This window comes from Tursiops truncatus, chromosome 3 (genome assembly GCF_011762595.2).
Source record: "Tursiops truncatus isolate mTurTru1 chromosome 3, mTurTru1.mat.Y, whole genome shotgun sequence".
Taxonomy (NCBI): domain Eukaryota; kingdom Metazoa; phylum Chordata; class Mammalia; order Artiodactyla; family Delphinidae; genus Tursiops; species Tursiops truncatus.
The window spans coordinates 112,881,172-112,951,887 of NC_047036.1; the positions used below are offsets into that span (position 1 = coordinate 112,881,172).

Genomic DNA, 70,716 nt, shown 5'->3' on the forward strand with positions numbered 1-70,716 from the left:
ATGCACCTCCTCCAACTGGCCTTCCCTGAGTAATGAAGCCTCAGGACGCACGACTTTTCTCTTCTCTGGTCATTTCACTGGCTCACTCTGGGTATGACATAAATGAGTTGATACGTCAATGAATGAATGCCGGGAATAGGGTAGTGAATGAGGCAGGCATTTCCCCCACCCTTTCCAAACTTGCGGTCTAGATGTTACCAGACAGTTACAACACTGACAGACGCCACAGTAGTTAAAAAAAAAAAAAAAGAGAGAAAGAAAAGAAAAGAGGCCGATGCAAGCCCAGTGAAAGGGCATGAAGGAAGGGAAGGCTTCCAGGAGGAAGCGTTGTCTAAACTAAAATGGGCAACTGGAAGTCAAGCAGCAGGCTTGCCTCTGACCAGTGGGTTCAAGGGCCTGGAGGTAAGAAAGAGCATGCTTGTCTCTGAGAACAGAAAAGACTTAGTAATTTTGGCCATGGAGATGAAGGTTTCCCAGTGTTTTTCTTCCCTTTTGTTGGCCCTCCCAGATGATGGTATGCTCTGGAAAACACAAAGGATCTTCCACATCTTTTATGTTTATCCCCATATTTGCTCCACTATGCAAAACCCACTACTGACACTTTAATAAATGCTCGCTGGGCATTGAACTTACTAGCAAAGGAGGCCTCCGAGAGCTTCTCTGGAGCTCTTCTCATACCTCCCCGGCTCTGGACAGCAGTGCATGGAACCCAGTCTAGCCAGGGAAAGGGCTAACAGAACCCCATCTGCTGGCCCCTAAGACATGAATCCCTGGGAAGCCATGCTCTGAAATATCTTTTCATGCGTTATTCCAAAATCGGGATTATGGAGGAGCACTTCATTTCCAAGGGGTGTGCACCCCAGTGGCCCTGGGGCTGAGGCCAGGGGCCTGGGGGATGGATGAAACGTGTGGCTTGTGTCAGCCTGCCTCTCATGTCCGAGACCAGAGAAGGGCAGAGAGACAGCAGCAGGGACGGGAGTGTAGGATCATTTGTTTACTCTCTGGCTCTGTCACTGGCCCATCAGGTCCCATCACCAGCAGACAGATTCAGCCTTGCTTGCTACCCCACAGTGGCCCTGGCGAGCCACATTCTCCCCCTTCTCCCTCACACCCTTCGGGGCTTCCTGTTCAAGTGTACACAGTTTACTCCTGCAGATGACTCGGGAACAAGCTCTGGTCCCTGACAAAACCAACCGAGATCAGATATATCTTTTGAGGCACGAAAGCGGGAATTGTCTGTGATCTTTCGGCATGGTATTTTCCTGGAAATCCACAACTAAGCGCTGCTTGTGGTCTAGAAAGCCGTGAAATTCATTCTTATGGTTGGCTCCAAGCTGGTCAATGACCGCACAGGCCAGCTTACTCCCTATCTGTCTGCGGGACAAGGCCACATGTATGTCAAACCAGTTTATATGCTTCTAGTTTTAAATATTCAGAGCTGATATTCCCTGTGGTTGGATGAGCAGGTTGGCAAATAAAAATCAACAGAAGAAGGAGGCTTTCCCAAAAGGCAGAGGAGGACGGAAGCAGAATGTGAGAAGCCTGGGCTCCGTTGGCCTGGCCTCACGGCCTTGGACCTCTTGGAACCTGACTGATGCCTTGACCGTGGTCGGAGGTCCATGGTCAAGTTCCCCATGTGCGGACACTGGCCACTTGGTCTATGCCAGAACCTGCCATTTCCTAAGAGCACCTCTTTTTGCTACTGAAAGCAGGCCCAGCTGTCCTTTATGAGTCCTTTCATGGGCATGTTCTATAGGATGTCTTTCCTGACAAATCTCAGCTGGCCCCATTCACTCCTGGCTTTGTTTCATGGGTGTGTGCCCTGCCTCAGGTTGTAAGTGCCCTGAAGTCAGAAGCAAGCCTGCCTTCTCACCTCTCCTCTCGGGAACTGTAGAGGAGACATTTCATCAATGGTAAGGACCGGGTCCTGGGCTAACGACTACACATGTACCATTTCCCTAGTGATGTGATGTTTGCCCCCAACTCAGCCCCCATCTTTCTCCGTCATTTAGGGCTACCGTTATAAGGATACGATTCTTTCAGGAGACGCCTTGCACTGAGGTTCTTGTGTTTGACTGGAATCAGTTCCATGGCCTGTGCCCACTGAACACTCAGCAAGGGCCATGCTTCCAGCCGAGCAAGTGCCCTGAAATGAAAACACAGAGAGGAGGCCATTTTGCCGGGACCATGAGCCGCCTGCTGTTAGCTGGAGAGGAGGGACTTTCGTCGGTTACTGTCACCAGGCTGACACTGTACCAGACCCCACATCTGGAAACAGTTATGACCCTGCCGTCTTCCTTTCTGCTCCTCCATTTGTTAATTTACTGGTTTGGAATGATCAGCTCAGGTCCCTGGTGTAAATTATAGGAACCAAAGTTAAAAAAGAGGCCATGACTGTCACAATACTCTTTGAAAACAGACCAAGGCCTTTTTATGGGGTCTTGGATGAACTTTGTATCTAAATATGTTTTTGAAGTTGCGTATTGTGTTGGACTTTAACCACCGAGCCATGCCTTTATGAGCTCTGCCATGAGCCTCGTTCCCCTCCCCGACTCAGCACAGCTCGGCCCCATCCGTCTCAAGGGCCCCATAGGATTTGCACTTCGTGGATTTGGACCCACACAGTCCGCTGTTTGCATGCACATCATACAGACACACACAGAGACGTACACTTCTTGGCCTACCCCGCCCCCTTTAAAACGTAAGCAAGTAGAAGGCTTGGAAGGAGCCTGAACATGTTTGCACGCCAGCAGCACAACATGCCATTAGTTGCTGATGGTGCCCTGAAGATGAAATAGAGCCCCAAAGGCGTAGGGGCCTGCTTCAGTGCCTGTTGCTTTTGGAGTGGAAAGTGCTCACGTAGAAGACCTGGGTCTATTTTTGAGGGGAACCAAAAATTAAGCCTTAGGATATTTAGTAGATTTCTAAACAATGGAGGAAAAAAACCCTGGATGATCTTGGGAAGATGGCGTTTTCCTTGGCCATTAAGAGTGGACGCACAGAAAAGCAATTCTTTCAGGCTCTTCTGTCTCGGGAACTGTAAAGCCCTAACGAGAACCAGAAACGCGGACCAGCAAGTATGTCTCTGGTACTAACCCTGTCTCCGGTTTCTGGTTTGATGAGTTGCAGTCTACCTTGCTGACTTGGCCTCTGTTTCAACCAGATGATGAATCACCTTTTCTGGGAAGAATCGCGGTCCCCCGTCACCCCTCCCACCCTCCGCTACACCCCCCATCCTCCCTCTTCTTCCCCGTTACCCGCCCCGACACCACCCGCTGCAGCACCCGAGTTGTTGGGTACTTCCCTTTGGAGTTCCTTTCATATCAAGCCACGTATTCGGCACTTACTTCATCGTATGTGTGCCTGGCTCCCCAACCAGACTCAGTGCCTCTTGTTTAGAGAACGCCTGACTCATCCACGCTGGGCTTATAGCATGAGCTTAAGGAGTGTTTGTATTAGAATCCGTCCAGAACCACTCTCTGGAGCAGAGCAATTTGGTTGTCCATACATTGTCGGCAGTATTTTTCTAAATGATGTAGACCAGCAGGACTAACTCAAACTCTCATTCAACTGTAACTTCAGAAATGTGCCAGTTAATGGAGGCAAATCTTTTCTACAGACACTGGGGGTCATTTTAATTTCTTTCGTCGTCCTGGGGTTTTGTTGTATTAAATGTTAATTAAAGTGCCCATGCCGGGCTTCCCTGGTGGCGCAGTGGTTGAGAGTCCACCTGCCGATGCAGGGGATGCGGGTTCGTGCCCCGGTCCAGGAAGATCCCACGTGCCGCGGAGCGGCTGGGCCCGTGAGCCATAGCCGCTGAGCCTGTGCGTCCGGAGCCTGTGCTCCGCAACGGGAGAGGCCACAACAGTGAGAGGCCCACGTACTACAAAAATAAATAAATAAATAAAAAGTGTCCATGCCATTCGTTTGAAGAAATCTTGGGCACAGATACTTAATATTTGATCAGTAATTTAAAAAGGAATAAAAGGAAAGTTTTTTTAAATGCTCCTTGCCAAGGTGTTGTCACAGGTGGGGTCGTGCCAATTACCAGGAGAAAATTACCTTTCACTTATTTTACATCCTTTCGTGGTGCTTTCAGAGAACCAATGACCACCAGGTATAGATTAGTCCATCACCAATGTGAAATACATCAGGAAAGAAAGTGACCCATCTTGCCAACCAGAGTCAGTCAGAGGTCACTGTGGAAGCACAGAAGGCTGTGAGAGGCTCCTAGATAGTTAAGGAGGAATGGTGGGGCCTTGCCAGCTCCTGCTGCAGCATGTTGAAGAATCCCACGTGAGCTGAGACCGTAAATTGGCCCCTGGAGCCCAGAGGAGACCTGAATGGGGTGTGGCTCGGGGGACGTTCCCTTTAGGAGGTCCCAGGCCGCAGGGAGCCCAGGGTCAGTGATGCAGATTCCCTCGGCTATCTACCCAAACCCCGGGGAAAAGACAGGGCTGTGCTTCCCACACGTTCAAGGAAACAATTGCCCTCTTGCCCAGGCTAGCTGAGGAGCAATTTTACTTGTTTAACTCAAATTCTAGAGACTTCATCAGAGGGGAATCCTGCAACTGGATGATTTGGAGGAGCCGAAAGTCGGGGCTGCCGGAGCACCAGTGGCCCTGGGCTCATCGTCCGACCCCCGACCCTGGTGCCTGGGAGGTACTGGCCCCCACGGATTCACTGAGCAGTAGATACAGAGCACTCTATTTGCAGGCTGGAAGTGGCCATGGCAAGGTTGTTAAGGATTGCTAAGTAAGTCTAGCTGATCCTTTCAAGGCATACTGATTTCCTGGTGAAAATAAATTGCGGTTCCAACAGCTCAGTTCCCCTGCCTGTCTAGGGTAGGGGGGCAGTGACTGTGCCGGCTGCTTTCCTCACCAAGACTGCCTCATTCTCCAGAGTGGCTCCTGGGGACTTGCAGGGCTTTGCTCTCCCTTGCTGTGCGAGGGAGAGAAAGTTCCAGGGCTCTCCAAAAATGTGCAGCTACACTACCTGGAGAGGGGCGTAGAGCAGTGATACAGGTAGGGCAGGCGCTGGGAGCTGGGCTGTTTCCACTCAAACCCTGACTTTTCTGCTTTCTGGCTTCCTCACTACTCTGGCAAGTTGCTTCACCTCTCCTGGCCTTTCCTTCCTCATCCGTAAAACAGGAAAAATAACAATACCCAACCCACAGGATGACTTTAAGGATGGAATGACTTAATGCACGCAAAGTACTTAGAATAGCACCTGTCGTTGGTAAGCTATAGCTCTCCTTTACTAGGCTCTGACGGTGTGTGTGCGCGTGCAGGCACACATCCGCTCTCCTCCCTGATTGCTTCCCTGCATCCCTCTCAGGCTCACAGCCTTTCCTAGACACAGCCGCACCTGGGGGAACCTCAGAGGCAGAGACCTCCCTGCTTTGGCTGTCCTTAGAAGCAGCCATCCAAGTCCCTTTAAGTGCCTCCTCTTATTGCAGCATTTACCCCATTCACGTCCAGTCAAACATCAGGAGGCCTCTGAAGGAAAGAATGAGGAGGAAGATGCAGGAAGAGGCTGGGGAAGGGGTGTTGCACTAGCTGACGCTGACAGGTGTGCCCTTGGGCCTGCCTGCTGGGTGAGGGGGAGTGGAGGGTGCAGAGAAGTTGGGGTGGGTATCGTGGGGCACGCGCATGGGTTTAATTTTGCCCTTTCGTTCCAGGGTAAAGGAGAATGAGTTTGTTCCACAGTGTTAAAACCAACAGGCTAAATTTTGTGGCTCTCATCTCACAAGCTCCCCAGCCTACACAGATTGCCTTCTATACCCTGGATTCGAATGTCCAGAGCTTTTTGGTGGAGGCAGGGTGGTGTCAGGTTAGAAGCAATTTCTTGGGCACTTTTTTTTTCTTTTAATAAATGTATTTATATTTGGCTGCGTTGGGTCTCCGTTGCTGCGCGCGGGCTTTCTCTAGTTGCAGAGAGCAGGGGCTACTCTTCGTTGTGGTGTGCGGGCTTCTCATTGAGGTGGCTTCTCTTGCTGCGGAGCACAGGCTCTAGGTGTGCGGGCTTCAGTAGTTGTGGCTCGCGGGCTCAGTAGTTGTGGTTCACGGGCTCTAGAGCACAGGCTCAGTAGTTGTGGCACACGGGCTTAGTTGCTCCGCGGCATGTGGGATCTTCCCGGACCAGGGATCGAACCCGTGTCCCCTGCATCGGCAGGCGGATTCTTAACCACTGAGCCACCAGGGAAGCTGTCTTGAGCACTTTGAATGTGGCTCTCAGAATGGCTGCTACAGAGCCAGCAGCTTCCCCTTTCTGCTCTCTGATGCTGGCACAGCTCTGCAGCTGAGGAAGTGGAGCCTTTCTTTTCAGCTAACATGGGGGAACCTTCCGTGAATTGGGGAACACCGGCCCCAGAGACGCTGACGCCTTCCTGCTAGGGAACTGAACACCCGGCTAGGGAAGGTGGGGAGACGAGCCAGGACCAATGTTCCTTAAGGCCCATCAGAGTCTCTGCCTGACCCGGAAGGCCGCACAAGTCAGTCTAGCCCAGGGTGTAGGGTGGAGCACCCACCTAAAGCAGTGCCAGTCTCTGTCTAGAATCCACTGGAAGGGGTGTGAATTGCACCAGCAGGGATTTAGGCTAGACCTTTCAAAACACAGTCCATTAATGAATCTCTAAATGTTAACTGGGTTCCTTGCTGACTTACGATGAGGTTATAAAAGAAGCACAGGTATAAATACGTGGGCCAACTGTGATGGCAGACCCAAGGGCTAAAGGCTAGAGCTGGTGGCCATGGCAAAGGAGAATCTCCATGAAGTGGGAAGGTCATGGAAGGGAGACCAGCTGAAAGAACAGTAGCCCAGAAAGGTTAAGGAATTTGCCTGAGGACACACAGCTTCTCAGTAACAAAGCCGGGTTTAAAGGGAGAGTATTATACAGGTAAGTGGAAGCAAAGAGGTAGCCCAGGGCTCTGCACAGAAGAAGCGGAAGTGGGCTGTGTGAACCGTGTGTGGGGAGGGTGGAGGAAGCACGTGCCCTGCAGGAGCCAGAGCTGACCCTGGGACACATGGGAGAGCAGGCGAGATGGATGACGAAGAGGAATTCTACGAAGGACTTAGAAGCCAGGCGCAACAGAGGGAGGGCAACACCTTGGAAGTGTTTTGGTGTAGGAACCAAATTTGGTGTAGGGTGGATAACTTTTATGCTCTAATGTAGCCTTTTCAGTGTGTTCCAAGCTTTGTTCAATGTGCATGTATTTCTTTTTAAATCAGTGGCTAAAAAAGATGTTCATTTAAAAAAAAAAAAGAAGAAGAAAATAGGCAGAGAAGTCTGGATTTTCTCTCATAAACAATAAAAGCCATTGGTAGTGTCCTAGGAAAGCAGTGCTTTGGTGAAAGTGGTGTTTGGGGAAGATAAGACCAGCAGTGGTGGGATAGATGGATGGCTGTGGATCAGAGGAGGGGTGTGGGCTGCAGGTGGTGAGAGGTGAGGCCTTGGGGATCTGGGGTATTTGAATGGTCGATGGGGAAACAAACATCTAGGAGCAATTTAGAAAGAACACTTGTAGGGTCTTGGTGACCGATCGCATGTGGCGGGGGCGTGAGGGGTGGGGGGAGAGGCAAAACTGGAAGCAGGCTTTCCAGCCTTGGGCAGTGAATACAGAAATGGAGAGGAGCTGGACAGAGGCGGTGTGAGGATTAGTGGACTTGGGAAGGCGTTGTTTCTCTGAGGCGTTTGCCCTCCATGCAGGAAAACTTGACGGGAGCAGAGGAAAGGCATGAGTAAGCTTTGCTTCTCAGGCCAACAATCGTCTGGTAAGTTCCCTACAGTGGGCATCACTCCATAAGAGTATTTGAGGTCAGGCAATTGAAGCAACCTCAAAAGTGCCTCTGGATTCTTCTCTTGTAAGATATTTTATCTGAGCCAAATCAATGCAACTCTCTTGTGAAAAATCAGTTTCCCTGGAAATAAAGTTGGGTTCTAGCCAACAAGTAGCATTTGGCAAGCCCTGATTAAGAAAGCCAGTGTTCAGAGAAGTTGTGAAAATACAAGTCATTTAGGAAGGTAAACACTGGGTACCTAATGCCATTTTAGGGCTGTGACAGCTGTTCTGTCTCCATCAGTTGTAGAGCCTGAAACTACAGGTTTATTTTAAGTTCTTGCTGTTACAAACCTGTAGACCACCCACGCCCCCTTTGCAGGCTTTGAAAGGGGAGACGAATTGAAGATGACCTGGACTGAACACAATTTCCTTTCCCAGTTCAGCGAGTGGAAGCCACCAAATACCCAACAGCTGGACCTAGAGAAAAAGCCACTTGCGAGTCACCCAGGCATCTTGACTGTCATTCACAGTGTGAGCTGGGCTTCCATGAGAGCAAAGATTTCCAATGTGGTCCTTGGTACAAATTTTCAGGGGTTTTTTTTTTTTTTGGTCAATGGCTATGTTTCTTGAAAAGTTTTATGTAAATTGAATCCTATTTTAAACTCATCTGAGCTTTAGCTATTTAACAGAAACCTGTAGGCCTGTGCTTCTCAAACTTTGAGGTACACACAGATGGCCTGGTAAGCTTATTTAAAATGCAGAGTCTGATTCAGTGCGGGGTGGGGGTGGGGGGCAGAGGGCAGTATCTAAGATCCTGCATTACTAATACGTTCCAGGCTGCTGTTGATGCTGCTGTTGCACATCACATTTTGAGTGGCAAGGTTATGGAAAATCCTTGAAAAACCAAATCTGAATCCCCTAAATTGCACTATAATCACCCCTTAATTTTAGTAAGTGGGGATGTTACTTGCCTTTGTTTTTTGGGTGGATGGAATAATTGCAGTGTGTAAGGTACCATTCTAAGTGCTGTGTATTGTACGAGGAATGGAAAATTTCTCCCAAATTTGATGCAAGTACTCTTAAAAATTGGATATCTCATGCCAAAACCCACCCTTCCCTCTCCCTGGCGAGTAGTGGGGAACTGAATTGTAAGAGCTCTCTCATTCACTACATGGTGGCAGGTTAGAAAGCCCAAGTGTCCTCTGGGAATTATTTTGACCGTGTCATCTATCTTCACTGATGCCTAACATCACCCAGAACACCACCCAGGGAGGATGGCAGAAGGGAGGCATGAAGTTGGTCAAGCGGCAAATGCCAGGTCTCCTGCCGACAGACCCAGAACCAGTTTCTTTCTGTGTTTCCTTTGCGGAGAGCTTGTTGGAACTACTCACTCATCTTGATGTTGAAGCCCTGTTGTCAAGCACAACAGGGTTGTTTTCAAAAACTAAACTGTTCTTGGTGATCTCGTAAAAGCCACAAAATGAGAAACTAGCCACTTTTATAAAGTGTCTGAAAAAGTCTAGTAATTATTGTTCCAAACAAGCCTCTCTTTCTCTTTAGTTGGTCTAACATGGAAAGAAAAGGGAAATCTTTCCCAAATGAAAGTGAGCGGGGCCAGCCGCAGTTGGTGGCAGGACATCTGGGATGGAGGACCCCTGTTCCTTTCCCCAGCAACATCTTTTCCTGTGGAAAAGCACCCCTCCCACAAAGCAGCAATCTGTGGTGGAAGAACGTGTTTACATTCACAGGGCTCTGCATTTTCTGGTTTTGGAGGGAGGCGAGTGGTGGGACACAGAGTTGGAATTTTTTTTACATCTAAACAGTAAATGAAGTATTACTGTAATCTCTTTCCTGAGCTCATGGAAAAACTCAAGTCATCGAATGTTAGTTTTACAGATCAGGGAAGTTTTTCAACGAGATTACCTGACTTGTCCCGGAGCCTATAAATCTTGCTGGAGGGAGAGCTGGGCTGGGGAAGGCACAGCTCCCAGGCTCTTACACACACGGGGCATCTTCCCTAAAACGGTGATGCAGCCAAGCTCCCTCCCCAGGGGAGACATCAAGCCCAAGCTTGAATCTCTGTGAGCACTTCCCAGTGTCCTATGCCAAGCAGTCCTGTTGAAACAGAGAAACGTTTTGTTTTCAATCAATTAAATGATTATTTTCAGATGATTACACTTCTGTACGTGCTAACCTATCATATCTTTTCAGTGATCTCTATTACATAGTGCCATTACTGGGCGAGGTAAGTGACTCGTATCTGTTGGTCACTTTACATTAATTATATCATGTAATCTACCCTAGAGTCCTCTGAGGTAGGTGTTGTTATGAACTCTATGGGAAAAGTAGCAACTGAGGCTCCGAGGGGTTGAACAACTTGCCCAAGACCACACAGTTTGTAAGTAGTAGGACTGGGATTTGAACCCAGGTCCCCTGCCTCCAGAGCCTGCACTCAGCAGCTTTGTTTTACCAATGCCATCACTCCGGCAAGGCTGGCGATCTCCCTGATGGATCCTGGCTTGGGCACCCAAGCTTTAAACCTAAACCGTCAAGCAAAGTTGCTAAAGGCTACTTCCTCACTCCTCAGCATGTATCCTTCCCAGAAACTTCCTTTCATTCCTTACCCTACCCTTCCGGTCGGGACCACCTCGATTTTATAAAGGAGTTATTTTACAGCAGCTTAGACCAGACAATCCATGGAGGCTGCTGTGTTCTTAGACCTCAGCCCAGATTTCCAGCTCATGATCTTAGCAGCCGTCCACCTTGACTCACTGAGTAGTCATTGCCAAAGACACCTCTTTCTTTGCACGAGCACTGTCTGAGAACAAAGCCAGCAGATTTTTGATGTGGAAATCATCAAAACAGTTCTTCCTATCCCCTGGCTTTGCTTCTTGAGGCTCCAGAAAAAAAAGAAAATGATAAACCCTACAGTGAGGAAAAAGGACTCATAGATAAAGTGGAGCTAAATCCCAGGCGCCTGAATGCTGAACTTAAAGCCATGGGAGAGGCGTCCTCCTCCCTCAGAAAGTTGTTTCCAGGAAAGTCCACTCATTCCAGACTGAAGTATGCGTTTGACAGTCCTCACCAGCCAGCAGAATGAGCCCCATCTGAACAGAGATAGACAAAGGGATCATCTCCTCCAAAGTGGCAGAAGTCCCAGCCCGGGAAGCAGCGCCCCACAGCTAGCCAGGGGAGGAACTGTCCCAACCCTCCCTCCAGGGGAGATGGGAGGAGAGGAATGAGCAAGGGGATCAGGGAAGGACCTGGCTCTCCCCAAGGTCAAAACCACCCCGGAACATCCCCTAGTCTTCAATGAGGAAGGTACAAGCTGGGGTTAGAATGTTCCAGAAGACATTCCGTAGTCTGGTGGTCTTTGGTTTGCTGACCAAAGACTAGGAACCGCACAGTGATAGGGTTCAGCTTGGATCCTCTGCCCCACCTGGCAGTGATGGTGGCTCTCTGAAGTCCTCCTCTCCTGTGGCCTCTCAGGGTCTCCCTGGGCCTCGGTTCTGTCAGGGTTCCTGCTCTGTTTCCCCTCAATCCCTCCAGATGGGTGCTCCCCAGGGCCTGCCATCTCCTCCTCCTGTTCTCCAACACACGCGCCAGAGGGAGACTGCCCAAGTCCAGGGCTTTAGCCACCACCTGCTAGTGTGATGACTCCAATCTGCATCTTCAGTGCTCACACCTCCCCTGAACTTCAGACCTTCAAAGGCAGCTCCCTCTTGCACATCTCCACCCGGAAACGTGGGTGTCTTATCAGGCATGATACGAACGCACCTGGAGTCATGCCTCCCTCCCCACGGGCAACCCAATGTGCACCTTCACCAGCGCAGCGTGCCCATCGTGCCCGTCCTGCATCTGATCATCCCAGCTAGAGACCTTGAGGTTGTCCCTGACTCCCCACCCCGCTCCCCTCCATGCCCTCAGGTTTCCCAGTCTAGTCCATGCTACCACTGAAATCTCCCTGAAACCTGAACCGCCCTCTTCTCTCCCTCCGCCACACTCCCAGCTCAGGCCCTCAACGGCTTTTACTCCCTCTGCGCTCTGCCCCTCCTCCAGCCCCAAACTGCTCTGCTCCAGCCTCTTCTTGCTTCCCTTCCCCTCACTCTGATGATCCCCTCCTCCCTCCCTCCTTTCCAGCAATGTCCTAGCATGTCCAGGCCTCTGTAGACTGTGTCCCCTGTCTTCCACACTGACTCTCCCCTTCCTTTCTCAGATGATCTTCTTGGAAGAATCGTCCACACTCTCTATGGCGCCATCACTTCATCAAACCACCATCATCTGGCTTCGCCCTCCTGCTCCCATAGCCAAGTCCCCAGCGCCTGTCTGTTTCCCACAAAGCAGATAAGCTTCAGATCTGTGTGCAGCGGTACTCGCTGCTCACAGCCCCCTCCTTCTGGGGCTGCCCATTGCCTCCTGCTCTCTGTCAGCACGGCTTCACCTCCTTGCTGGCTGCTCTCTGCCATGCCTCCTCTCCATCATCTGTCGTCACCCACCTCTTGCTCCACACGCCCAGCCAGAGAATCCATCGGCTCCCATGCCTTCAGCTGCCTACAGCTAAGGCGGACTCCCATGTTTGGATCTCCAACCCAGGATCCTCGATGGAGCCCCAGATCTTTACATACAACTGCCCACAAGACAGCTGGATGAGTCACAAACACTTCAAGTCAGTATGTCCAAAACCACTGACCCTCTTGCGGCAAATCTGCACCTCCCTCCATGCCCCTGCCAATAGCACCTTAGATATCCCTGGCTCCTCCCCGCCCCCCCGCCACTCTCTGGGTACAGCCTCCATGTTCTGCCGAGTCTGGTGTGCCACCCTTCTTCACGCCCACCTCCACTTCCACGGAGCAAGCTCTTGGTCCCCTCCTGGTCACCTGACCTTCCTGCCTCCAGTCTTTCTTATTTTATGTTATCCTCTCCTAGCCTGCTCCTGCCCCTGGCCTGCTTCTCCATCATCTGCAGGACTCTTAGCTTGGGTCTGGGTCCTGTGACATGCCTTCCCTTCTCTCTCTCCTTGACTCTGCCTCCCCATGCTTCAGCCAGCCAGACACTTTGAGGGCCCAGAACGCCCTCACTTTGCCTGGCTAACTCCTTCTCACCCTTCCAGCCTAGAGCAGGTGCCACCTCCTGTCAGGCCGGTGCTTCCTCGAGGCTAGCAAGGCCCCAGCTGCCCCTCCCCATAGCAGCTTGTTTTCTGGCCCACGGGTCTCCGGCCTGTGAACTTTTTCAGAAAGAGCCTGGATCTCACTCACGCATCCATCTTTGTCTCCCCAGGCTAGCAGCGCCAGGTAATTGGTGGGCGATTAATAGATGCTTGAGTGAATACTTATCTCCCTGCCAGGTGACTGTTTGTTTACTTGCTCTGAGCTCCTCCAGGGCAAAAATCTTGTCTTTGCTATCTTTTTCCAGCATCTGTCTCACACTTAGTGCTATACAGATGTTTATGAACAGAGACATTTCTCCAAAGAAGATATACAGCCTGCCAACAAACACATGAAAGAATGCTCAACATCATTAATCTTTAGAGAAATGCAAATCAAAACTACAATGAGATATCATCTCACACCAGTCAGAATGGCCATCATCAAAAAATCTAGAAACAATAAATGCTGGAGAGGGTGTGGAGAAAAGGGAACACTCTTGCACTGCTGGTGGGAATGTGAATTGGTACAGCCACTATGGAGAACAGTATGGAGGTTCCTTAAAAAACTACAAATAGAACTACCATATGACCCAGCAATCCCAGTACTGGGCATATACCCTGAGAAAACCATAATTCAAAAAGTGTCATGTACCAAAATGTTCATTGCAGCTCTATTTACAATAGCCCGGAGATGGATACAACCTAAGTGTCCATCATCGGATGAATGGATAAAGAAGATGTGGCACATATATACAATGGAATATTACTCAGCCATAAAAAGAAAGGAAATTGAGCTATTTGTAATGAGGTGGATAGACCTAGAGTCTGTCATACAGAGTGAAGTAAGTCAGAAAGAGAAAGACAAATACCGTATGCTAACACATATGTATGGAATTTAAGAAAAAAAATGTCATGAAGAACCAAGGGGTAAAACAGGAATAAAGGCGCAGACCTACTAGAGAATGGACTTGAGGATATGGGGAGGAGGAAGGGTAAGCTGTGACAAAGCGAGAGAGAAGCATGGACATATATACACTACCAAATATAAGGTAGATAGCTAGTGGGAAGCAGCCGCATAGCACAGGGATATCAGCTCCGTGCTTTGTGACCGCCTGGAGGGGTGGGATAGGGAGGGTGGGAGGGAGGTAGACGCAAGAGGGAAGAGATATGGGAACATATGTATAACTGATTCACTTTGTTATAAAGCAGAAACTAACACACCATTGTAAAGCAATTATACTCTAATAAATATGTAAAAAAAAAAAAAAAGACAATGAGCGTGTACCAAGGTGGCGGACCCCACCCTTCTCCACGGTTTCCAAGAGTAGCTTGGAGTCTAACAAAACCTGCCATATATATACATATATACACACACATATATATATACACACACACACACACACATATATATATATATATATAGTCTTCTGTCAATCAAAAGATTTACTTCCTATCCATCTTAAAGTTAGCAAGCTGGGGGAGGAGAGAGGTGCGCGTGGAATGCAGAGGCAAGTGTGATGGGTAGAATATTGTGGGAATCAGCATGGCCTGAGACCGCTGAGGCATGTTCGGACTCAGGACCCTGCAAACCTCGAGGAGGGAGTGAAGGAATGAGGCCCCGTAGGCCCGTTGGTGGACGCTGGAGAGCACGGGAGAGAGGGGCTAGTTGTGAACGATCTTGGGCCACGGAGGGGGAGTGGGCGGGGCGCGGGGCGTCCGCAGCCCGCCCTCCGCCCGCTCCCCGCCCCTCGGGCGGCTCCCTGCGCTCCGCTTACTTAACCTGCCGGCGGCGACGGCACTCGCACTCCCGCACCGCTCGACCGCCCGCTCCGCGCCGCCTCTCGCTCCATGGCGCTCCTCGGGCAGCTACTGCCCCTCGCCCTGGCACTGGCCCTGGGCCCCGCCGCCACGCCAGCGAGCCCCGCCAAATCTCCCTACCAGCTGGTGCTGCAACACAGCCGCCTCCGGGGTCGGCAGCACGGGTAAGAGGGCGCCCCCATGGGGGGCGGAGGGACTGGGCGTCGGGGCCGTCGGAGCGGGCTGGGGGCGCCGGAGACAAAGCCCGAGGCTAAAGCAGGCTGTGTGGGACGCTCGGAGGGACCAGCCCTGCAGGAGGTGGAGGGAGGGAGGCGGGGACGATGGAGGAAAGTCAGCAGGAGGCACTGTGTAGAGGAAGCGGATGGGAGAGCTGACCCGTCACCCCAACTCAGGCCAAGAGCGTGAGAGGGACCCCGGGCTTTGAGCTTCTCCCAGCGGAGAGCGCTTGGCAGCTCTCTGCCCCGAATCACCGTGGGAAGGTGGCCAGGGCAGAGAGGGAGCCCACCCAGCAGGGCACAGATTCCAGTCCAGCCAGGTCCTTGTCCAGCACCTTCAGCTGTGTCGCTGGGGCCACACAAGCTGGCAGCAACCGAGGCCCCCAGGCTCCTGTTCACCTGTCCAGGCCTATACCCGCGACCTGGCACCAGACAGTGCTCTCCAGGCGCAGCAAGGGCAGCGCGGCATCTGCTCCCCGGGCAGATGAAGAGCAGGAGAGTGCGCTGAGCCTCGCACACATTGTACAGATGGGGAAACAGTCTGGAGGGGACACACCACTTCCCCACGGACCTTCAGTACGTACTGGAGCTGGGATTGGAATCGCTCTTAAAACACTGGCTGGGTTTGTAAATTTGGGACGTTATCATTGCAGATATTCCTTTGAGACACTGAAGATGTGTTGGTTTTAGGGGGCAAACCCAGGCAAAAGGTCTGACCTGGTAAAGACCCTGGCCCAGACGCAGGCAGGGGTGGGCAGTGTTTCTACATCCCAAACTAGGCCCTCCCGCTTCACACATGGCCAGGCTGTGCTGCAGCTTACAGCCCACCTGGGTGCACCGCCTCCTTTTTCACAACTAGGTAGAACTGTATGTGGACAGTCGTGTCACAGCCCGAATGCCATTGGGTCTGGCATTTGCTCCCAGGTGGTTCCCAGACCACCAAGTGACTGGGCAGATCTGTACTCAGATCAAAACTCACCATTGGAAGTGATCAGTGTTGTCTCCATAGGGCTTTACAAAGCCTTGGCTCCCCGCCCTTCAAAGCGCCCCCTCCTTGGGAGCAGTCATCCTTGTACCCTCTGCCTGTGTGTGGCCTTGTGGCCTTACTTGGCCGTTCAGGTGCCCAGGGCTGTGGGGAGGGGACTGATGAGAGTGAGTCTGACCCCTCTGCAGAGTGAAAGCCATCCAGGCCATGCTGCAGCCTCAGCACCCTGCAAGAGAGAGGAGAGCACAGGGGATGTCCCGGGGGCTTTCGGGAAGTGAAAGATGCCCCTTTGACTTAGGCCGGGTACAGAAGGGTGAGGGGACAGGGCAGAAAGACGAGGGGGAGACGAGGCATAAAGTCAGAATGTGAGCACCTGGCATTGTCATTGTCTCTGCCCAGCTCACCATTGTCCCTCTGCCTTTCTTACCAATGGAGCATGTCCTGTTTGGGCGCTGCAGTCCTCCTGGGAGGTTTCTGTTCCTGCTGTATCTTCTTAGGCACTAAGTCAAGAAGAAGCCCCAATAGCGTGCCCTGCAGCACTGTTACCCGGAATGGTGGCTCTGTGCGCTCCGCAGTGAAGCTTCCCCAATGGTGTTGACAGGGTTCCAGCAGGAGCCACCTCTGCGGCAGGCCTCCTTCCTGTCAAAGCCCAGAAAAGCCACAGACCAGCTGGAAAATAGGTTTTCTTTTTCTTTTTTAAATGCAAATGCTCTTTATTTTAAAGTTCAGACATTAGATCAATTTCCTCCCTCCCCGCCCTCCCCCCACCCCTGCAGGCTAATCCTCTCGATTAGCTGCTTGCAGTGCAGTTGGAAAGGCCTATAGTGATCTGTGATGGACAGGATGGTCTAAGCAGTCCCTGGTGTGCACCCTCCCCCAATAAAGTCTGGACACGCAGGCAGGTGAACTGTGACAAACAGTTGCAGACACAGTTGCGTTTACTCTGATCTAACTGTCCCTGAAAACCTCACCGGGCTGCCTGACTTTGCCCTTGTGGGTGGCACCCTGTGCAAAATGGATAACCTTGTTCAAACTCCCGCCATCTTTTAAAGTGAGATCTGGTGGGAAGGGAAAGGTAAGCTCTTCTTTAACGGAAATGTATGTGTGCTTCACATGGCGTGAAGGAAGAAATAATAAGCAGGCCCTGCTCACCCTTTATCACCGTCACCACTTTTGCTTTCATCTATTACCACAACACAGTGAGCTCTGTAGTGTGCGTTCCCATTTTACAGATGGAGAAACTGTGGCTTGGTGAGGTGGAGTGACTTAGTCCAAACACAGAAATATGTTGGGAAACTAGGGACCATGATGTGGTCTCTTGACTCCCGGCTGTTATCTGTGTTGCTATAGGGAAGGAAAAAAACAGTACTGAAAGAGAAGTAAAAATGCAGTCACACTTCCAAATATCAACAACCAAAACTGGACTGAATTTTCTGAAGCAGTTGATTTTCAAATCCAAGTTGAACAGCAGAGCTGTTGTCCTTGAGGTAGAAGGCCCAGAAATGGGGTGCTCATTTTGATTAAACTTCAGCATAAATTTCCTGTGTACACAGCCGACCCCTCCCACCCCGATGTGAGAGGGAGTACGTCACAGAGACCCCCAGCCTCCGCTCCTGTCTCAAAGGGCAGCGGCAGTGGAAACTCGCTCCGCAGAGGAATGTTGGAGCCACATCCACAAGAGACACTGAAGATTTTGCCAAACGCCTACGGAAAGTTGCAAGGAATTCATCAACAGTAATTGTTTCCCGCTTGGTCAGATAGAAGAACTTCTGAAATTGTCCAGCAATAAACAGCACCTATGGCTGGAGTGTGGCCAGCGGGGGCTCTCTCAGGGTTATCTGGGACTGCTGTAACCTATGAAGGCCGAGCAGCAAACTGAGAAGCAAGTTGGCTTCTGTAAAAATCCTCTGGAGGCTGTGGGCATTTGGTCAGACCCAGCCAGGAGCAAGGGGATAAGGGCTGTTCTCCCTGCTGGCCTGCGGTTTCCTCTCTAGCCTCAGCTTCTCTCACCCTCAGGTTCTTAACAGTAACTCACTAATGTTTACTGGGCTTCCTTGGCCCACTCACCTTTGCCTGCTGAACCATGAACTGGACAAGAGGTGACATCCAGGTGGTAGAAGAGACAGGGCAGAGAGGTAAAGGGTCAGTGTGCCCTCCCACCCAATAACCTGACTCTGAGTATTTGAGAATTGACCAAGTTCCTGTAGCCATGTGATGGGGACGGCAGGTGCTGCCCTCACTGCGGTATCAGTGTCTTCCCGAAAAACACCATGCATCTCAAATGATGCCAATTGATTATATTTGTAAGGTATCAGAGGAAATGATATTTAGAACTGACACCTGAGGTTCTCTGGGCGTAGAGGTTTTGTGAAAGCCCGTAGTCTCTCCGCTTTGCTCTTCTCTGGCTTGTGATTCAGCCAGGTGAACTGCCTGCCTCCGGCCCAGGAAGACTGCCCCCCACTTGTCACCACACAGCCACAGCTGCCTCCTTCCCCAGGGGCTCCCAGTAGCTGTCCTGCCACCACATGGCCTGAGCATGGTTTGGGTCAGAACTTGGTACACCAGGTAAAATACGCAAAGACAAAAGCCCACGTCTCTGGGAAAGCAGACTTCTCAGCAGAACCTGGGTGTTTGCGCAGGGTCGCTCAGGATGCTTCTGAGCTGGGTGCTCCTGGGAGCAGGTCATTCCAGGCCCCGCTGCACCTGATCTGGTGCTCAGCCGCATCTAGAACATGAAAGAAAGAACAAGGCAGCACACCTGCCCTCAGGGTTCTTTGGAGGGTAATTGAAGAGAAGACATACACGCCCTGATCAGTTTTGGGTTCTGTTTGGTAGCCAGCGTCAAACAAGGGCTGTATCACCGGTCAGAGGTGGACAGAAGTGTGTCACCTGGGGCACTGGAAGAGGGCTTTCTGCGGGGAGTGGGATGCAAGCCGGGGCCTAAGTAATAAACGACTGAGTTCAGTGAGTGAGCATCTCCTTCCAAGGTCCTGACAGCAGCTGGCCATGCCCCCTAGTTTCCAGGGTGGACGCTTCAGATAGGCCGTGTTTGGGAGCCAGGCAACTGCCTAGGGACGCAGAGGATGTCTGTGTGTGGAGCTGCCTGGGAGGTGCTGGGGCCCGGACCTCATGACCACGGGACCAGCAATGCCCACAGGGAGGCCAGGTTAAAGCCTGTGAGTGTTTGGGCTCCGTGTGGAGGACAGGTGCAGAGGAAGGCTAGGGGGCCTCTCTAAGCTGCTGTTCTTAGCAAGCGCACCACTTTTACTTAGCTGATATTCTCCATCTATAACACGGAGTCTAAAATTTTTAAGATGTTTGTAGTTACACTTACCAAATGTCTGTGTCAAAGAAGAATGCTTAAATGAAATTACATCACTGTATGAGATATACTTTGACAATTTTTAAATCGGTGTTGGGGGGGGATATTTTCAGGGGGATGCTGGAAATCTAGGTCATGAGGGCCAGAATGTACCCCCAAGTCAGCCCCTGGAACCAAGACCGAAATGACTGTATCTTCTCCATATCTAGAACATTCTGGTGACCCAGGAGGGCCCACATGGTGGGAAGGATGTGGAGGTGGGTGGACATGCTGACCATCTTGCTAACACGGCAGCTTTTGTTTTCAGCCCGAACGTGTGCGCTGTGCAGAAGGTCATTGGCACCAACAAGAAGTACTTCACCAACTGCAAGCAGTGGTACCAGAGAAAGATCTGCGGCAAATCCACGTGAGTATCTGGAACTACCCGAGACCGCCAGCCACTGGGGAGGCTGCCCTCGATGTGCACGGACTGCAGTCGCCCCTGGGCGTGGGCTAGCCTTCTGGAGCCATGAAGATGCGTGTGCAGACATGTCAGGGGACTGTGTGCTTGGGAGTGGTGTTTTTTGTAGGCTGGCCAATTTTGTTTTTCATTTTTAAGGCTCCTGACAATACTTGGATACATTTTTCAGGGCTGACTTGGGATTGCAAGAAACAGGAAACATGGTGTGCGTGTGTGTGTGTGTGTGTGTGTGTGCTTCCTAATCCTCACTAAGTGATACAAACACAAATATTCAGTGGAGAAGCCATCAGCCTCTGACTCTGGGAAAGAAGGCCCATTGGTGAGCTTATACCCGCTTCCTGCTCTGCAATCCAAAAGACTTAGAGCGCCTAGAAATAGGCGCATAATAAGACAGCATAGCGTATTAAGAACACAGGCTCAGACTCCCTGATTCAAGGGCTGGCTCTGCCACTTACCTGGGCAGGTGGCTTCACCTTTGGAATCCTCAATTGCCTCATCTGTAAAGTGGGAATAACAGTAGGACTACCTTATGTGATTGTTATGAGGATTGAATGAAATAATGCACAGAAGAGGCTAAATTAGGTACCTGGCGCATAGTAAGTGCTCAGTAAATGCCACCTGCTGTTATTTGCAAACCTTAGCCTTCCTCAAACGGAAGTGAGACACGGGGGGTGTGGACACCTGTGGTTACAGGAGGCCTTGCTGGTGCCTCTGTCAACACAGCACGGAGGGAGACGGCATTCACCCCAACTGCCCTGCGGTCTGCGTGTTCTAACAGAATTCTGGGGAAAACTAATCTATTTTGGCACCAACCATCAAAAGATCTCAAAGCTGGCTCTCTCCTATAGACAGGAAGATGTGCCGTGCATAACTCCCTGAGCCACTTGTGAGGAAAGGACCTTCTTCTCATCTGTGTAATGAGAGGATTAAGAGATGCTAAGCCATGATCTTGAAGCCTTCCCCATGTTAGGGATTTTTAAATGTATTGCTTGTGACTTGCTTTTGAGCAGATGTCTCCTCTAACTGAAGGAAGGGAAAACGCTCTTTCCTTGAGATGTACCTGGAAATAAATACCCCAACTTGTGACCCTGACTGTGTCCTAACACAGTTATCAACTCTAGTATGGATCAGGGAAATTGTAGATCAGGGCAGAGGTGGGGAGAGACCAGTAGCTCCCTGGGAGCCTGTCAAGGGCAGGGCCATGACAATTGGTTCCCCACTTGACCAAGCCCAGCCACAAAGGCAAGAGTTGAGTGAGCTAAGAGGACCCACCTCCCAGGTTTAGGGAGCAAACAAACCCCCAGCTAGAATTCTTGCTGCTGTGGACAAAAAGAGATTATGCAAATAATATACCACACATCCTTACCTGGAACCCAAGTTAAAAAAAAAAAAGAATACCTTCAGTACTCTTTGACTTTTCCCATGTGTGTATATTATCTACTAAAATAAGCAATTAATTACTTAATTAAACACAGAGCCAGGCCTCACATAATTGCTTCTTGGAAGATGACCAAAGCCCTGGTATCAAGCATCTCAGAGCCCTGGGTTTCAAGATGCCACCTTTTTGTTCTTTCTGGTTTCCCTAAAAATGGGACCCACTTAGGATGTCAAGCTGGCAACAGGGTGGCGTTGGCCATAATATTTCAGGGTGGCCCGTGTTGAAGCATTTGTCTGACTAGTTAACAGTAGCTTGGGAATATTCCCCAGCAGTTCCCAGGTTGACGCTGTTGTGGGTGATGAGTCGCCTTGACTTATTGGCTCTCGGTACCTGCACCCTTCTCCACTGATGTGCCAGGACGGGTGCAGGCGGCACAGCTGCATGTTGGCCAAATGTTCTTGATAAGGGGTCATTAAGATGTGATGGTGCAGCACCAGTGAGCACAGGGCACTGGGGGAAGGAATAGACAGGTAGGTGTGGGTGGGGAAATGGAGGTGCAGAGCAGGGCCAAGCAGAGCCCAGGGCCCAGTCCCAGCCATTGAGCTGGTCTTACAAAGCCAGAGGGGATGACCTGCACTTACAACTCTGCGATGTTCTGTTGCTTTGGGCAGCTTAAAAAAGAGGAAATGGGGGGCTTCCCTGGTGGCGCAGTGGTTGAGAGTCCGCCTGCCGATGCAGGGACGCGGGTTCGTGCCCCGGTCCGGGGGGATCCCACATGCCGCAGAGCGGCTGGGCCCATGAGCCATGGCTGCTGAGCCTGCGCATCCGGAGCCTGTGCTCCGCAACGGGAGAGGCCACGGCAGTGAGAGGCCCGTGTACCGCAAAAAATAAAAATAATAATAATAATAATAATAATAATAAAAGAGGAAATGGGGACAGAAAATCATGAGTTGATTAAAAAAAACACTTCACGATCCAGGATAAGAAGGTCCCTTCCTGGAACATTGCGTGCAGCGTCAGGAAGGTGAAGCTGACCGGGGAGAAATCCAGAGAACTCAGGGAGGGAAAGGGGAAGTGGTTGGATTCATCTCCACTGTCCCCGAGAGAGCTGAGAAGGGGCAGCCTTGTAGTTTGCTTGTGCCCAGGATTAAGACCCATGAAGGGGCTGCCATCTGGGCACCGGGAATTCAGTGCCATAGCTGGTCAGGAGAGGAGAGGGTTGTGCTGGCTGGAGTTGATGTCATCCTGGTGACAATGGGTCCCTTGGTGCATTTAGTTGGGAGATGACCAGACTGGGAAACCGCAAGCATGGTTGTGGTTGGAGCAAAGAGGGCATTCTCAGCATGTGGTCAGCCTGGGCAGTGGGGATCTTCCTAGCGTGACTCCAGGGAAGAGGCTGGAGCAGAGGTGTGCACTGGGATGCATGGCAGCAAAGGTCACCAGGGGGCCCAGGACCCACAGGAGAATTTGAACTTGAAAGCAGATAATTGGCACTAAGTACAGGACCAAGGGATGAAGGCTTTGCCGGGTGAGGTCATGCAGAGACCCAGGAGCCTGGAGCCAAATGTCTGCTGCAGTGAGGCCCCGACTCCACCTCCACAGAGGGAGGGAGGGGAATGGCCACATTCAGCACTCAGCACTCCCATCAGCCCACCGCATCCATCATCTTTAGACGATAGCTTTTCTGTATTACCGAAAAGAGTCTTGGTGCTGTTTTGTCGAGCCTGATGCATGGATTTTATTATAGGAAGTAGTTACCAGTGGGCCCCTATTTAGGGACTTGAGTGAATTTTATTACTTAGAAATTCATTTAACTTCAGATCCTAAAGAGCACCAGTGTGATCCAACAGCTAATCAAGCAAAGAGGGTCATTTCAGTCCTCGGTGATGATCAGTAACCATAACATGTTTACATACAGCAGCTGAAGCAGTGGTGCAGGAAATTGTGCTCGGGAAGCCTGGCTGCCTCTGACAGGCCTTCTTTGTAGAAGCCCCGGCAAGAGGGAGGTCCATTTAACAGCCAAGTCAGAGCTGACATCATGGGGATGTAATGAATCACAGCAGGAGCTCAGGCATCCTCAGTGTGGCACAGGGAGGGCCAGCGCAGGAGCTAGCAGGTAGGGGTGGCAGCTGCCCATTCCAAAAGGCTTAACGTTGTTTCACAAGCAACGCAATTCACAGGCACAGTAGCCAAGATGAGCTGGCAGGACATTCCCCCTTCTCTAGTAGCAAGCATTGCTTTGCCCAGGGGCTGAAATATTAATACTTCTTCAGCACTGCCTTCAAGTTTAGACATTTCACTTCTACCAAAGCCAGCTGGTGTATGGTCGAGATTTTCCATCATTTGGCAGAGCTGTTACCTGTAGATCTCATTCGGGCAGGGCACCCAGGGACATCTGCAGTGAAGCTGAGGAAGAGCCTTCCTTTCCTCCCTCTCCTGTATCCCACAGCCTCGGTCCCAAGAGGAAAAAGAAGAGGATGGTGAGAAGCCATCTAGGGGTGACAAGCTATCCTCAGACCCACACCAGCACCTCCTTCCCTGTTTCATATTCCCTGTGCAGCCCCCTGGGACCGCGTGGCTAACCTGCTCTGAAATAACTCAGGTTTGACATATGCCAAACACCTCTGTTGTGCAGTGCTTCCTGAAGGTTCTCTCCCATTCTGTAGACTCCTAGGAGTCAGCTTAGCTGACAGGGAATCTTGTTCTGTTGAGTATTTACATGAACCCATGTACCGTTTGGGGTAAGACCCTATGGTAGGCAGAATAATGACCCCCTAAGGCTGTCTACATCCTCACCCCTGAACCTGTGAATATGTTACCTTACAAAGGAAAGAGACTTTGCGGATATGGTTAAGTTAAGGATCTTGGAGGGGGTGGGGGGGAGATGATTATCCTGAATTATCTGATGAGTCTAATATAATCATAAGCGTCCTTGTAAGAGGAAGCAGGAGGGTTAGAGTCAGAGAAGGAGATATGACAATGAAAACTGAAGTTGGAGTGATGTGACCACAAGCCAAGAAATGCAGGCAGCCTCTAGAACTGGAGAAGACAAGGAGTAGGTTCTCCCCTAGGACCTCTGGAAGGAATACAGCCTTTGGTTTTAGCCTCGTAAGGCCAAATTCTGACTCTAACATCCAGAATTGTAAGATAAATTTTGTGGTTTTAAGTCCCTAAATTTGTGATTTGTTCTAACCACAATGGACCCTATCTGTTAACTTTCATAGCTGTGTTATGGGGCATTTATTACATGGGATTTGATCAGTGGTCTCCTGCAAGGCACGGCTTTCAATGAAGTTATTGACCTAACTTCAATTTGAAGTTTATACCTGGAATTTTTTAGGAAGAAGCTCCACAACTGAGTGCTTAGTAACTAATATCAAGTAGCTGGTAAGTGCTTTTCATAGGTTAGCTCGTTCAGTTCTCACAATCAACCCTTAAGATCAGTGTGATTGTTCGCCCATTTACAGAGGGGAAGACTGAGGCTCAGAAAGCCTTAGCAACCTGCTCAGTCATCCGCTGGTAAGTGGGAGAGGTCCAGTCATTCTACATGCTGCCCCCGGGGGAGAACCAAGCCCAGCAGCTAGTTTTGGTGACATGGGGGGAGCCCACGTGAGCAGCCCTGGAGCGCCTGGGTCAACTGCCCCAGATCTCTCTCTTCAGCCCTAAAACCTGTGACTCTAAGCCCCAGGGAGAAGGCCTCCTCGGGATCAACAGAGGCCCTTTGGCCCAGAGCCACCAACCTTTTCCTGGTTGCTCACCCGCAGCCTGGTGGTCATTGAGAAGCCCTGTTGCAAGGGGACTCCCTCCCTAGTCAGATGGAGAGCATGGGAACTGAGGAGACACAGCCAGCATCCAGGAGCCCTCCCCACCCAAATACCCTCACAAACCATGTGCAAACAGACGTCACCAAAAAATGTAAGTGTGTTTTCCCAAGGTTCCGTCTCATCGCTCGCCAAGCTGGACCCTGGTGAATGGGATAGTGGTGGAGTCTTTAGTGGTAGACAGTAGGTTAAAACAAGCCCTTTTTTTTTACCAGGGGGCTCAAGATTTTCATTTTCTCCTGGGAGGCTTAAGAGAGCTCAGCTGAGTGCGGAAAATGAACCCATCCAGGCAGGCGCCTGTCTAGACCACGTCAGCCTGTGTTTGTTCAGTGATTCCCTTGGAAATCATGACACGCTGGATGGTTTACCTTCGGTCACAGGAAGCTGGCTCTCAGGCTCCGTTCCTTACCGCACTACTTCGGAGTCAGGTTAATCCCTAGGTGTTTACAGCCGTCACAGCGGCCAAAATTGTGAAGCATGCTTGGGAGAGAGTGATTGTTTTAACTTATTATATTACCTCCTTGAAAAATCATTTTGGGAAGAGAAAAACCAATGCTTCTCTCTCTATCCAGTCGTGAGTAAAACTTTGGAGGGGAATGGAGGAGAGCTTTGAGACTTTATTTCAATTCTTTAGGCCTTGGATTGACACTACCTTTTGCACCCCACCCCTGCCTCTTTCAAACGCCCTTCTAAGTCAGGCACCTTCTCTGACTTTCTTCCTCAAATTGCTCTTCTGACCTGGGAAGTTGGAATGAGAAAATTAGTGTCTCATTACCCTAGAGGATATACTTTTTCTGAGGTTTTTGCTTATTGGACTGTGTCAGGCCAAGGAGAAGCCAGGAGCCTTTAATCAGAGCAGCTTTTGCTGATAAGATCCGATCCAGAGACCAGCAGATTGGTTCTCTCTGTGCAGGGAAGCCAGGGAACCAGGGAGGCACAGATGGGGGCCTCCCTGTGTCCATCCTTTCCTGCGTTCATCCTGGAGAGATGAACCTCTCCATCAGAACCATGACTCTGTGATTGCCCCAGGGGCCCGTCTCCCCACAGCATGTGTGTTCTCCCCAGGGCCAGAGCCCAAGGAAGGTGGCACACGGGGCTGAGAAAAGGGCGTGTGAGTCCTGAAGGGTTTGGTCAGGATCACCTCAGTGGGCTGTCTTCTTGGTCTGCAATTTACAGCTGCCCTCTGCTTCTCCAGGGCCAGGCAGGCTGGTTCTGAAAAGACCTGGTGTTGTTGGGATAGTTGAGCAGGGTAACAGCCAGCTGTGGAAGCGTTTCAACCCATAAGGCTACCAGGCTGAGGGTGAGAGGCGTGGCTCACCCCATGCACCTAGAGAGTGCCGGGGATGCCAGAATATGGGTAGCACAAGGGAAGAGGAGGGAGAGGCCAGCAGGGCGAGAGGGTTAGGAGAAGCTAACCAGGAAAAAGCCTTTGGCTAGGGGGCTGAGCCCCTGCAGGGGGTGGTGTGTCCCCCACGTCCAGCCCCTGTGGGACACGGGTACAGAAAGCCCACCTGGAGAGAAGGGGCAGTGAGTGCTGACAAGGGTTAGCTCTGATCACATCGGAGAGACCACCTGTGTCCTTTTGATGTCAGACTTTCCAAATCAGTCCACTTTCCCCCAAACATGTGCACTGTCAAGAGCAACGGAAAAGGGTCTGGACTTGCTGAAATGTGGGGAGAGTCCTAGATCTGCCCCTCCCCAGCTGTGATCCTAAGAAACCCCTTTGCCCCCAGAGCCCTTTCAGCTCTGATTCCATTCTGCATTTCCTTCTGCACGCGGAGACGTCCCTGCTTACGTCTGTCCCTGCTCCCCTGCCCGGCAGCCTCCGTTTCTCCTGTCACTCTCCCCATCTCTCCCCGCCTCCACACACACGTGGCCACAGGAACCAGCAAGTTCACACTTGGGGGGCTGACTTTCTGTTGTCCTCAAGGAAATCCTGGTGAGGCCCCCGAGCTATCGAGCTCTCTTGTGGCTTTGTAGGATGGAACTCAGACGCTGACACCCTGGAAGAAGGTCTTTGGCCAGAAGAGTCTTTGGCTGGGGGCTCCAAGGCATGGAGTGTCAGCACCATGTGCATGGGGGATCCCAGAGATGATGAAGGCTTTGAGGAGAAGATCCCCCCTCCAACTGTGCTTCTCCAACTCCAGGGAAGGTCACCAGGCACTTTTAGAAAGAAGCTAAGCTTTGGGGGGCTTGACCAAATCCCACTTCCTCAACCCCAGCCATAGAGCCCTGGCATTTATCAGAGAAAGCCTGAGATTCCACGCGTGCGTGTTCCCGGGCCTGTGGGCCCAAGGCTTGCGGCTCTCCCTAGGTTTAGCTACGAGAAGCCGGCAGACACTATCCTACTTTGAAAACGTGCTTCTCTACCCCCTAGAAATAATCCCATTGGCTGGAATTCTGAGTGTGAAATTGGAAGTAACCTTAGAGGTCATCTACTTTAACTTCACCTTATTTTACAAAAGATCAGGAAGCTGAGACCCAGAGAGAGAAGTGGACTTTCAAGGCCACCCTGCTAGTTACTGATGGATGACAAGCCTAGTCTCCTGTTTAGTTACATCCTGTTGCCTTTGAAAGGTTGTGCGTCAGTCAGATCTCACGTTTGCTGCAGAAGATGACTGGTTTTCAAAGAGAAAACCGTGGGTTAGTCAAGATCAGTCCTGAGACCACCAGCCTGTTTAACCCTTTTAAATAGGGCTGAAAGGTTAAAAAGGAAAAGGCTGGGAGGAAGGCTGGGAGAGAAGGGGGAAGAGGAAATCAGGAGGATGGAGAGAGCAGGGCAGAGAAGAATGTGCATGGTGTCACTCCTCAGAAATGTCCTGGGGGCTCATTTCTGGCACAGTGACACCCACAGCTCCCTAGCAGCCTGAGAATCCTAACGAATCTGTCTCTGAAAGATGAGTTAACAGAAGACGAAGCGTGGATAACAGATGAGCCAGGCTTCATCGTCACATGACTCACCCGGGCTTCCCTGAGACAACTCCAGTGGAATTAGTAAGAGCAGAATGTCCTGGGCTCACTGAGAGCACCCTCCCCCCTTCCAAAGCCCAGACTTCTGTCTGATCTGCCTGCTTCTCTTCTGGTGATGTCATCACACACCCTGTGAGTGGCCGCGGTGAGCGGTTCTGTGGTAAAGCGGCTGCAATTCAAGGCTGAGTCCTCTCCTGTCCTGAAGGGCACATCCATGTGAAAGAAAGGAAGGGGCAGGACAGGGCTGTTGGCTTCTGGTTCCAGGGCTTCCGAGGAGGGGCTGTGCTCACGCCGCTGGTGCAGGGGTGGCATTCAACGGGACAGGGGGTTTGATTTGAAGCAGGTCTTCCCTAGAACGCTTCCTTCCTTGTGACGTTCTTGGAAATTCTCAGTCTTCTGGGATGTTTTAGCTGAAGCTTTGCATTTCAGACATCTCACCAGGATGTTTTAGCTGAAGCTTTGCGTTTCAGACCTCCAGGAGGTGGTGAGTGTTCCACAGTGGACCAGTCTGAGTTAGAAGAGGAGGCTTTAAGTTCTTCTGCCAAATGACTTCAAAGTTTAAAACCATAAACGGCCAGACTTGTTCATCCACATACAAAGAATCTCACAAACTGGTAACCAGTTACCTCCTGGAAGGACAAGGAGATGGTTGAGGGCTGAGGGTGGATGGGGAGCATTTTACTATAGAATCCTTTGTAGATTTTGAAACTATATAATGTTTTCATTGATAAAAACTTTGTTTTTAATTTAAAGAAACAGAAGAACAAGCGTCTTGATAAAAGAAGGGCTCTGTTTTTATTTTAAAGTGTGATCGTGAAGATTGAGAAAAAACTTGATCATATATACAATACACTACCCTTCTTGGTTAGTACGTCAGAGAACCAGAAGAGCATGGGCTGTTTAATCCAATGACCATTGCACGATACATGCATACATCTTACAGATGAGGAAACTGAGGCCCAGAGAGGAGACGGGACTGGCTGGCATGGTCTGGTTTAGTTAGTGGCAGACTCAGAGCCAGAAAGGCCCAGGGCTCCTTCGTCTCCTCCCTGCTGCCTCTCGGGAATGCTGCCCACTGGGTTCCCCATGCATTGTGTTGGAGATGCACTATTGGTGAGGATGTTTTCTAACGCCACCGCGGCTATGCTGCCGCCATCCTCTGACTGTATCCCGGTTGCATGGCTGTAGGTGGCGGCACCTGCTGGGCACCTTGTACAAAGCTGAAGAGGCATGACAAGCTTCTTGCCAACGAAAGGCACAAAGATGACCGAGCGTGTGGTCTCCTCTGAGAGCAGGCTATGCGCCCCATCCTGTCCCTTCCCGGAGCGAGGGCTGATGACACGGGACGGGGAGGGAAGTCCTGCCTAACACACTTGTGTGTCTCGTTACAGAGTCATCAGCTACGAGTGCTGTCCCGGATATGAGAAGGTCCCGGGAGAGAAGGGCTGTCCAGCAGGTGAATAAGCCTTGCCTGTTGGCACGGATGGAAAGGAAGGAGGGAGAGAGGAGCACCCACGTGAAGGGCAGCAGAGTCGGAATGGGGGTCCGAGGGATGGGGCTCCATGACAGGGCCAGAGGATGGAAGCTGGAAACAGCAGGTTTCCTGCGCTGCTCCTTCCTGTACAAGCCGACTGCTTAACACGCTGGGGGAGCAGACTCCGATCCTGACCTGCCTGTGCCCTCTGCACCAGGCACAGGCTTCTGGCCTTGCTGTCTCTGGCTGGGAGTGATTCTAAACACATCCAGCGTTTCTCATCAGCCCTGCTGGAGAGTGGATGGCGTGGGCCTGGTCTCCGGCTGGGCTGGGAACACCAGGCCACCCCACCTCACTCTGTTGGAAGCCATCCCAATGGAGCTCGTAGGGTCCCACGATGGCCGTGCAGGTCCACAGACAACGTGGTACCTGTGAATTTCCTAGATCCTTTCCTTTAGTCCCACACACCCCTGGGGACTGTACAGAGGAGGATTTTTTGTTTTATTTTAACTTTGAAATCTTCACTATTTCGTTAGTTGAGAATGTGAGACTGAGACTTAAAAGGAAGGGGGTGATTGGGTTGGTGCCGTGGTCACGAAGCGGGTGTGCTCGGCATGGGCTGGAGCCGCGGCCTTCCTGACTTAAGTGGCAGGACAGGTGGGAAACGTGGGATGGGGAAGGAGATGACCTGGAAGGTGGGACCCAGCCTCTGGGCCTTAGTTTCAGGCCCTTTAAAAGGAACACGAAGCTCCCTGTGTGAGGGGAAGGGCCTCCTGAGCTTCCGGCTACTTTCAGGAAATAACATTTTATTACTTATAAATACCTAAAGTACTTCCAAGATCTGTTTCATTCTGGTGGAGGCCATTAGGGAACCAGTTTCAAAAACAGCTAGATAGATCCGTAAGGCTAGCTTGTAACTGGGATATCTGTTTCCGGCGTATGTTCCCACCCGTGTTATCTAAATGTCTATGAACAAAAGCTTTGCTCTGCCTTAGTTAAAAATGATTAAGAATGACCAATCAGTTGAGTCCAAGTAGGGAGGCACTTGGCCCGTGGAGTTGTTCTAAGAAGCACGTGACCAGCCTTTTGGGCTCCCCGACAGCAGGCTCTCTGGCCTTCTCCAGCGGGTGTACCATCCCATCTCAGACAAGGGTGTGGTCTGGTTGGAGGGGCATCCCACAGGCCATCCCTGCTCTGTGCTCCGCCCCTGCAGCCCTGCCGCTCTCCAACTTGTACGAGACCCTGGGAGTCGTTGGTGCTACCACCTCTCAGCTGTACACGGACCGCACGGAGAAGCTGAGGCCCGAGATGGAAGGGCCCGGCAGCTTCACCATCTTCGCCCCCAGCAACGAGGCCTGGGCTTCCTTGCCAGCTGTGAGATGACCTCCCTCTGCCCGGGGACCCGTACTGGGGACGCTGTGACTGAGACTCCGTAGTGATTTCCCACCGTCTCAGGAAATGTCTTCCTTAAGCCCTCAGATAAAGCCATGACACCTGAGCTAAAATAAGCCCCCCCGGGTGGCTTCCAATGCCCCATCCACTTAAGTGTCCAGACAGACGTTGATGCTCACGGGTGGGGGTCCTTGGCAGAATGGGGGTCCCCGGGGAACCTTTCCCAGGGTGGCAGGGACCCCTCTGTTGAACGTGGGGCCTGCAGCCCCCTCACTGCCGTGCTGACCCTCCTCCTAGGAAGTACTGGACTCACTGGTGAGCAACGTTAACATCGAGCTGCTCAACGCCCTCCGCTACCACATGGTGGACAGACGGGTCCTGACGGACGAGCTGAAACATGGCATGGCCCTCACCTCCATGTACCAGAATTCCAACATCCAAATCCACCACTATCCCAACGGGGTAGGGCATCCCGCTTTCCACAGCTCTGCCCCGTGCCCCCCCGAGCCCGCGCCCGGTCCACATGTGGGGCTGGCTTCTCGGGTGGTGTCCCGCGGGTGAGGTCAGCTGTGCCTAGCCATCTGCCTCCTGTACCTGCTTCTCTGCCGCTCGTGGAAGCCACGTTCTGTCCTGTGTTCTCCCCGCCTGGGCCTTCGAGGCCGTGCCTCCGAGGTGTTAACTGCCCACGCTTGCTCCTTCTCTGGGCAGATTGTGACTGTCAACTGTGCTCGGCTGCTGAAAGCCGACCACCATGCGACCAACGGTGTGGTGCACCTCATCGATAAGGTCATCTCCACCATCTCCAACAACATCCAGCAGATCATCGAGATCGAGGACACCTTCGAGACCCTTCGGGTGAGGGACTGCCCCGGGGGAGGCCCAGCTGGGGACCCACCACCTCCCAAGAGGGCCTTCTTCTGCGGGAGGGGTGGAGGATGTCTCCATGTTCGTGGGCGCTTAGGTGACATGGAGCAAGTTCCTTGAAATGCCCATGAACATGGCGAATCCACTAATCAGGCTGTCAGCTTGACCCCAAGGAGACATCATAATTCCCTGCGGGGAACTTCCCCCTGCTGGTCTCCTATGTACTTTCCCTTCCTTGACTCCCCTGGGAAGCTCAGAGGTGGGCTGCCTGGGCATGCACTGTGGGTTCCAGCGGTGGGAGGGCCCTTCCTCCCCGTTGCTGGTTCTCTTGTGTGGGACTAGATAAATGGCCTTTCAGCCTGCATGATCTTCTGGATCACACGACCCCACCGTGGGACCCCTGATGTAGCCATACCCCTGTTTCCTTGGAGCCCTGATCATCAGAGAGGACACATGTATAGACACAGGCATGGAGTCTGGGATTAGACTTCTGGCCTGAGTTCTGCCTGCTCTGGGGCCCCAGAACGCTGTTCCTGCCCCCCTGCCCAGCAGGCATTTATCTCACTACTGGGGTGGCAAATGGGCCTTCCTCTTGGCACCGGCCGCTCAGAGGAAGTTAGCACAGGCTGCTCCGTCAGGGTTTTTGCCCCGATTCAAGGAGAACTTCCTGACCACAAAGGATACCAAGTGGGCGTGGGATGCTTCTTCCCCTGGAGATCGCCAACACAGAGAGACAAACATCCCCGGGCTGGGCTGGCACTCAGGTGTCCTCAGGAAGTGGCTCTGGAGGGCCCTAGGGAACCTGCCCTCTAAGCTCTTCCCATGCTTTCCTTCCGGGTCACTCAAAGGTCAGGGGTCTGCAGGGGGACAATGTTCCCACAGAGTTGGCGGCACAGCTTTTGATGAATAGCAGCTGGTCCCCACTGAGTAACGTCCTCTTACTGTTCAGGTTTGGTACATATCCCTTCCTTTTTTCTTCCCTTTGGCGCTTTCGAATGCCCATCTGTCCTTCTGCTAACACATACTCGTTAAGCCCCTGCTGCTTCCCAGGTGTGCTCTGTGTGCCCGAGGGATGGAGGAGAACAAGACAAAGCTCTGTCCCCACTGGCACTGGTATTCTTCTGGGGGACACAGACAAGAAACAGACAAGGCAGTCACAGGTCATGCTAAGTGCTGTGAAGTCAGGCAGTAAGTGGTGAGCAGAGGAGGCCCGTGGGGACCGGCTGGTCCAGGAAGGGTCTGTCTGGAAGAGGTGACCTTTCAGCTGAGGCCTGAATATTGGAAATGGCCAGTTATACAAGACACAGGGGCAAGAGCTGAGCTGGCAGAAGGGAGATCGCGAGTAAGGCTCCGAAGCAGGATGAGCAGGGAGGAGGCCTGAAGGGCTGAGGGAAGAGTACTAGGCAGCCAACAGGTGAGGCGGGAGTGGCCAGGCTGGTGAGGCCCGATCCTACGGGGCCTTGCAGACCCTGCGAGGAGTGTGTCTCATCCTGGGAGCAGCCGGACGCTTTTAGAAGATCATTTTCCTGCTCTGTAGAGAAGGGGTTATGTCATCCTTATGCTCACGGAGCCCACACAAATAATTATCGCCAGTAACGATTGAATCGCACGATGTGAGAAGGACAGCAAGCTGTGCAAGTGTGTCTAATAGACTCATTTTCATCTAGGGGCGGGGGCAGGGGCTGGGCAACGCCAAGTTGACTACCTAGAGAAACGACATTTTCGTCAAGGCCCAAGGAACGAATAGGAGTCAGAGAAGCAAAGAAGGGGGAAAGGGCAGAGGGAACAGCAGGACAACAGCCCCGGGGTGGAAAGGAGAAAGGCAGGGCAGCAGCTAAGAGGTGGTCAGAGTGGGCGGAGCTCAGGCTGGCAAGGCTCCTGGAGGCCGTGGGAAGATGTCAGCCTCGGTTCAGCCTATCTTTTCATCCAGGGCTTCTACAGAAGTCTGGATCCCTCCAGAGGAGCACTGGTGAGACCATGTGTGCCCAGAGCCTTCAGGGAACGCTGCGTCTTCTCCCCTCCCCACAGGCTGCCGTGGCTGCATCGGGGCTCAACACCCTGCTCGAAGGTGACGGCCAGTACACACTCTTGGCCCCGACCAACGAGGCCTTCGAGAAAATCCCCGCTGAGACCTTGAACCGGATCCTGGGGGACCCAGAGGCCCTGAGAGGTGAGCACCCCTGGGCTTCTGCTGCCGCCTCATTGGAGTGGCCAGACTAAGGCCAAGGCCTGCTCTTGTCCAAGATAGACACGCTGCCTGCCGTCCTGTCCCATTGCGCCCAACTGGCTGTATCTCTGCAGAGGCCACAGCAGAGCGCTGGTCAGAGGGGCGGGTGAGGAATCCAGCAGCCTTTTTCCAGGGACACAGCTGGGCTGAGGAGGGAGGTGGAGCTGGAGGTCCAAAGCAAGCTGTGGCCAGAGTCTGGAAGAGTTCAAGGCCCAAATGATCAAAGCTAGAGTGAGGCTGCCAGAGTGGGCAGTAGCTTGGAGGTGTGGGGAGGGGGTGGCAGGTGCTGGCATCCTCGAAATGGAATCATCATGTTGACCCTTGAACTCTTCCTGTGTCTGGCCGGGGGCCTCAGGGATAATCCAAAATTACAATGAAAGACCCGAAACAGTCAACTCTTGACTCTTCATTGCTGAGTCCTTCCTAACCTTCTCAGTGAGCTGATAAGTTAGGAGGAGTATCGATTATTGCTGGAGGAGAGGGAAGGACCATGTGAGGGCATGTGAGGGAGATTAGGAGGGGAGGCCAGGCCCTGCCACCCCGGCTCCCCAACTCCAGGACCACTGAGATGCTGCTTGCGGGTCCCTGGGTCCCCTTCAAAGGGGAGTAGGCCCCAGGTCCCCTGTGCACTCCAACCTTCCAATCACACTTCCTCCTCCCAAATATAATCCAGGGATGACTTCATTTCTTTTGAATCTATTTAAACCCACCTTCGACATGCCTAATGCATTTCAGACACCCCATAAATGTAAAACGTTCTCCTTCCAGCTATGCAGGGCTGGGAAAGGGCACATTTCTGAAAGCACAGATGGGGATCTCTTATGTCCAGATATGGTGGTACCAGGAACCCAGGCCGCAAAAGTGAGCATGGTACAGTCAAGGAAGTTTAAACCTAGTTGGTGTAACAGGCTTAAAAACGGGTCACTGGGGATCTGATGTGCTGAGCGTAGTACTCAGAGATACTCCCAAGGTCACGGGGATGAGAGCAGAGGTGGGCACCCGCAGCCTGAGGGTCCTGAAGGCTTCCGAGGAGATGAGACTTGGGTGCCTCTCAGCATTTTAGCTGTTTAGTTAGAACCGTTTTCCCCCTAAAACATGTTTTGTACGGAGCACATTTTTATCTTTGTAGCTATCAGAACACCTTATTATAAAGTGAAAAAAACACCCCAAGTGTATCCCTTTTGCACATCTGCCTTTTCCCACTTTAAGCTGTTTTCTCAAAGCGAGGGAGCTGTGTGTGGGGCTGCCACTGCAGGCCGGAGGGCGGGCGGCCACGGTCCACCTGACAGCCTCCTGGTTGCTAGCGGGTCAGCAGATGGACGAGAAGTGCCCGTTCGCAGACTGGCTTCCAGCCCTGGCCTGGCTCACCCTCCGAGGGGCCCTGGCAGGTCACCCACCTCCCCACCCCCGGCCTTCAGCTTCCTTCCCTGAGAAACTAAATCCCCAAGGCCTCATTCCCACCGCGGTCTTGCCGTCCTTTGTCTTCCCCACCGGCTGAATCGGGTCAGCACTGGCCTTCAAGGCCCTCAGCACTTCTGCAGGGCCTCAGAGCTTCCTCCTGCCTGTGACAGTGCGGTTTTGGTTCCCACACTCAGGACACATTGGAACTCGCCTCCGTGGTGAGCACGCAAGACAAAGGGCCCCAGGGACCCTGGTGAGCGACAGTCCCGGAACGGCTCTGCCTGGCTGGGGCTGGGGCACGTCCCCTCCACTGCTCCTGCAGCCTCAGCACCCCCAGCCCCTGCCCTGTCCCTAAAGCAGCACTTGGGCAAGTAATTAAACGATTCTATTTATGATTTACGGGTGGGGTGAATGGGGCTGCAGAGACCATGTCTTACTGATCACCATCCCCAACCTCTAACAGGCTCTGACAACTAAGTAGACCCTTGGGGTAAAATGAACAAAAACAAATAAAATGTATAAATAATTCAGAACTTTCATTTGCTACAGTTTTCATCTTTTTTACCACACTTTACATTTTCATAAAGGTCGTAGATAAAAAAAAAAAAATCCCAAGGTAAACTCATTTGAGTTTTCCCCCTATCTGGGAAGTTCAGATACAAATAAGAGAATTCACCCTGAAGTTCAGGTACTGAGAAGCTAATCACGAGCATTTGCTGGGCGTTTACTCTGTTGTCAGCCGCTGTGCTGGGTGCGCACATTCAGAGTTTCATGTCCTCCTTACATCAGCCCTAGGAGATGAATGCTGTGCTTATCTCCACTTGACTGATGAGGAAGTTGAGACTCAAAGAGGCTCAGTGACTCGCCCAGGGTCCCCCAGCTGCCAAGTGGCCGAGCTGGGATTCAAACTCAGGTAGACTGCACGGAGCCCAACTAGTTTTAGAGGCTAGGAGGAGGAGAGAAAGAGGAGGATCCAGGCCACGTGGTACCCCAGGCTCGTCTGCTTATTGGCCTCGGAGAGAATGGAATCCTAGCCAGGGCAGGCGGCGAACTGGCGCCTCAGGTCAGCCCGGCTGGCACTGACTTGACCTGTGTCCCGTTCGGCCCCCAGACCTGCTAAACAACCACATCCTGAAGTCGGCCATGTGTGCCGAAGCCATCGTGGCGGGGCTGTCCTTGGAGACCCTGGGGGGCACCACGCTGGAGGTGGGCTGCAGCGGGGACATGCTCACCATCGACGGGAAGCCCATCATCTCCAACAAAGACGTCGTGGCCACCAACGGTGTGATCCACTTCATCGACGAGCTGCTCATTCCAGACTCAGGTGATCCAGGCCTCGGGGGCCTTGGGCCTGCCAGGTCTCCTGTCCCCTGTGCCGTCCACGGTGGCGCGGCTGGGGGAATTTGGGGATCTTGGGAGCCGCTTCCCTGTCTGCACCCAGCTCACAGCCTTCCAGGAGGGACAGCCTGGGCACCTGGCAGGTTGCAGTCAGATTTTGGAGAGCTGCAGGCTTGGGAGTCCAGGCGTTACCTTGTGGGCAGGGGAGAGCCATTGGAGGTGTCTGGGGAGGGAGCGACTCAATCACGGAAGCCTTTCGGAAGATCTGCCCGCGCTGGTTGGGCACAGAGGGCATCTACTGACTTCAGAGCATTTGCCTTCTCAGTCATGCGCAAGGATCCCAGGGGCACTGACCCAGGGAAAAAGGACTGAATGGACTTTGGCTTGGGTCCCCTTCAGCATCCTTGCCCCATCCTGGATTTCCAGGCAGTTCTACTGCTAACGAGTGAGGGAATTTCACAGGAAAAAACAAACCCAGAAGAACACTTTCTGTGGGTGTGGTCACTGGCATTGTCAGCTCTTCAGAAGCCATGACACAGACAAATGCTTTCTTCCTCCCCAGCATTGGACAGGACCCTGACCAAGGGCTGGGACAGAGGCCCTCTGCCCAACTGAGCCTCACCTCACTTCCCCAACCGGTGAGGTATTCTGGATGACCATTCCCCTGATGACACAAACCCGCTGTGCCCCAGCAGTGTTTAGAGGGGTTGTTGACTCAAGAGATGACATTCCTGCTGATGTATGTCATGCTCTGGGATGGACGAATGATAAATGAAAACAGTACTTCTAACTTTTGAACCCACGTTCTCCTTCCTTATAGCCAAGACGCTATTTGAGTTGGCTGCGGAGTCTGATGTTTCCACAGCCGTTGACCTTTTCAGACAAGCTGGCCTTGGCACTCATCTCTCTGGAACTGAGCGATTGACTCTCCTGGCCCCCATGAATTCTGTCTTCAAAGGTATCGTGGGGAAGGCATCCCTGTGCGTTTGTCTCTGGGGACAGCTGCCCCACCGCTGTCACCTCCACGGCACCCTCCCCAATTTACAGCTCCCCGTGGACCATTCGTGCTTCCACCCAGCTCAGCCAGAAGCAGATGTGACTTCACCAGAAAGTGAAGAGGCTCTGCGATTTCATTTGGTAGAGCAGAGGATGCACGTGGCAGTCTTGTCCTCAGAATTCAAGAGTGTGCATCTGTTGGGAGAGCAAAGCACTCCCTTGTCTTTTTATTTGCGGGGTCAGTTGCCAACGTGATAGGCAGGACGTCAGAGTGAGGTTACAGCTGAGCCATGGCCATGGGGAAGGCAGAGAAGGGCCAAGTTGTGTCCGTGCCTACCCCTCCCTCTTAGGGCAAAATTCCAAACACCCTTGATTATCTAGACATTTTTTTTTTTAGTTCTCAGAAGATGCCAGATGTTAAGGAATATTGGCAGCCTTGCTTGATTTCTCAATTTCTGTTTCCAAATGGAAGGAGGGACGGGCTTTCTGCTGCATTGTCTGGACCTGACCACACCTTCTCTTGCAGATGGAACCCCTCCAATTGATGCCCGATTGAAGAATTTGCTTCTGAACCACATGATTAAAGATCAGCTGGCCTCCAAGTATCTGTACCACGGACAGATCCTAGAAACTCTGGGCGGCAAAAAACTGAGAGTCTTTGTTTACCGTAATGTAAGTTCTGGGTCCTAAATCGTGCTCTTTCTTTGTCTCAGCTCCAAGAAATGCAAGCTATATTCGTGTTAAAAAAAAAAAAAAGTGTTCAATAAGCAGGAGCTACACTCAGCCCTCCTTGGTCCAGAAGCTTCTCTTCCCTCTTCTCCTGTTTCTTCTCTCTCTTCAAACCCAATAGTTACCCTGGAATATCAAATAGGAAGTACAACACAACATAGCCCTCGCTCGGGACCAGCCAGCACCATTTGGCTAAAGACGGTTGTCATTTGTTAAATAAATAAAGGAAGAGACTCGATCTCTTTGTTTGATCGTTGTCAACGGCCCTCTCGTGTCACGTAATAATCCCATGATGGGCCCTCTCGGTACATTTATCGGGGCCTCTATAGCTCTTCTTTCTTTAAGGAACGCCAGTTTTATTTTCTTCTTTCCTGGAGGAAACACATGCTTTTATCCTAGTCTTGACGCTGCAGCCCCGTATATATTCACTGATCTCTGCGGAAGAAGCCGTCAGGACGTGCCCTGAACAAATCGGGAGGCCCCTGCTTTGGGTTGGGGGTAACCTGGCCTCTCTCTGCCCCTCTTTTTGTACAGAGCCTGTGCATTGAGAACAGCTGCATCGCCGCCCACGACAAGAGGGGCAGGTACGGGACCCTGTTCACCATGGACCGGGTGCTGACCCCCCCAGTGGGCACCGTCATGGACGTGCTGAAGGGAGACAGTCGCTTCAGGTAACCGGCCCCATCCCAGGGCGGTGCTTCTGCAAGTGGCCGTGCTGGGGCAGGACGGTGGCCTCAGCTGTCTGTCGAGCTCCCCACTTCCTCGGGGCTCCAGTGAACACCGGCCGTGCGCCCGTGTGATCTCCCGAGACGGGGATTCGGAAAGGACGAGGGTCCCCTTGGAAACTTAGGTTGAGAAGAAGGGTCGCTTCTGGGAGTGTAATCCTCACACCCGTGGGAACAGGGAGGGGGCTGCCCCTGTATTCCTGAAGGGCAAGGGAAACGTCCTGCTCTCCTTTTAAAGTCCCAGGGAAGCTGAGCACACCTGGCTTTGCGCGCGCGGTGAGTCTCCCTCTGTGTCGTGTCTGCTTACTGCCCCTGAAGTTTCCTTCCTTCTCAGGCTCCTGGTGTCCCTTTGTTTTCTCGCCTCGCTCTCTCCATTTCTGGTTTGCTCATTCACCCCTGGGTGCTGTGACATCGAGCATTTCCTGTCACTGGATTCAGCCATCTGCACAAGAGCCTAGGAGACCACCCACCCTCTTCCCCACCCCCACTCCCCGGAATCACATCCCTCGGGCCCTGGGGCTCAGTCAGTCTCTGGGTCAGCCATGGCACTGACCTCTCCCTACCTCCTTCCGCCTCTGGCCACTGACTTCTGGCTTTTAACTGAGCTTAGCATCTACGGAGAGAAGACGCAGACCGGAATTGTTTCCTGTCTGTACGAAAACCAGCAAGGGGTGCGAATGCCAGTGCTCTGGGCTCCACCTCCCCACAGCGGTGCGGTGTTTGGGCAAATGACAACCCCCCCTCACACACACGGAGGGAGGTGACCTTTTCCGTGTATGTGTCCGCAGCATGCTGGTAGCCGCCATCCAGTCTGCAGGGCTGACCGAGACCCTCAACCGGGAAGGGGCCTACACGGTCTTCGCCCCCACCAATGAAGCCTTCCGAGCCTTGCCGCCGGGAGAACTGAACAAACTCTTGGGTAAAGAGCAACCTAAGTACATTTTTCAACTTCTCTAAAGTAACTGTATCGGTCAGGGTTTCAGCAGGAAACAGTTGGCACATTAGGAAGGGTTTGACTGTAAGGAATTTAATGACAAGACTATTTGCAGAGGTGTGGGCAGGGTCAAAGGAACCAGCAAAGGGTGATGGTACCCGGTGTTTACCGCTCCAGGCCTGGGGGTGCTGGGGGCAGGGGATGGTGGGGGGAGGGCCGGTCCAGGGAGACCCTAGGAGGAGGGGCATAGCACAGTGGCTAGAGCCGCAAGCAGCTGCTGTCAGAACCATGACAGGGAGGCCACTGGGTGCCTTGGCCTCCTTCAGCGGCCGCCTGGCGGCTGACCGCAGGAGGGTGAGGGAGCCTGGATGATGCACTTGACGGTGGTCGGCTTCCCCGGGCAGTGAACAAGCCAGAGGAGAGTAGAAGGGAATTGAGGGTAGATGACAACCAGCCCAATCAACAAGGCATGGCTTCCCCTGCGGACCTGTGAGAACCTGCTCGTGAAGCCATTTACCTGCATCACATGTACCTCAGGATGAAAGCTTTACCGAGAAGCTCCTCAAGGCCCTGAGCAATTATGTTGAGTATGTTTGAGAGACAATCTAGTGGTGAAGAGCTCGGGCTCCCAGATTACCTGAAAGCAGACCAAACGCTGGCTCTGGCGTTTACCAGCTGACCTCTTGCAGGTTGCTTAACCTCTCTGGGCCTCGGTTTTCCCAGTAGTAAACTGGAGGTGGTAAGAGTACCTTGCTCAGAGTGTTAATAAGGATTAAATGAGCATTGCCCACAATGCTGGGCACACGTCCCCCATCGATAATGGGATAATGGCTATGATGGTGCGGAGGTAGGATGGGCCTGCGGTGCTTACTCTGACGCGTGCCTGTGAACGTCGCATCCACCCAGTGCGGAAGGGTGAGTCTGAGGAGGAGGAGGAAGGATCCTGGCTGAGCCTTGGGACCCGAATCGTCTGCACCTCCCTTCCCGCTCTGGAGTGCAGAACAAAAAGCTCGGGGAGCTGTGAACTGAATTTGTGTCCTGTTTAATTTTCCTTATTGCTAAGTGAATGCCTGTGTCTGTGGTGCTGACGTATGTTCCTGAGGAGAGGGGCGACATTCATCCTGGACATAAACTTGCCATTCTCTCTCTGTTCAGGAGGAACGGAATATTCCCTAGGTGTCCCAAGCCTGCTTGGCTTGCCTTTCATTTTCATCTGTGCGGGAGCTGAGGGAGGGCTTGGGCAAAGCTCCCCCTACACGCCCTCCCTCAGGCCTGCGGGCAGGATTAGACCCCAGCACGCCTGGGGCACGGAGCCCATCCCCCGTGTTAGAGGTGATCCAGATGTTAGAGAGCTCAGAAGAAGGAGACCCTCCCCTCCTGGGGGCTGGCTGGGCTCAGCACCTCCAGGCCGTATTTCGGTGGAAGGGAAACTCTTGCCAGCTCCAAGCTGTGGACGTCTGGAAATCCCTTTGTACCTGGTGGCTCCATCCCGTGGCACTCATGTGGATTCGTCCATAACCAAGTGAACTCCCCAAAGTACTTTAAAGCTTCCTCTGTTCTCAGTTTCAAGTTGCTGGAAATAGCCGTCCATAAGCCCTGGGGATACCCAGCGATTTGGCTGGTAACATGAGTATCAGGGGCAGCCCCGATGCAGAGGAGAGGGCAGCTGGCAGCCTTAAGGTTGCCTCCCACTCTTAATTTGGGGACTGCCTGTGCACCTTTATGAATAATTGGCTGCATTCCGCAGTGGGTGGAGGAGCTGATGTGGGCCGGAAGGAATGCTGAGACGTGACGAGGAGGGACGCTGTGGAGGGATCTCCCCTTCGGCCCTGACCTCATCGGCTCCATAGCTCCTCCAGACCGCAGCTGTCGACTCTTTTAAGTTCTCCCTTCAGGAAACAGCCATCTCAAAATATGCATTTGTGGGCAGAATGTGTAAATATTTCACTACTGTGTTATAACTATTGGGAGCCACGTTGATGATGAAATGTCTCAGATGCCAGTGTTGTAAAGGCCCCTGGCTTTCCAAGCAAATATTTAGTCATGGAAACATGAGTCATACTCACAGAAGAGTATAGATTAAATCCTTCTCAGCATCACAGAAGCGTGTACTTAACCTAGCAGCCCATCCAGTGCACAGGTAGAGTCGTGGCCATGGTCATATGCCTTGTTCCCCTGACCGTTACGCACATGGTGGGTCGGAGGGCTGAGCACACAGTAGGTGCTCAATAAGTGCCTATTACCTGGGCAGGGGGTCTTCCCCTCGGGGGTGACTGCTTCCATCTTCTCCTTTGGGCCCTCTCTGACCACACCCGTTACCAGCCTTAGGATTAACTCTGCTTTCTTTTCCCACAAACCTGCAGGCAACGCCAAGGAGCTTGCCAACATCCTGAAATACCACGTTGGCGATGAAATCCTGGTTAGCGGAGGCATCGGGGCCCTGGTGCGGCTGAAGTCTCTCCAAGGCGACAAGTTGGAAGTCAGCTCGGTGAGTACGTTGCACAATTAAAAGGCTGGCCGTGCCCTACCGCTGGGATTTAGGGCACATCTCATCCCTAGGATGGCGTTAGACACACACTCTGTGTTTAAGAAGCATCTTGAATCTCTGAGTGTATTTTGAAAGAAAAGAGAAGAAAAAAGGAAAGAAAAGAAAAAAGAAGGGGCTTGCCTGGTGGCGCAGTGGTTGAGAGTCTGCCTGCCGATGCAGGGGACACGGGTTCGTGCCCCAGTCCGGTAGGATCCCACATGCTGCAGAGCGGTTAGGCCCGTGAGCCATGGCCGCTGAGCCTGCGCGTCCGGAGCACAGAGGGAAAGGCCACAACAGTGAGAGGCCCGCGTACCGCAAAAAAAAAAAAAAGGAAAGGAAAAGAAAAAGAGTCTTCAGGGAAATCAAGGGAGATTGTGGTTAGACCGGAATAAGAACTTCCAGATCTTCAGGGGAATGAAGCATCTGATTGGCATCTGGGAGAAGCTATTAAATCTCCCTTTCCTTAAGGAAATGATAGTTACTTACAAGTCTTGAAAGATCAATTCCCAGTCCCCTTCCCACTCTGTCCCCCCCAAGTCCAGGGGTTCACTGAGCTGTACCATGAACCAGATCAACCCAGGAGGCTTTTTCTTCTGACGCTTGTTCTGTGAACCTTCCCTTACTCTGCACATTCCACTTTGGAGCTCCCTCCGAGGGTCCCTACCTTGAAGAGAGGGAACAGATAGGCAGCCCAGCTCTGCGAAGCTGCCTGTGGCCTCCCTGGCTGTACCAGCCAAGGCCACTGACACCCCGTGGAGGGACCACCCTTGCAGCATGTGGCTGGCTCAGCTTCTGCTCCCTGCGCCTCTCTCCTGGCCTCCAGCCATCCCTGTGCTCACCAGCTTCTCCCGGGAGCACGGGAAGGCAGGCAGGGATGGCATGACTTGTTTGACTTCTGCAGGTCACCTGAGAATCTCCCAGCTCCTAGTCTGGGATGTCAGGGTCCTGTCGGTCTCAGGCTCCAGTTCCCCCTTCCCCCTTGGGTCGTTCAGGAAAGCCTGAGACAGATTTACCCTGTGAGAAACTCTGAAGCCAGGCATGGAGGAAAAGTGGAAAGAGCCCTTCACCCAGAGCTGGACGCCTGGCTTCTGTTCCCAGCTGTCCCACCTGCTCAGCTTAAAGGAGGCCATAATATCGACCGCCTCACCACGCGCTGCTGTGAGGATAAGGGAATCACACAAAAGAGCACTTTGTAAATTGCAACACGCTGGGTCCACACAAGGATGAAATTGAGCCTCCCAGACCGAAGGTCTGTAGCTGACAGGGTCTATTCCAGTCACCAGAGTGTCCCCAGCACTCAGCACAGGGTCTGGCATCCAGAAGTGCTCAGTAAACATTTGCTGGGTTAAAAATGGATAAGGGAAACGTGCTTGGTGTTCAACAATTGCTGTCTCTTTTTCTCCCAGAAAAACAACGTGGTGAATGTCAATAAGGAGCCTGTTACTGAAGTTGACATCATGGCCACCAATGGCGTGGTCCACGCCATCTCCAGTGTCCTGCAGCCTCCGGGTAAGGCCCTAAAGAACCACGTCCCCGCTCATCCTGCTGCTGGCCCTTCTCGACACACAGCCGTTGGTGCTCGATAGAAGCCCTGCTGTAAGCAAAGAGGAGAATGATGTGGGATGTGTGGACTGAGCATCTGTGGACGGCATTGCTGGGTCTGGTTGAAAAGTAACTTAGGAACTCTTGGTTCAAAGGCACTACGCCCAGCACCTCAAGGACAGATTTCTCTTTGCTGAATTGCCCGGCTGTCCTAGCCCTGTTCGAACAGAGCCCAGTTGTTTGTTACATGTGAACGCTGTGAACATGGGTCAAAGCACCCCTCCTGCAGCGTCCCGCCCTGGGTGAGCTCTCTTTACCTCCAGCAAAGCTGCACTGGAGCCTAGCCTCTCTCCTCAACCTGTGCATTCACCTTTCTTTGAGCTCTCTCCCCACGGGCCAGATTCCACCACGAGTTATGGAAAGTTATAAAGGAAGACTTCGTCTGAGAATGTAAGCCAGAAAATCCAGCAGTGCCCCCTCAGTCCTGGTGGTTATGAATGACACGCTAATCATTTCTCTCTCGTTGAAGCTGCCTTTCTTTTTATCTGCAGCCAACAGACCTCAGGAACGGGGGGACGAGCTCGCAGACTCTGCGCTTGAAATCTTCAGACAGGCATCTGCGTTCTCCAGGGTAAGATGCCTGCCTACGCTGGCCCCTGCCCTGAACAGCCTTGGGTCCTGTGCTTGGGCTCCTGTCTTCCTTGGCTGTCCTCCCAGGGCTCTCCCGTAATTTCTCTCCACTCCCATGGGGCATCCTTAGCCCTGGCCCGTGTGGAGTTTGGAGAAAAGAACCCAGGCAGCCCCGGCTTCCTTTGTGGGCGACAGCCGAGGCCTTCCAAGTGAGGCCTCTGAGCCTCAGTGCATGGGGAAGCCGTAGCTGGTGAGAACGGACACAGCTCTGGAATCCAGCTGACTGAGAAGGGCACTCCATCTTGAATTTTCCTTACAGCGGACTGGCCTGCCCTGAGCCTGGGCTCCGAGTTACTCTTCTGTTTTCTGTGATGCAGCCCGCCATGGCCAGTGCTGGGGCCCTGCTGGGCAGAGGTGTGGGTGCCGGATCCAGGGCCCTGTCTGTGTGGGGCACCTCCCTTCCTTGCCTCAGCGCCACCTCCCTCTCAGAACCTCTCGGACTTTCTGTGCTTTTCCTCCCGTTCCCCAGCTTGCCCAGGGCCCGGGGGTCCACTCAGGCTCCCTTCAGGTCAGGTGGAGCCCCTTGGGAATACGGGTCATGTTACAGAAGGTTTGCATTCCCACAGAAGAGCCTGCTGGAGGTAGTCTTTAACCCAGAGGTATGGAGCTGGAATACGTCCCTTTACTTTTGGACATAGGGCTCTCCTTCGCGCCCCTTGAGGAGGGTTCTTGGCCCAGAGTTCCTATTCCTGAGAGCCACCCTCTGTGCGGTCCCAGCTCCGCAAGCTGCAGCGGATAGTCTGGGGGGAAGCCTGACTTCGGGGCATTCCAGGAATGTCCGCCTCAGAGTCCCTTGGTTGGGGCTAGCGCATCATCACTTGGGGCTGCCACGACTGACTGAGTGGCTCCCCGGGGCCCAGCAGTTCCACATTCCCCTTCCTCTTCCTCATTCCCACCATTTTTTTTTTTTTAAGAAGATGTTGGGGGTAGGAGTTTATTAATTAATTAATTTATTTTTGCTGTGTTGGGTCTTCGTTTCTGTGCGAGGGCTTTCTCTAGTTGTGGCGAGCGGGGGCCACTCTTCATTGCAGTGCGCGGGCTTCTCACTATCGCAGCCTCTCTTGTTGCGGAGCACAGGCTCCAGACGCGCAGGCTCAGCAGTTGTGGCTCACGGGCCTAGTCGCTCCGTGGCATGTGGGATCCTCCCAGACCAGGGCTCGAACCCGTGTCCCCTGCATTAGCAGGCAGATTCTCAACCACTGCGCCACCAGGGAAGCCCCCATCCCCACCATTTTTTCTGAGCAAGGATGGCAATGGGCAAAGCCACTGCCATGAGCAGGTGTAGGTATTACATCCACTAGACAACTTGACACCTTGTGTTTTCTTTCAGGCTACCCAGAGCTCTGTGAAACTAGGTAAGTGTGGTCTGGGTTTGAAGTCCTTGTAGACTTGTTTGGGTCTTACCCCCAAGCAGGCCCAAACCTGCCATCTGCTGTCTATAGCTAAGAACATCATGGTGCAATAAAACATGGCTTTTGGGGTCAGACACAGAACACCTAGTTTCCTTCTCCCTAAGATGGAGATAATAAGAGTGCCAACCTTTTTAGGGTTGATACGAGTTTTTAGGTTTGAGAACCTGGGAATATTGCACAGGGGCTTGGCAGGAGCCCATGATGAGGTCGTGGCCCCAAGCTGGTAGACGTAGAAAATCCCGGTTCAGAACATCGCTGAGTAAGATACGAAGTTTCACAAGCCAGAAAGTACCTGCTCTGTGCAGGAGAGGATGGCAGAAGAAGGCTGCTTGGCCCTCGTGCTCATGATTCTGACAGTATCCTAGACAGACATGGGAAGCCTGCCCCTTTTTCACCTTTCACATCTCTCTCTTTCAGCCCCTGTCTACCAGCGGTTATTAGAGAGGATGAAGCATTAGTGCGAAGGACCGCAGGACGAATGCATTTCAGCAGCTCCCCACCAGTTTCTCTCAGTTTGCCAAAGAGACTGAATGTCTTAGAAACCAAATATCACACTTCAATGTACCTGGGCCATAATGTACACCGTAATGAGATCTGAGCCTTGGGAGGGTGGGGGGAGGAGGGAGAGAGAGAGACTTTTAATTTTTGCCCCCTAAACGACACTGTTAGCCCCATTGCATGCAGAGACCTGGATGTCACTGCCTGACATTCAGTTCCAGGAAGGACCTGTCCCAAATATGGAACTTCCTGCCTATGCTACTTACTCTGGAAAAGGGAGCCAAAGTTTCTGAAGCTCACAAAACATGAATCAAGCAATCCAGCATCATGGGGGTGTCGTGGCACTGTTTCTGTAGAGCTCTTTCACAGTTGGAGAAGTAGAAATGGCATCCTTATAAGCTATGAGTTGAACTGCTCTGTCAAACATTTCTTGCACCCACATGTGGCTTGGACCCTTCTGTGTGACCTGTCCAGGTAGAAAAGAGAGGGTAGGTAGAGTACCCAGAGCTCAGGCTTCCCCCGGTTGTTGTAGAGACATGGTGTGTCTGTAATAATAAAACCAAAGAAACGTATGCCGCTGTGGATGGGAACTGTGTGCTGGCTTCGGTATTTCACAGGGTTGGGTTTCTGTTTCTTGGGGCTGTGATGTGCCTTCCACGGAAATTCCACCAGGAGCAGCTAGGCGGGAAGCCCTGAGGGATGGTCTAGGGACGACCATAGCTTCAGCTTCATAGGTCCGTCGCGAGGATGAAGGGACATGATTCTTGTAAAGCACTCGGCACAGCATTAAGTATCCTTATTCTTATCACGCTGTCTGGAGCTGCTCAGGATCAGTGTAGCTGAGAGCCTTTTTTTAGTGTCTTTCCCACAGGCAGCCCCCTTTCCTGGAGACTGGGACGCCCCGCCTTGCCCCACATCACTGCCAAGGCTGACTGAGAACTCATTTCACTTAGGGGACCAAATACCCAAAGATGGTGCTGCCGGGAATAGAGCAGTGGCGCGGCAGACAGCCCCTCCCTGGTGTGGCTTCCGGTCTGGGGAAAGACAGCCGTTAACACGGCATCCAATACAATCGTTCATCCATCCATTCCTCAGATGTGAGTGTTAGGCCTTGGGGAGCAGACATGGCCCTGTTCTCATGGGGAAGAGACTCATTCGTCAGCTAATGGCAGTGCTGCCTGCCCAGCCACGTGGACTCGGAAGGACAGCACCGTGGTTCTGTGACAGGAAGGAATCTGAGCACGTGGGGGCCGGAGGAAGGGACACCCAGGAGCTCCTGGATGTGGGAGGAGGTAAGAGGAGTTGAGGGAGCTGACCTGGAGGGGTGGAGGTCAGGCTGCGGGGGGCTCGGGAGACGTCCCAAGAGGTGAGGTTTAGCCTTCTGCACGCTCCCGCCACTTTCCCGCCACTCTGCCTGGCTCCCCGCCCCCAGGGGCTCGCACAGGCTTGGGCTGCCTGGGATCTGCTCCCCCTAGAGGTGCTGCTCTTTGAGCACCCAGTATTGTACACACCTGGACTCTACAGGATGCCATCAGAACCCAAAGAGGTGATTCGTATAACTTCCATAGATCCTTTCATTGAAAACAAAACTCACCACACATTTCCTTAACAATGCCAAAGCCCCTCCACCTGTCCCTGTGGCCCCAGCCCTGGCCCTACCCCAGCCGCCCCAGTACGGGGGGCTCCACCCCTTCTTTCAGCTGGAGAGTCCTCCTTGTGACTGTGAAGCATGCACAGGCATGGCCCTGCCTCCCCCTCCCAGCCAAAGAGGATTGAATTCCCTTTTGGGGTCCTAAACATCCCCACCCCTGGAGACTCAGGCAAAGCATTAGGTGCTGCCATCTGAGGATGGATGCCCAGGGCCAAGGGGTCGGCCACTGGATGTCTCCAGGGAGGGGTGATCGCTGGAGGGAGGGGTGCATCAGAAGGTCAGAGAACAGCCCAAGCCAGGAGGTTGCCCAGGCCTCTCTGAGCACTGCCTGTTGAGCGCCAGCCAGGTAAAGGAAGGCGAAGGAGAAGGGAAAGGGGCTTTGCTTGGTTCCCTTCGCTCCCGGCTGTCACTCTTGGGCTCCCAGGGCTCTGGGCTAGAGAGGACCACAAAGACCCTCAGCACTGGGGCCCCGGGGCCTTCCAGGCTAGGGCGTGCGTTTCCCACACACAGGCCAGCTCAGGGATGGCGCCAGGGCCACTGCGTTGGGCTCTGCTCCTGAATGCATTATCTTCTCTATTTCTTACATCAGTCCTCCTGTGAAATGCGTAAGGACTCGTGGAATCTCTATTTTACTGCTGTCAAAGTGGAAGGTTAAAGGGGTAAGGTAGTTTGCCAGGTCACAGAATAGGAAGAGGCCGGCGCACAAACCCTACACTCTTAACCATCCCTTGTGTCCCACCCGCCCCAATGTCCACTGAGGAGGAGCCCCGGCAGCCCCGGGCCAGCAGGACACGGGTGGCCTCCTGAGAAGTCCTCTGCTTGCACAGCCTAGACCGTAGCTTGTTGACGTGCTGCTGGGGAGCCAGGAGTGGGGTCAGCGCCAGCCATGGACACCCCAGACACATGGATATCAGCAAAGAAGGGAGAGGAGAGGGATTTCCCATGCAGAGGAAAGTACCTCTGTGCTTGAAACCATAATTCAATGGCATGGTCTGAGAGGAGCTGCCCGGAATATTGTGCTCAGAAATCTTTCTAAAGCCAGGAAAGAAGGCCACGGGATGAGGGTTGGGCGCGGTGCCCTGTCCTGGAAAGTCAGCTGGGGCCACCTCCCTGGCCGTCCCTGCCTGGCGAGGAAAGGAACACACCCGCTCCACGGGATCCTTTGTTCAAATCCCAGATTGAACCAGTTCAGAGAAGAAGCGGAGTGGCTGTGGGAGTCTGGTACAACCCTCTACACACACACACCCCTCCAATGGCCTGAGCGGCCCAAGACGGAGCCTCAGGCACAGATACCTTGCACTCCACACCTACTCCTGGGTTGGGGGAGGACTCTGGGTGGGGAGGAAGACAGCAGCTGAGGTCTGGTTGCCCCACAGGAAACTTCCAGCTCTGGCCTGCTGGGGGCGGGTTCCACAGAACCATCTGTACCCCAGGCGAGGGAGCTCCTTGCGTGACAGGGGCGGTAGAGTTGACACTGAGACCTGAAAAGTGAGGGGCTGGGGAAGAGAATTTGGGCTGAAAGAACATGAAGTGCATAAAGTCTCCAAGGCACGTGCTGGAGAGATTTGTGCGGCCAGAGTGGAGAGAGGAGAGGAAATTGCTGAGATAGATATCTGGGATCAGACCATGCCTGGCCTCGTGGGCTGCGGTAAGGATTTTAGACATTATCTTTCTGACAGGAGCCACAGTGGGCTATCGCTGGGAGAGCTGCGCCGTGATCAGATTTCTTTTATTGTGGTAAAATAGACATAGCGTGGAGTTTACCATTTTAACCATTTCTAAGTGGACAGTCCAATGCCATTAAGTACATTCACACTGTTGTGTGACCCATCTCCAGGACTCTTTTCATCTTTCAAAACTGAAACTATATCCGTTGACACGAATTCCTCATTCTCCCTTTCCCCCGGCCCCTGGTAACCACGGTTCGACCTTTTGTCTTTATGAATTTGACTGCCCCAGGTACTTCATATAAACAGAATCGTACAGCGTTTTTCCTTTTGTGACCAACTTATTTCACTTAGCATAATGTCTTCAAGCTTTATCCTCCTCATAGCACGTGTCAGTTTCCTTCATTTTCAAGGCTGAATAATATTCCATTGTGTATATACCACATTTTCGTTTTTCATTCACTCATCAGTGGACAGTTGGATTGCTTCTACCTTCTGGCTGTTGTGAAGAATGCTGCTATGAATGTGGGTGGACAGATATCTGAGTGCTGCTTTCGGTTCTTTTGGGTGTATACCCAGAAATGAATGGGGGAGAAGCTGCCAGTAGAAGAAAAGTGAAGGTTCTGTTTTGGATATTTTACTTTGGAGAAGTCGTTCAACATCCAAGTGGGATGTCAGAAAGGCGTTTAGAGCTCAGGGAAGAGGTCAGGCCTGAGATGGGGTGTTTGGGTGTCATCAAATGCTGTAGGTGCTGTTCAAAAACACTGACTGGGTGAGATCACCTAGCGAGAGAATATGGAGAGAGGACAGTGCCTCAGACAGAGCCTGGGGCTGCCCCAGCATTTAGAGGTTTGGCGGAGGGAGAGAAAGCAGCCAAAGGGGTTGAGAAGATATGTGAGGAGGCCTGGAAGTCACCAGAGGACAGCCTTTCAAGGAGGGAGCAACAACCATGTGAAATCACTGGTGTGCCCATTGGATTTGGCCACGTGAATGTCATCAGAAACCTCGGCAAGAGGACTTGAATCTGAGAGGGAAAGAGGGGTGAGAAGGTGCATTTTCTGGTTTGAGTGCTTGAAGGGATGCCATTTTCAAGGACTGATAAACCTGTAGGTAAATGAAAGACTGGAAATAATCTCTTTGTTCAGAAATAATCTATTTGTTCAACCTCATCCTTTATGCCTGGATCAGAAACCCCTCCCCCCATTCCCTGTGAATCCATTATCACAGCCCTAATAGCTTATTTGGAGTAATTCCCTAACTTCCTTTTCCGCTTCCCCTGCTAGCGAGTGATCTGCTGTGAGGGAGGGACTCTGTCCCACCCCCAGGTCCCAGCGCCTAGCACAGGGCCTGGCACACAGTAAGTATTCAAATGGTGTCACCCCAGAGCCTGGTTTCCAGAGCACAAATGGTCCCTTCATTCAACATGGCAGGCTCAGGGCCCTGTTGCTCTCTGAAAAGGAAGAGGAGGCTTCCTAGACAGTTGGGGTATCCTTCTGGGGGGCTCTCATGGATGTAGGTTGGAGGAAGCCTGCATCCAGCACCCTTCTCAGGTCTCTTCCAGAAAAGCAGACGGTGGCCTCGTGGGCATTCCTGTCCCCGAGGCAGCTTCAGTCCACTTTGGCTAAGAAGACTCCCTGAGAGAGCACACTCATGGGTCACCAGGCCCCAGGTCAGGGAGAACATCTGGGTCCAGAGAACAGACATATGGCTACTTAATCACATCGAAGGAGACTCCCCGCTCCCAATGCAGGGGGCACGGGTTCGATCCCTAGTCACGGAACTGAGATCCCACGCTGCACAGTGCAGCCAAAAAAAAAAAAAAAAAAAAAAAAAAATCACACCACAGAGCCAGTAACTTCATCTCAAGCAGGTGACCTGACCTTCTAACAACTTTGGGGAGGAAGTTTCATACTCAGAGAGTTACTCCCCCTTTCCAGGATCCTCTTCCTCCAGTTCTGTTACAAGGAAGAAGGTCTGAGATTTGGGAGCAGCAGAGAGAGAGAGAGGAGAATTAAATATCCTTTAAATATCCTTATTTGGGTGGAAATGAGTTTTTAAATGAACAGATGGAAAACTACTCTCTTCACTGTCAGGGGGGCCAGTGAGTCCCTGTGGCTTCTTGGCAACAGCTCATACATAATTCAAGTTCAAGGAAGCCATCTGTACGCAGGGCCCTTTCCCTGATGACAGCTCTCAGTCGGGCTCCCAGACGTGAGGATGACGGAAGTGGAGGAGAAGGTCAGTCCCACCGTGGTGGGGGAGGAGAGTGAACACAGGGCCAATGTGTAAGCACCCTGTGACCTCCGTTCTTCAGTCATGCAGCTCCTCCACACGTGCCTGAGAACGAAGGAAGAACAGTCTCTGAAGTGCCGAGATGCAGCTTCCAATCCCAGCCCAACTCGGAGAAGAAACACCTTCACTCAGATCCTAGTAACTTCCAGCCTAGAGCAGGGATTCCTAATCTTCCATAAACCAGGGACTCCTGACAAAAACTGGGGACCCTTTCCTCAGAGGAATGCACAGGGACCTACAACACAGTTTCGATGACCACTCCCCCTCGAGTCCTAGTCTGAACACTTTCATACGGGCCCGAATTCCACAGCACTGCACGCTTCTTGGTGCGGCAAGCAAGTCTGCCCCAAAGCATCTAGCTTAGATACACAGTAGGTCGTCAATAGATATCGAATGAGTAGGCCATCAAAGCGCAACCCGTTTATGAGCCTACGACAGGGCATCGTGGCTGTCCCTCAATGGGACAGTGGCAGCTTGACAGCAAGAGAGGAGGGCTTCCCTGGTGGCGCAGTGGTTGAGAGTCCGCCTGCCGATGCAGGGGACACGGGTTCATGCCCCGGTCCGGGAGAATCCCACATGTCGCGGAGCAGCTGGGCCCGTGAGCCATGGCCGCTGAGCCTGCGCGCCCGGAGCCTGCGCTCCGCAGCGGGAGAGGCCCCAGCAGTGAGAGGCCCGCGTACCGCAAAAAAAAAAAAAAAAAAAAGAGAGGAGAGAAGTCGTAACCCGGTGTGATGTGGAAAGGCCTTCAGAGAGCCTTCACAGAGCAGCCCACCTGGGCAAACCTGCAAACACACACCGGTGAGAAACCCTGCGGGTGTCAGGAGTGTGGGAAGACCTTTACTCAGAACCTAAACAGTTTGCAACATGGGAGAATCCCCACTGGTGGGAACCCCTGGGTACCTGAGTGATGTGGAAACACCTTTATTTGTGGTTTACAGTTTACATACTTGAGACGTTCATCTAGGAGGAATACCCCCTACAGAAAATAGATCTTTGAAGGTATTTATCAACCATGTTTGGAGATTATGGAATTTACACCAGTGGATGATTAAAAACAAAAGCCCTTTTTCATCTTTCTAACCTTATGTTTAGCTTTAGGTCTTAGTTGTACATTTAGTTTTATTTCCTAATATGTCTATCATTTTCGTGTTAACTTTTCAATCCGATTTGAATTTGATTTAGTCTAAGACTGGGAATTTCACCTCCAAATTTTTATCTCATCCCCAGGAAGCCAGCAGTTCCTTCCTTCCCCAACATTTTGTTTTGCCTTCTTGGAGATACATTTGATTATTGGTATCAGCTTATGTCTCGACCACACTTTTCTGTTCCTTTGATCCACATATCTGTGCTTGTACCTGTATCACACCACTTAAATTGGTGTTAATTTAGTATCTTTTAACATCTAATAGAGTCAGATGTCTTAGCTTTTGAAGATAACTTTTTCCCTTTTGTAAAATTAACACTTCCTCCTTGCAAAAGGTTCAGAAAATATAGAGAAGCAGAAAGAAAAAGTAAAGATGACTTATAACTCTAACAACCAGTGATAGTCTTTGTTAAGTTCTTGCGACAGATTCTTCCAGATTTTGTCTTTGAGGAAAACGTGAGCATTCATCACATACTGTAATCCTCCTTTCTTGTGCCCAAATAAATTACTAATAAGTTTCAAGATAAAACAGGCATTGTGGTAGGCCAAATTATAAGACGGCCTACTTGACCTCCTCACTCCCTTGATGGCCAAAGGGAGATTATCCAGGTGGGTCCAATGTAATCACATGCCCCTTATTTAAAAGCAGACTTTCTCCAGCTGGTGGCAGAAGAGGCAGTCAGAAGTTTGCAGCGTGAGGAGTACTCCGTGCAGAGTTACTGCTTTGAGGATGGAGGGGACCAAGTGAGAAGGCACACGGGCGGCTCTAGGAGCAGGGAGCAGGCCCACGGACAGCCAGCAGGGAAATGGGGCCCTCAGACCCTCAACAGCCGCTACCTAAATGAGCATAGAACCCAATTCTTCTCCAGAGCCTCCAGGTAAGAGCCCACTGACACTGTCAGTTCAGCCCAGGGGACCCTGAGCAGAGAATCCAGGCATGCCCACCCGGAATTCTCATAGAACCGCGAAATAGTTGGTGGTGTTTTAAGCCACTAAGTTTGCAGTAACTTGTTACGGGGCAATGGAAACTAACATAGGCATTTAAACGGGTAAACAATTAAAATGAAAAACCCTTTGATCAACTTTCTAACTGTATTTTCAACGTTAGAAAAATCATGTTTGGTGATAAGCCTGAGTTTAGTTTCATTTTCTTTACTCAGCATCTGCGGGGGCCTCTGAATTGCCCTCGCTCCGTGAAAAGCCTGTGTCCTGGACCAAGATGGGGGTCTCTGGGGCTGGGCTTCAGGACCAGGCTCTGTGAAGCCCCACCGGGCAGGTCACGGCCCTTCCTCTGGAAGTGGGGTGATCCCCTGCCTCTAAAACTGTCCCAGACCCACAAGAGACCTGCTGAGAGCTGGGGGTGTAGAACTACCTTGGGTTGGCCACACCCCCTCCTCACATGTTCTAGGGCACCCCCCCCGGTGGGTTAGCTGTCACCCCAAGGGCACCCACACACAGTGGAACTACACTTGACTGTCAAATTATGATGCCCATCAGCTGGGCCTATGCGTGTTCACGGGGGCTTCTCGGAACAAGTGCCCACCTTTGCATTTTAACATTCTTAACAGCCTGCAAGTTTCTAGCCTATAGTAGCCACAGGTGGCTGCAGAGCCGGCTAGTAAGAGGGAAATTGGATCACAAAGGGCCCTGGAGCTCCTCCAACCCGCCCCCCCCACCCCGTGCCAACCATAATAATTTGAACGCTAGGACACATTCTCTTGGATTCCGACCCAACTCTGACTCAAAGCTCTTCTAACCACTACTTTGGGTAGCCAAGGGGAACCCATACATCCAGCAGGGACCCAAGACCAGTGGTTCTCAATTCTGCTGCCTGTTAGACTCCTGAGGGACTTTTTAAAATCCCAAAGGCTAGACCTCATTGTCAGAGATTCTGATTTTAGTTCGTTTTAAGGGAATCAGGACCTCAGTAGTTTCAAGACCTCCCCTGGTGATTTTAATGTGCAGAGCAATGGTTCTCTACCACTGCCCTGCCTAAGAACCCCCTAGGGACCTTGTTACAGATGCAGATTTCCACACCCTGCCCTGTGAGATTCTGTTTCAGCTGGTCCTGGAGAAGACCAGAAATTAGCATATTTAACACACACCCCAGGTCGGTTCTTCTCGGACTTGTTAAAATGAGGACTCTGATTTAATTGTTCTAAGATGGAAGCTCAGATTCTGCATTTCAAATAAGTTTCCAGGTGACACTAATGCTACTTGACTGGGGGTTACACTTTGAGTGGCAAATGTCCCATCAGATTTGGAAGAACTGCCATAGACGAAAGTTCCTAAACTCGTAGTCCTGGGAAGTGTGGTCACAACAGCAACACCTGTGAACTGGTCAGAAATGAAAATCTGGGGGTGCCCACCTCAGACCTATTGGATTCGAAACTCGGGATGGAGCCAGCAATTTGAATAAGCTTCCCAGGTGATTTTGATGCAGGGCAGAGTTTGAGAACCACTGTTAGATAAATGGCCACATCTGCTGGGGCAGCAGCTCAGGGCCGGCAGAGAAGTGGTGTCTGGTTCTCTGTCTTCTCTGCTTTGGGCTCCAAAGGCAAAGGTTTGTTTCCCCAGGGGGTCAGGTCAGGTTGAGCAGGAAGCAGAGAAAGGTCCTGCCAGCCTCATCTGGAACCCAGCATGAATCCCTCAGTTTCCAGCCGTGTTGGTATCATCATGCAAATATGCAAAAACAACATTCTTAAAAGGAAGCCACTGACTTTATGATTTTAATGAGATCTGGCTCAGCCCTCTCTCAAGATGTCTATGTAGTGGTTCACCAACACCTGCCAGGGAGAGCAATACAGAGTTTGTTTGTTTTCTCAATTGAATGCATCAGTTTTTTGGAGCCTAAACATCCACTTCTGGAAAGCAAAGGGATTTCCCTGGCCTGAGGAAATAGGGAAAGTTAACACCTCCCTGAGAAGAGGGGGTGGGATTATCCCTCTGAACGGTCATTCTTTCAATTGATATATATCGGATGCCTGTTGCATGCCAAGAACTATGCTAGGAAACGGAGACATGGCTCTGCTGGCAGGAAAGTGAGGAAATTCTCCTGGGTGTACATGAACTTATTTTATGAAGTATAAGACGGGGCCATCGGTTGGGGAGGAGGTATGAAATAATTCTCCTAGAGTTCTTTAAAAAATGCAGACTCCAGAGCACCACTGAATGATCCTGATTCGGCTGCCTGAGGTGCAGCCCAGGAATGTGAGGTTTTAACAAGATCCTCTTGTGATGACGGTTGGGGGTGAGTCCTCTGAAGCATGGCAGTAAGGGTTTCCTGGTTTGTTTTGTTTTAGTTAAGTAATTTGTGTTCTTCAGGTAAAATTAGAAAATAAGGATTGAATAAGGTCCAGTTTAATCCCTCCCCCCTCCCCCGTCACAGCTAATAGCTCAGTTTCCAAGCTGGACCTAGCGCACCAGTTCCCCTCTCACTCAGTTTCTCCCCCTTGCATGGTTCAAGGTCCTGTGGTTGGTGGGTGGGTGAATGGGAGAAGAGAGGGAAGCTCCTCTTTCTGCGCCAGGACTATTTTCCCCCAGATGAGGGGTGTTTGCTTTCGGGCTGTCCGCTGTTCCCAGTCCTCTTTCAGGATCCTGCTGCCGATCTGGTGGGGAGAAGAAGGGGTGCACGAGCCTCAGCTTTCTTCGTACCCACCAGCTTGAGGGGCATCAGGGGACCGACCACACGAGGCTTGGTCACCCATCACCCGAGGGCACGTGGTTCCAGGAATTCTCTCTGCCTGGGTCGCCCACAGGCTGAAGGGAGGTGCTGGGAGCCCCAGGCCTGAACCAAGCCTGCGGGCTGAGCAGTGTGAGGCGAGGGGGTGGGGGCAGCGGCCCCTGAGAAGACTTGAAAGCCGGATACATGGTGGCGTGATCCAAGGCGGGTGGAAGGCAAGGTGGGCTGGTGCGCGGTCCCCATCCTTCAGAGCCGAGAGGAGAGTCGGAAATGTAGCTTGAGAGTGCCTCCAGGAGACCCTCTCCGTGCCCCTGGCCCCCTTCCCCCAGCGCGCTGTCTCCTCCTCCCCGGGGTCGCTGGGATTTCCTTCCTCAAGAACCAAAGACCCTCATACCAACCGGCCTTTCCGGAAGGTAGCACGTATCTAAAGCCCTGAAGAAAGCAACTCCACTTCCAGGCATTTCATCTCAAAAATACTTGTGCGCGTTTGTGTGCTCAATCTGGCCTACAAAGTGCTAGATGGGGCAGATACTACGAAGGTCGAAGGTCCTACCTGAGTGCGGCTTAACCCCACATTAAACCAAGTCACGTACAATGTCTGGAGATCATGACGGAAACCAGGTGGAGGAAAGATAAGGGCAGAGATCTTTTAATTGGGAGGGAGATGCGCAGCCGATCATTCCACGGGCATCGTTCCATGGGAGTACAACCGCGTTGCAAGGGAGGGCCAGCTGAGGTGTAAGGAACGGGAGATCTCACTATGTGGTCCACTGACCGAAGCACACACAGAAAAGAAGTCGGCAAGGATAAGATAAATGGCCGTGATTGTATTAAAGTTGCAGAGGCGTTTTGTTTGTACTCGTATATGTAGGATATCCGTAATCCACACCACGGCCTCAAGGTCGGGGGCTCTGACCTTGACTGTAAATCTCTAGTCGCGTGCATTTCTTCTTTTTTTTTGCCGGCACCTATCCGACCTTGCAGTAGATGTTGGTCAGTCGGTCATCTAGGACCAGACTGACTTGGAACCCAAGAGTGACCCATTCCATGCACTCCATCCAGCCATCAAAGGATTTTTAATTCAGTAGACAAAAGGGTGAGACAGCACCCACGGGTCTCAAACCCCAATATAGGAATCAGAAAGTCCAATGGAACTGAGTAACCGCTTCAGCTAAAGCCAACCGGGATAGCTAGTAGCGATCTTAACCTCTAAAGGCTTAAGGAGTGACGATTGAGGGGCGGGGCTACATCTGCGCCACGCCCCCGAGTGGTTTGCGTCACCCTGTCCTTCCCTGCCCCCAGCTCCGTGCCTGAGAGCTTGTCCCAGGAGTAGGGAGGCCTCTCAGCCCCGCACACCCGCCCTTCTATTGGCACCACGGAAAGGGCCGGGAATCCGTGGCGGGAGGACGGAACCATAAAATAACCCATGAGCAGTCTCTGAGCTTGCCAAGGGCTGAGGCCAGGTTGTTTTAGCTCCGTGTTAGGCACTGAGCTGGGCCCTGGGGACACAGAATTTGTAGTCAGCAAGTGCTTTTTGTGTGGGAAGGTGAGTGAATTAATCAGGGTTTCGAAGTCCAGGAGAAAGCCGAGATGGGGCCCACAGGCCCAAGAGTTTAAAGGCCCATAGCTCAGGAGAAAATCCATGTCTAGGATAAAGTAGCGGGACTTGTTTTTCCTTTCCCCCACCCCACCCCTTTGTCTCCACTTCTTTTCTTTTGGAGGATTCGGAAGCTAGATGGAGACCTTACCATAAATTGCTAACACAGGGGCTGAGACCTCAAGGATAACAATGTCTCAGTTTATTGAGCACACACCAGGTACCAAGCTCTGGCTTAAGCATTTTCCTCATTTAATGGCCAGAAAAACTCGGTGAGGTTGTTAATGATGGCCCATTTTGCACATGAATAAACTGAGACTCAGAGCTAAATAACTGAAACATTAGAAATTGCAAAAAGTGACAGACTTATTCAGGAACACAACCAAAGTTTGGACTCTCAGGAACGGGGAAGAGTTATCTGTAGAATCTGTCTTTTAAAATATTTCAAATAATTAGTAAGCTCCACTAGACAGATCTATCATTTTGCTCTTTACTGTTTCCCTGTACCTAGCAGAGTGCCAGGTCCACAGGAGACACTCAGTAAACATGTGGTGTGTGAATGAGTGAGTGAGGACAGTAGAAACCCATTATGTAAGAAACCGTGCTGCCACCAACCTGAGTTGAACCCCAGTTCCCCCTACTTCCTAGCTATGTGACTTCAAACTCACACTTTGCACTGTTTTGTTTTGTTTTTTTGCTTTTGTTTTAGTTTTTTTATAAATTTATTTATTTTTGGCTGCATTGGGTCTTTGTTGTGGTGTGCGGGCTTCTCAATGCAGTGGCTTCTCTTGTGGCAGAGCACGGGGTCTAGGCGCATGGGCTTCAGTAGTTGTGGCACACAGGCTCAGTAGTTGTGGCTCAGGGGCTTAGTTGCTCCGCGGCATGAGGGCTCTTCCCGGACCAGGGCTCGAACCCGTGTCCCCTGCATTGGCAGGCGGATTTTTAACCACTGTGCCACCAGGGAAGTCCCTGCACTGCTTTTTATATTCATGCTGTATGAAACAAAAACCACATGAAAAATTAAAACCATTACAGGCAATAAAAGCTATACTTGACATATTCCCGGCTACCAATACAAACCCCTCCCCAGAGGTGACAGCTATTTTTAGAAAGTTTGTTGTGCCTCCTTCTAGTCCTCTTTCTGTAAACTTACATATAGTAGTAAATAAAAACACATAGCTTTGTTGGAGTTACGGCTCTGTTTTGCTTTATATGATAGGACTGTACTGCACCAGCTTTGTGGGAAACTTCACTGTGTGTCTGGGAGATGTTCCCACAACAGCATCTGGGGAGATCTCATTATTTATAATAGTTCCCCAAGAGAACATGAACTATGATTTATTTTGCCATTCTCCTTGTAGGACTGGACAATGAAGTTGTTTTTGTTTTCTGCACCAGTTTACAAATACTGTTCCAGTGAACATGTTTGCCCAAGCCTCCTCACGAACAGAGGCAAATACATCTTGAGGATAAATTCCCAGAAGTGGAATTGCTGGGCTAACATACACATTTAAAATTGTAATTGCCGTGTTGCCATCCAAAAATGGCCTACTAATAGTATTTACCGGATGGAGGCCTGGGAAGATACACTGTCATAATGGGCTTCATTCAGGCCAGGCATGCGGTAGGCTTGGTAAGCATTTACCAAAGCAATTGCCAACGTTCATTTCTATCCATTCCCAGCCCCTGATCTGAGCCAGCCCTGGCTATGGTGCCTTGAGCCAGGTTGAGGAATGAGAACTGACCAGCAGAAAGGGGAGGACTCAGCGGCTGCGTTCCAGGCGCTCCCCCTGGTGGGCAAATGTCCCTGGACAGTAAGAAATCCCCCATCTTTGTAAACCCTAAAGCAGATGATACTCATTCCCGCTCAGAACCCTGATAGACCTCCTCTCATTCTTAGAATCCCACCCAGACTTCATTTTGCTGGCTGCTCTGGTGCCTTTGTGCCTGTCTCATAGTACCTCGTGCCACTCTCCTCTTCCCTTGTTTTGTTGCAAAACCACATTGCCTCCTCTAGTTCCTCAAGCATGCCCTTTCTACCGCCTTCATTCTTTCTCAGAGATCTCCCCACCCTACAAGCTCGTCTCTGATACTCAGCTCATATGCCACCTCTTCAGAGGGCCCTCCTGTAGACACGCTGTCTAAAGAGCCATCTCTCTACTCTCCGCATCCCCGTTCCCCACCCCTTACTCTTTGTCTAATCAGCCTGTGTATTTCCTGTACTAGCAAGTTCACGCCTAAATAAACCCAGACGTTTCCAAGTGTGGCAGAGTGCAGTGTTATGAGGGCAGGGACCATATCTGTCTAACATGTGATACCCATCTCCCAATGCCTGCCAACAGCACCTGGCAGTAGCAAGCACTCAACATTTGTTGAATGAGTGGATGAATGAATAACTAAATAATACTAACAAGCAGGAATAGAATTGACATTGAGAGCTAACAGGGGCTAAGGCAGAACACGCTTCCCAGGGTTTTGGCTCCGTTTCTCTTTTAGATGCCCTTTATGATCAATAAGAAACAATTTTCCTGGGGTAGGTTTTAGCCAGGGCTATCATCCTGTGTGCTGTGCAGTGGAGTGAAGGCGCCAAAAGTCAGGGGTGGTTTTGACATCTTTGCCTCAATAATCCTTGCCTTAGACTACAAGGTAGACCATATTTTCTGGATGAGCAAACTGACACTCAGAGAGGTAGACTAAGATTCACAGCTGGTATCAGCTCAAAGAATGGGAGTGTCTGGTGAGAGGAGGGTTAGCAAACAATCTTTTCCTCTAGTCCAAAAGGACACATTGTCTAAAGGAAGTACAGCCCCACACTTATGGCATGGTGGCCCTTGTCAGTGGAGAGATCTACACTGGCTGGGATTGGGTGGTGGACACACCCTTAAAATCATCTACAGTGTGCCAGGCCCCTCAGACATGATTAAGAGGTGAATTCAGCCTTCGAAAGCCTCACAGCCAAGAGATGTAATAGACCATTGTTCTGTAGGATGTCAAGTGTTATGTTTGGACCGTGGACAAGCAGGGAAGCCACATGGCCATGTTGTGCATACTTCAAATCTGGGCATTGCCTTTCAGAATGACCACAATGTGAATGGGGCTCTCTGGAGCTGAGCAGTGTACAACCTGAGCAAATGTATGTAGCTCCTGATGGGGATGGGGTAAGTCATCTGGAACTAGGTGATCAGTCTGAGAAGAGAGACTAGATCTCAGGGGAGCACCAGTATGTAGGAGTCTGTGGAAGAAGCAAAAGCCAGAGAGGCAGGAGGAAGACCAGGCTGTTAGAGAAATCAACAGAAGAGGAATCAAGATGGAGAGGTAGCTAACAGCACCAAAGGCCCTGAAGGGTCAAGCAGAGAAGGGCTCCCAAGTGACTGGCAACAAGGAGTTCGTTGGTGACCTTGGCAGGAGTGACGAGGATGAGAGTCAGAGTCGTGTTTATTGAGAGGTGAATAGGCTATGTGGACAGAGTGAGGGTGTTAAGTTCTTTCTGGAAGTTGGGCTGTGAAAGGAGAGAGGAAGCAAGGGTGGTGAGGGCCTTCAGGAGTGAGGAGAGCTTTGTTTTATTGTTGGGCTTTCAGATGAGAGCCTTGTGCGTGTCTCAAGGCTGTTGGGGAGGAGGTGGTAGCAAGGAGAAGTTGAACACTCCTCAGAGAGTGTCTTTACCTGCGTGATTCACAGAGGACAGTGGGAGGGGGGTTAGATTCAAAGTGGGCAAAGGTTCCAGATGATGGCGAGTCAGGATTCCAGAAGACTTCTTGGAGGTGGTGTGCCTTAGACCTGGGCAAAAGTGGCCCCTGCCCTATGCCTGGTGCTTTAAAGAGGCTTGTCTGCAAAGCTCTCCATGAGGCAAGAAAGAATTGTTGAAGAACCAAGGGAAAATGCATCCCCAGGACTCTTCTAGATCATACTGTAGGTGACTGGAATACCAAAATCACCTGCCAGAAGGGCCCTGATGGTCTTCCAGGGTCTATGTGGGCCTTTTTCTCAGGATATCCTCCCAAGAACAGACCCCACCCAAAGAGAAGCCAATTTATTTTTATGTTGCTAGCATCACTCTAATACTACACCAGAAAAACTCATTATTAGAAAACAACAGACCGGCATACCCCATGAACATAGATAGATGTAAAAATTCTAAACAAAATCTTAGCAGAATCAAACAATCTGTAAAAGGGATAAAATATCATGACTAAATAGGGTTTATCCCAGAAATGGAAGGTTTGCTTAACCTTCATATAGTTGGTTAACTAGCATATAGTTCACTATATTAACAAACTAAAAAAATATGTATACACACACATACACATGCACACACACAGATACATAAACACACATGAAATCATAGCAGTGGATACAGAAAAGGCATTCGAAAATCCAATATCCATTCCTGATTTTTAAAAAATACTCAGTAACCTAGGAACAGCAGGGAACTTCTCAGCCTGATAATGGGGATCTATAAAAGACCTATATCCAATATCATACCTAAATGTCAAAGACTGAATGGTTTCCCCCCTCTAAGATGAAGAACCAAACGGGAATGTCCAGTCTTATCACTTTTATTTAATATTACACTGAAGGTTCTACTCAATGCAATAAGTCAAGAGAAATAAGTTATCCAATTCAGAAAGAAGTGAACCTGCTCTTATTGGCCAATGACACAATTGTCTATGTAGAAAATCCAATGGAATATACAAAAAGCTACTAGAACTAATAAGGGATTTTAGCAAGGTTACAGGATACAAGATCAGCATACAAAAATCAATTGTATTTTCATCTACAGCAATAAACGACTGAAATTGAAATTTTCGAAAATACCGTTTACAGTAGCAACAAAATTTATGAAATACTTCGGGATGAATATAACATGTGCAAGACCCATAGACAGAAAACTGTAAAACGGTGCTGAGACAAATTAAAGAAAACCTAACTAAACGGAGAAACATACCTTGTTCATGGCTCAAAAGATTCGATGTTGCTGTCAATTCCCTCCAAATTGTTCTATAGAGTCAATACTCTCCCAGTCAAAATCCCAGCTGGATTTTTTGTTGATAATCTGATTTTTTTAATTCATATAAAAATTACAGGACCTAGAGTAGCCAAAACAACTTTAAAAAGGAAGAATAAAACTAGAGCACTAACACTACCTGACTTTAAGATGGCAATAGTTAAAACAGCGTGATATTGGCATCAAGATGGACAAATAGGTCAATGGAACAGGACAGAGACTCCAAAAATAGACCCATGCATATAAAGACAACTGATTCTCCACGAAGTTGCAAAGTTCAGTGGAGAAGGTGGTAGTCTTCTCAATGAATGAGGCTGAAATAACTGGTTATCCATATGCCCCCCCCCAAAAAAAGTTTGAGCCATTCCTCTCACCATATACAAAATGGAATTATTTTTGAAAGCTAACTAATGATGGATCATAGTAAAATCTAAAAACCATAAAACTTTTAGGAGGAAATATTTTTGACCTTGAGTTTGGCAAAGGTTTCTTAGATGTGAGAGCAAAAAGCATACTTCATAAAAGGAAAAACTCATCAATTGAACTTCATGAAGATTTAAAACTGCTCTTTGAAAGATGCTGTTAAGAGAATAAGAAAACCATGGACTGAAAGTAAAATCTTTGCTAATCATGTACCCGATAAAGGGCTTGTGTACAGACTATAAAAGAACCCTTAAAACTCAGTAATAAGAAAACAAGGTCATTTTATTTTAAATAGGCCAAAAATTTGGACAGCTCACCAAAGAAGATATGTGGATGGCAAACAAACACATGGTAAAATATCCTCAACATCATTAACCTTTAGGGAAATGCAATTAAAACCACAGTAAGGGCTTCCCTGGTGGCGCAGTGGTTGAGAGTCCGCCTGCCGATGCAGGGGACACGGGTTCTTTCCCCGGTCCGGGAAGATCCCACATACCGCAGAGCAGCTGGGCCCGTGAGCCATGGCTGCTGAGCTTGTGCGTCCGGAGCCTGTGCTCCGCAACGGGAGAGGCCACAGCGGTGAGAGGGCCGCGTACCGCAAAAAAAACAAACAAAAACAAAACCACAGTAAGCTATCACTACACATTTGTTAGAATGGCTAGAATGAAAAAGCCTGACTATTCCAAGTGTTGACAAAGATGGGAAGGAAATGGACAACTCATGCACTGCTGATGGGGATGTGAAATGGTATGGCCACTCTGGCAGGGAAAGAGTTAGGCAGTTTCTTAAAAAAGCTAAATATATACAAATCATATGATCCAGGCCTTCCACTACTAGGTATTTACTCAAGAGAAAAGAAAGCATATATAGAAACAAAATCTTATACAGGAATATTCCTGGAACTTTCATTTGAAATAGCCCAGCACAGGAAACAACTCAAATATTCACAAACAGTTTAATGGATAAACAATCTGTTATATCCGTACAGTAGAATACTACTCAGCAATAAAAGGGAACGAAATATTATTGGTACCTGCATCAACATGGATGAACTTCAAAATAATTATGCTTGGCTGGAGAAGCCAAACAAAAGGGGTACATACTATATAGTTCCGTTTATATAAAACTCTAAAAGGCAAAGGCAGGGGCTTCCCTGGTGGTGCAGTGGTTGAGAGTCCGCCTGCCGATGCAGGGGACACGGGTTCGTGCCCCGGTCCGGGAAGATCCCACATGCCGCGGAGCGGCTGGGCCCGTGAGCCATGGCTGCTGAGCCTGCGTGTCCGGAGCCTGTGCTCCACAACGGGAGAGGCCACAGCAGTGAGAGGACCATGTACCGCAAAATAAATAAATAAATAATAAAAATAAATTAAAAAGAAAAGGCAAATTAATCCATTTTGGCAGAAAGCAGAACAGCGGTTGCCTGAGAATGGTGGGGGGTGGAGTGGGAGGTATAGGAGAGTGGAACTATAAAGGGCGGAAATCTTTGGGGAGTATTAGATGTTTTCACTATGTGATTGTGGTTCCATGGGTGTATGCATATATCAGAACCTATCCTGTGGAGTTTATTGTGTCAATTATACCTCAATAAAGCTGTTTAGTATATAGGCCCATAGTATACGGACCTCCCTTAATACTCTGCCTTTTGGTCCACGAATGTTAGGAACGAGCTTAATGATAGCCCATCAAAAGATAAGCGTGAAACATTTAGAAAGATGAGGAGCATATAGCCTTTTCTAAGCATGTATCTGTGAGTGTGCTGTGTTTGTGAGTGACAGAAAAAGACATTTTTCTCAATTGCCCAAGCAGCCAGAGATTTCAAATAGTTACCAGATAAACATAACTTAGAGCAAGTATTTTTTTACTTAAGTATAGTTGATTTACAGTGTTATATTAATTTCTGCTATATAGCAAAGTGACTCAGTTATACATATATATATTCTTTTTCATATTCTTTTCCATTATGGTTTAGCACAGGATATTGGATATAGTTCCCTGTGCTGTACAGTAGGTCCTCATTGTTTATCCATGCTATATGTAATAGTTTGCATCTGCTAACCCCAAACTCCCACTCCATCCCTCCACACCCCACCACTTGGCATCCCCAAGTCTAACAGCAAGTATTTATTTAGCAACCACCATAACGCCAGGCTTGAGTTTGATTCTTGACAAATATGTACAGTAATCCTTTTGACCCTCTCAGCAAATTTACAATATTTTGACGGTTTAGAAAACTGAGGCTCAGAGATCTCAAGTCAACTCTCCAAAATTACCCAGCAAAGAAGCAGCAGCACCAGGACATGTGGGGCTTGAAATGGCTGGACTGGTTCCCTCGCTCTCTTTGTGGACCCCTCCCTGCAGGCAGTTCCCAGTTGGGTGGCTATGGCTTGTGGCTGCATGTGGGCGGGTGTTAAGACAATAGACCAAGCCTGTCCAAGGGTTCAGCCCTCCAAGGTTTGCTATTGTATGTGGAGCTATATATAGCCAACGGTGGGGAAGAAAGAGAAAATAAGATTTACTTTTTGGAGGCTCAGAGGTTTTAAGCAACTTGAAAGGTCCTGACAGCTTTTGCAGACCGGAACTGAAAAGTCTTTGGTTAAGCACTCTAGGACTGTGGTGTTTTGGCGAGGGGGGAGATGTCCTGGCCCCAAGGTGTGACACGTCCCTCTGCTCAAAATAGAGACCAGCCATTTCCCAGATCAGAGTCAGCTGGGGGTGGGAAGACAGGCCTAGCCCTAAGGCCTCTGACCATTGGAGGGTCTGGCAGCCCTGCTGGAGAGTGGGAAATGGGGTGAACATTCAGGGCCCCTGAGGGCCTCATGCTGGGTTTAGGGGATGGCAGACAAGGGCAGTGAGAAGGCTGCTGTGTCGCAGATGAGGGAGGTGCCTGGTATGGGGGGCGGGGAGAGAGGGGAACATGGAGGGAGCCTTGAGGACTGGGAAGGGTTTCCAGGGAGAGGCCAGTCCCTGCCAAAGTGCGATGGTGGAGGTGTCGCTGAGGCTACAGGTCGCTGGGTATGGAGGGAGATGATGTTTCCTATGCGGGTAGTGAACAAAGAAGGGTCCAGAGGCTGGATGGATGATGACCCTAGAGGTGTGAATGAGTATTCAGAGGTGATTTTCTAACTGGGCGAGAGTCAGTAGTGCCTGTGGGTTGAGATCCCCTGCGAGATCTAACTCAGTCCCAGCTCCAGGGCTGACTGTGAGCTGATTTGCCACCCTGTGGGTTAAATGCAGAAATATTTCTGAACTGTTTGGTAAATAGCCACTGCCCAGATCCCCTAAAATGACCCCCCCCACAGCCATCCCTGCCCTCCCCTGCCCCATGGTAGCCTGCGCCTCGCCTCCCACAAATCCAGCCACCAAAAGGTAAATGCTTAGCCCCCCTCTGATTGGCTGGTGCCAGAGGAGTTAACTATTTGGATACCACCTTTGATGAACCCCAGAGAATCACAGGAGTCAACTGCTATTTGCTATGTGCCAGTTAACCACCATTCTAGATGCTTTACCTACTTCTACAAGAACAGCAATAACAATGAGATAACAATAGCTAACCAGTACTGGGGGGTCGTTAGGTGCCGGGGTTATGCTAGGTGCTTTGCTTTGATTATGACGTTTTAATGCCCACTCATGAACTGTAACCCTACGTGGTAGGTTCTGATATTATATTATTCCTTCCTCCATTTTGGAAGGAAAAAGACAAAAACCCCAAGGCCCAGAGAGGTTAAGTAACTTGCTTTGGGTCACATAGCTAGTAACTGGCAGGTCTCGATTCAAACCCAGACCTTGCTGAGTTTAAATCCCTCGCTCTGGCATTAGTCTCTATTTGAGAAATAATTTGTAAAATGCTCAAAAAATGGAAAACCTTGGTTCTAATATTAAAAGCACTCCCTTTCCTTCTGGTCTGAGAGTCTAACACCTTAGTTAGGAAGTTTCTCCAACTTTGCTGCTTAGATGTTTCTAATGCATCCTCAGAATTTGATGGATACCCTCTCCTGGTATGAAAACAAGTTTGTGCCAGGAATTTCCCAGTTAATCTGGTTGAACAGTGGCCCTGAAACACTCTGTACAGAGGATGCAAGTGAGTCCTGGCCAAAGTCTACAAGAGACAGATGGGAAGATGGAACCTTCCCCAGGTCCATGCCATCCATTTGCTCTCCAGACTCTAGGCTGTTCCTGGAAACACTCCTTCCTGATTCTTTTTTTATTGTTGGACTGAAGTCAGTGTAAAGGCCATTAATCTATGCAGGGTCTCATTGGCAAGCCTTATAAGAGATGCCCTGTTCCTGAAAGCAGGCCTCTTTGTGACTGTGTTCCAGGAACTGTCCAATGTATTAATGGCTGGTCATTAGCCTGCACTCATCCATTCACCAACCATCTAGGGAGGGCCAACTATGTGTCAGGCACTGTTCTAGATACTGGGGATAGAGCCCTGAATGAAACAGACCCTGCCACTGCCATCACAGGACTTGTTGTCTAGGGAAAGGAAGAGATATTAGACACGTGACAGCAGAAATACAGCTAACCGTGTAATTATGCTTTATGATCAATGCTGTGAAAGAAAAGTAAAAGGTAAAATGAAAGTTGACGCCGGATCTTAGATGAGATTGTCCTGGAAACAGGAAGAAGGAATATCACGAGTAATATTCAAGCTGACACGTGAAGAGGCAGCCAAGTGCAGGAAGGAGGGGATCTCAGAAGAAAGAAAGTCCCAGGCAGGGGGAACAGCAAGGACGAAGGCTCTGGGGTTGGGTAAAAGTTTGGCACTTTTGAGATCATGATAGAAAAAAAACCCAAAAAACTCACATCGTATCTGGAGTTTAGTGAGCAGGGGAGAAAGTGAGAGGGGATTATGAGGTGGAACAGTGAGAGTGGGGGCAGATTTTCTATGAACAAGAGTCTCTATTTAGGAAACGCAGATGAGGATTTAGGGCTTGAGGAGGGCAGTGGAACCATCCCAAAACAACACTCTTTGGCGGAACAAAGATAATGATAAGAGGAGGAGCCCCCTCAGATTTTTTATACATAAGGAGAATGAGGACGGCCGTTGCTTTCATTAAAAAAAAAAAAATTATCTTGGGCTAAAATCATATCATGCTGGCAAGGGAAAGCATTCTTGATTAAAATAAACCCAGACAGGTCAAGTTAGTAACATATCCTGAACTTTTAGGGGCTGGGACATTGCCTTAGTCAGGTTTCTTTTAGTTAACAGTGACAGAGACCAACACTAATTATCTTAAGTTAAAAAAAAAAAAAAAAGGTATGGATTTAAACAACTGGGGAGCCTAAGGAGTAAACTGGCAGGGTAGAGAGAGTCAAGCTTGTCATTGTCTGTCCCTTTCGGTCTTCTTAGCTCCGTCTGTTCTCTCTTTCCTTCTCTCTCCTCACTGATTTACTCTGACGTGGCTTCATTCTAAACTAGGCAACGATGACATCATGCTACTTCAGATAAAAGAGCTAGATTATTGTGTGCATTCTGAGTCATAAAGTCACATATTCATGGATCTTATACCCATCCCTGAACCAACTGCCAGGAGGACAGAGCCATCTGATTGCCCGGGATCAGTTGCACCCAATCATGTGGATCAGGGAATAGGAGTGTGGAACTGGAGAGGGGTAGTCCCCAAAAGTGTCCTGGCAAATGAAAACAGATCCCTTGTACTTAAGGGGTGCAAAACTTATCCTGCCTCCACACATAGAATTTAATTGTTCCATTGTTTTTATAAATTAAAAAAGAAATGTTACCCATAAACCTACCATCAATTGTTAATATTTTGCTGTTTATCCCATCAATCATATACACACTTATGCACATAGAGATACACATATTTTATTCGCTTCGTTTTCCTCTTTTTTTTTTTTGTAGTCATTTGGTAGGAGAATTTAACTCCAATGGCATTAACTTTTAATTTTTTTCCAAAGAAACTTAAACCTCTATTCCTCTAATCAGAGATCTCCCAAATGAAACTCTTGTTGACATTCCTCTATGTAAACCTCAATCCAAAGCTTTTACTCCTTCCCATCTTTCTTAACATTTAACACTGATATCAAAAGCCCCCGTCATCATTTGATTTTAGATTCAACCATAAAGGTTACAGTGCTCTTGTTCCCAAATGTTTTTGTACTTTTCATCTTACCATAGCTTACAATCTTTATTTCTGATTTAAATTTAACCTAGAGTACTTTCCGTAGTCCTTTCTCCCAGAAAACATGAGTGTATTTCTGAGTCCTCGCATATCCAGAAAAAATAGTCTTTACACATAAATGACAAGTTGTAGGATTCTTGGAATGTAGTCCTTTTCTTTCAGAATCTAGGATCACTGTTTCACTGTCTTCTAGTTTCCACTGTTGCAGAAGTTTAATACCAGTCTGGTCATTTTCCTTTGTAAGTAAGATTTCTGTGTGCCTGGAAACATGTTGGATTTTCTCTTTAACCTCAAATCTGAGAAACTTCACCAGGGTATGATGAGTTTGGAGTTCTTTGTGCAAGCTGAAAGTTGATGAGCCCTTTAGTTCTAAAATTGCAAGTTTTTCTATAGCTGATTGTTTTCTTTCATTATTTCCTTAATTATTATTTTTCTCCTTCTATGCCTTTTGCCTTAAGGCTCTCCTG

At 50.6% G+C, this 70,716-nt stretch overlaps 1 protein-coding gene across 1 annotated transcript; it reads left to right on the forward strand.

Annotated features, from left to right (window-relative positions):
* Positions 1–14,729: 14,729 nt before the first annotated feature.
* TGFBI (transforming growth factor beta induced) lies at positions 14,730–47,217 on the forward strand. Its single transcript, XM_033853199.2, has 17 exons — positions 14,730–14,909; positions 19,575–19,673; positions 29,288–29,352; positions 30,584–30,744; positions 31,060–31,224; positions 31,471–31,617; positions 33,655–33,796; positions 36,366–36,578; positions 37,413–37,550; positions 38,115–38,260; positions 38,852–38,988; positions 39,831–39,961; positions 42,340–42,464; positions 43,910–44,012; positions 44,597–44,676; positions 46,066–46,090; positions 46,565–47,217. The coding sequence occupies exons 1-17, from the start codon at positions 14,776–14,778 to the stop codon at positions 46,603–46,605; spliced, it is 2,052 nt and encodes a 683-aa protein (XP_033709090.1). The 5' UTR covers positions 14,730–14,775; the 3' UTR covers positions 46,606–47,217.
* Positions 47,218–70,716: the final 23,499 nt, after the last annotated feature.

What these genes read in the sequence shown, in the direction of transcription:
- TGFBI (XM_033853199.2), top strand. Translation starts at nt 14,776, where the DNA reads ATGGCGCTCCTCGGGCAGCTACTGCCCCTCGCCCTGGCACTGGCCCTG. An exon ending in GAGTCTTTGTTTACCGTAAT is followed by an intron (nt 38,261 to 38,851) that starts GTAAGTTCTGGG and finishes CTTTTTGTACAG; the next exon opens with AGCCTGTGCATTGAGAACAG. An exon ending in CCAGAGCTCTGTGAAACTAG is followed by an intron (nt 46,091 to 46,564) that starts GTAAGTGTGGTC and finishes TCTCTCTTTCAG; the next exon opens with CCCCTGTCTACCAGCGGTTA.